Source organism: Silene latifolia, chromosome 4 (genome assembly GCF_048544455.1).
Source record: "Silene latifolia isolate original U9 population chromosome 4, ASM4854445v1, whole genome shotgun sequence".
Taxonomy (NCBI): Eukaryota; Viridiplantae; Streptophyta; class Magnoliopsida; order Caryophyllales; family Caryophyllaceae; genus Silene; species Silene latifolia.
Window position 1 is genome coordinate 56,643,514 of NC_133529.1, and position 72,089 is coordinate 56,715,602.

Below are 72,089 nucleotides of genomic sequence, written 5' to 3' on the forward strand. Positions count from 1 at the left end.
AATGTGACACCCTCATTCATTGCGGAAAAGTAAACACATAATTCTAGATAAAAACTGCATGGATATGTTTGTAATAGGTTCATTTGGGTAAAACCCTGTAATTTTTAAAACCGAGGACGAAACCTGAACCTGTTATAAAAATATCCAAATGGGAAGGTGTCAAACATGCAAGGTCCAAAATAAATCTCATAGATAAAACATCGCTAAAGTCGCGAAACAAAGTTATACAACCCAAATATGAAAAAGGGAGACATATGTCCCTAAAAAGTATATGACATAAAAAGTGTTTAAGGGTCACAATAAAATAAAGCCAATCTAGGTCCCAAGGTTACTTTGCTCGCTAGCTCGTTCATGTACCCCATATATGCATCACCTACCTGTCAATCGCATTTTATACAAATACGAAAGCCACAGTCAGTGGGGAGTAACTCCGAGTTCTCCCAGCCACGAAATGTCATAATTAATATAACATGTAAACATAAGAATATGAATATGAATAACACATAGCCTTAGCAATATAGATGCTAGACAATCGTGCTTATCATGTGAACAACAATATAACAACACATAGTCCTAGCATGTGAATACTAGACCGACTCATACTACACTATCATGTGAATCACATAACATCCAGGAATCCAAACTCTATCAACCATAGCCGGCTTGCATCTCACCTTCTATGATTCATAGAATCAACAAACAAGAAAGGACAATATATCTAGAGACAGGCATAAGTTCCTAGTACCGTCAATAGTCACTCTGTAACTCGAGTCTATACCACGAGGTAAGGTAAACACCCTAGTCCTAAACCTGCGCAGACCTAGCGACATGCGGAAAACTACCGCATCCAAGACCCATGATAACAACACATGAGTACCCCTAAGGAGTCCACCAAAGGGTTGGCTAGTACTTAAGCTGACCACATACTTCTAAGAGTACGTCGTCAGAGGTCATGCCCTAACTTGGATATAAACCCACCAAGCTAAGACACAAAGGCTATTAAGCGGTGAACATACACTCGTCAAAGACTATAATGGCCTATCTATGATGAAGGCCGAAATACTCACCTAGGACCTAGTCCCAGCTTGAATACTTTAGCCCACACCACACAAGACATGTAGGACACCCATTTAACCATAAGAGGGGCAAAGAGTCCAAACTTGCACACATAAAAGATCATACACACCCTAGCATATGAAAGGCTACGCAAGAGCATATTCAGCTGACAATCCAACAATATCTCCAATATCAATAATAATCCAAATTCCAGCTAACCAACAGTACCATAATCCATGAGAACAAGCTAAAATGGCAAAGAGGCAACAAGACTCAAGCATAAGGCATCCAAAGCATCCAACAACCAACATGTGAAATGATAATTACAAATATCAAGGCATAACATAAAACATCCAATAACAACCAATCTCACCTCAAAGACAAACCCTCGACCCGAGTCCCGCGACGGGTCATCGGTCAAATCGAGGCTGACCGGTTTAAACCTAGTTTGACCAAACTCGTTCGGTCAATCTGGCCCAACTCAGAGTCTTGGCCCATTTTGGCCCAAATCACAACATTCATTGCAATATCGTTCTCATGCAATATTCCAATTTCTATCATGTGAACACTATCAAAATAAAGAAAACATTCTAACTTACAAAATAACTAATTCCACAAAATTCTCGCATAATAAAATAGCATAAATAACCATCTCACACAAGGGTAAACTTTTCTATAAATTTTAATCGATAAAACGACGTCATTTACTCATACGGACTCCGAATTGAGTGATTCAAGTGGCTAAACCACCTAATTTTTCGATGCCGTTCAATCTGTCATATTTTTGGAAACATTGAAACCGTCTCTCGGTCCGTACTGCAGCGTTCCAGCTAAAACACGGACTTGTCACAACACATAATTCCTCATCCAAATTTGTTCCAAACAATAATATACAAATGGGTAACATAAATTAAACATAAGCATACTCATCTTACTCCATTCATTCATTTATCAACAAGATCGTCTCAAACAACAACAAACAACAACAAACGACAACAAACAACAACAAACAACAAATACAACTACTAATGTGACATTAATTCGTCGAGTGACTCGGAATTGTTACCTTAAGCTAGCAAAGAGACAAGTAATAACTTGAGAAAGCTTCTAAAACCCAAAATTACTCTTCATCTTCAACCACATATGAGTCACCTAACTCATCTTCAAATTCTTCACCTATAAGAACAACAAAAACACAATTATTAAGCTTAAATTCGAAAACCCTAAAAGATGAGCCTTAAAACAAAATTAGGGGAAATGAAAATAAAGCTTACTAGTAGATGAGGATTGAAGAGAGGATTCCAAATATATAATTTTTATGAGATTTGGTGGAGAAATGAAGGATTTATGGTGGATTTAGGGATTGTAAGGAGGATTTTTGAGATGAATTTGGTGTTTGATGAAAGGAAGAGAGAGAGTGAATTATGGAGGAAATGAGAATTGAAAGAGGGGACAATGGAGGGTAGGTGGCCAGCCAAAAGGCATGGGGAGATGGGTCATTTGTTTACGTTTTGGGGTTTCTTGACAGTAATTAGAAATATTCGTCGAACGCGATTTCCGAGAATATTAAAGTTCTTAAACACGATTTTACTAAAAGATTAAGTACTCATATGCCCAATATCCAAACTTGTTTACCCAACGACCGTAAGAAATGGGAAAATCCCAATTTTACGATTTTTATCCGAAATCTATTTTATCAAAGGGAAAGGTTTAAATATAGTTTAAATCACTTTTAAACATTTCTAAACTATCAAAAATAATTACATTTCTTCAAAATAAAATAAGATTATATTTTATCAAATAAATTTTATTCCAAATAAATTAATATAAAATTAAAATAGATTAAAATATTACTTTTAAAATATAATAAAGGTCTTCAAATTTACGGGGTGTTACAGTCAAGTCATGCTAGGTCTATGGGTGTGAGAGTGTTTGAGTCTGTAAAAGATGAGGTTTTTATACCACCTGGGGAGTTAGTGTCTTGTGGGAAGCTGTATAGAGGGGTGTCCATGGTTATTGGGCAAGTTGATCTTCCAGTTGACTTGTTGGAGTTTCCTATGGATGATTTCGAGATAATAGGGATGGACTGGTTGGGTATGTATAAGGCTAGAATAGACTGTCACCAAAAGAATGTTTCTTTAAGAGGTCCTAAGGGTGCTAGTGTTTCTTATCGTGGGTTTGTTATCAATCCCAAAGTCAAAGTGATTGCAGCGGTGACATTGAAGTCTTACTTGAGGAAGGGGTGTCCTTTGATCCTATGCCAAGTGAAAGATGCTAGTATGGTGGAACTGATAGAATCTGAGATACCAGTGGTGGGGGAGTTTCCAGATATTTTTCAGACGAGATACCGGGTTTACCACCAAAGAGAGAGATCGATTTCGGTCTGGAGTTGAAACTAGGGACGTGACCGATCTCTAACGCCCCATACCGTATAGGTCCTAAGAAGTTAAAGGAGCTGAAGAAGCAGCTGAATGAGTTGGTGGATAGGGGTACATTAGATCAAGTGTATCGTCTTGGGGTGCACCAGTTGTGTTTGTGAAGAAGAAAGATGGGAGTTTGAGGTTGTGTATCGACTACAGGGAGTTGAACCATGTCACGGTGAAGAACAAGTATCCTTTGCCAAGGATAGATGATCTTTTTTACCAGTTGAGTGGAGCTGGTGTCTTTTCGAAGATTGATCTAAGGTCGGGGTACCATCAGGTGAGGATTTGGGATGAAGACATACCAAAGACAGCTTTTCGATCTAGGTATGGTCACTATGAGTATGGGGTGATGTCGTTTGGGTTGACTAATGCGCCAACAGTGTTTATGGATCTGATGAACCGGGTTTTCAGCCAGTACTTGGATTAGTTTGTGGTGGTGTTAATACATGACATCTTAGTCTATTCCAAGACTAAGGAGGAGCATAAGGATCATTTACGATTGGTGTTGCAAACCTTACGTGACAACCAATTGTATGCTAAGTTGTCTAAGTGTGAGTTTTGGTTAGAGAAAGTGGCTTTTATAGGCCGAATGATCTCTAAATAGGGTGTAGCTGTTGATCCTTGTAAGATTGAGGCGGTGTCTAACTGGAAGGCACCAAAGAATGTGGCCGAGATTAGGAGTTTCTTGGGTTTGGCAAGGTACAATCGACAGTTCGTGAAAGACTTTTCAATGATTGTCAGACCTATGACATCGTTGATGAGGAAAGAGAACAGTTTTCGTTGGAATGAAAGTTGGGAGACGGCATTTCAAACATTAAAGGAGCGTTTGACCACAGCTCCAGTCTTAGCTTTACCTGAAGGTAGTGAGAATTTCGAGGTGTATACAGATGCTTCGAAGAATGGGTTGGGTTGTGTGTTAATGCAGAACGGGAAAGTCATTGTCTATGCTTCTAGGCAATTGAAGTCTTATGAGGAGAACTATCCGACGCATGATCTAGAGTTGGGTGCAGTTGTGTTTGCTCTCAAGATTTGGAGACACTATCTATATGGGGCGACCTTTAAGGTTTTTTCCGATCACAAGAGTTTGAAGTACATCTTTACTCAAAAGGAGTTGAACATGAGACAGAGGAGGTGGATGGAGCTCATAGGAGACTATGACATGAATAATATATACCATGAAGGGAAGGCTAATGTGGTGGCCGATGCGTTGAGCAGGAAGAGTGTGCATTCTTTATGCACAGCTATGTCACTGATGAGGCTAAAAGATGAAGTGACCAAGATGAGGATACATGTGATCCAGAAGAGGGGTGCTAGGGGAGATTTGACAGTTCAACCGGATTTTTATGATGATATTTGCAAGAAACAAGCTCTTGATTCCAAGATTCAGGAGTGGAGAGCTGGAGTAGAGAAGGGGACAGTGTCTCGGTTCTCTATTCATTATGATGGGAGTGTTTGGTTTGATGAGAGATGGTGTGTACCTAGGGATGAAGAGTTGAAAAAGATAATCATGACATTGGCTCATACACACCGTATTCAGTGCATCCAGGTGGTGACAAGCTTTATAGGGATATTAAGAATACGTTTTGGTGGCCTGGGATGAAGAAGGAGACAGATGAGTTTGTGGCTAGATGTTTGACTTGCCAGAGAGTCAAAGGAGAACAGCGAAGACCACAAGGTAAGATTCAGTCTCTTGAGGTACCTGGGTGGAAATGGGAATCTATCTCCATAGATTTCATTGTGGGGTTAACGAGGAGTGAGCAAGGTAATAACATGATATGGGTGATCGTTGATCGTATGACCAAGTCAGCTCATTTTATTTCCATGAAAGATATGTGGAGTAAGGTGTAGTTGGCAAATGGCTACAGGAAGAATGTAGTGAGGTTACATGGAGTGCCAAAGGATATTGTGTCAGATCGAGATGCGAGGTTCATTTCTCGGTTTTGGCAAGAGTTACATGAATTGATGGGGACTACCTTAAAGATGAGTACTGCATTTCATCCTACGACAGATGGGCAGACAGAGAGAACAATCAAGACCTTGGAGTACATGTTGAGGGCTTGTGTGATGGAGTTTAGTGGTAGCTGGGAAGATAGGTTGGATCTGATAGAGTTTTCTTACAACAACAGCTACCATACGAGTATTGGGATGGCTCCGTTTGAGGCTTTGTATGGGAGGAGATACATGAGTCCGATTTGCTGGGATGATAGCGCTGAGGTAGTGGTTTTAGACCCACAGATGGTACAGGATATGGTTGAACATGTGAAGTTGATTCGACAAAAGATGAAAGCGGCACAAGATCGACAAAAGAGTTATGCAGACTTACATCGTCGGGACATTGATTTCCAAGTTGAGGACAAGGTTCTTTTGAAAGTGTCACCTATGTGTGGGGTGATGCGATTTGGTAAGAAAGGGAAGCTAAGCCAAAAGTTCATTGACCCTTTTGAGATTTTGGACCGTGTGGGATAGGTTGCTTATCGTCTAGCTTTGCCACCAGCTTTGGATTGTGTACATAACGTGTTTCATGTGTCTCAACTACAGAAGTATGTGAGTGACCCTTCTCATGTGCTAAAGGTTGAGCACATTTGAGTTGGATGAATCCTTGTCTTACCTTGAAGTGCCAAAAGAGATCCTAGATCGCAAGGTTCACAAGACTAGAACTTGGGAGACAGTGTTGCTAAAGGTTTTATGGTCCAATCACAACGTTGAGGAAGAAACTTGGGAGGCGGAGGAAGCTATGAAGGAACGCTACCCGTCTCTTTTTTATCAGGCATGTGTGGTTACAGGGACGTAACCATGTTCTTTTAGGGAGGTAGGAGATGATCGCATAAGGTTTTAGTACGATTTTGGTCAGTTTTAATAAAGTTAGTGTTTGTTTTGGGTCATAGTGAGTTTTATTCAAGTTTTGTTTTTGAGTTTTATTTGTGTTGTTGTGTTATAGTTGGGTTAGTAAGTTTGTTTTTCTGTATGGTTTGAACTTCGGGGACGAAATTCATTTTTAAGGAGGGAAGACTGTAATACTTCAGATTTATGAGCTTTTGGGTACTCTATCGAGTAGGGCTTAATCTATCTAGTAAGTTAGTTTTGCATTCTGGAGTACGTTCTGCCTGATGGGTACACGATCAAGTAGGGGCAACCCGATCGAGTACCTTAGTTACTCGATCGAGTATGTCGGGTTATACGAGTTTTTGGCCGGGTTTGATAGTAACGCGTGAAGAGATATATATATAAAGTATTTTCGTCAGTTCTTTTTACTTTTGCCTAAATTCTATACCTTTTTACAAAGAAAGCAAACAACGTCAGTTTCTCTCCTCTCATTGCTATCAAATCCAAGGGCTAGGGTTGTCGGATTTCGGAGTTCTTTATACCGTTGAGATCGTCGTATTGTGGGTAAGATCTTGGTACTATTTTTATGTCATTTGATTAATATTGTTTAAACCCTAATTGGGTGATTTGGGGGTTATGGGGATTGTTGATGTTATAGATTGTGATTATATGGTTATTTGATTATAGGAGGTGATTTCCTAGAGGAAGGCTTTTTTATCTGCTACTTGTGATTGATAATTGGTGATTTCATTTCAGGTAGGGTTTCTCTACTCAGTTATTTTGTAAACGTTATAAGATGTTTGTTTGCATGATTGGCATGTTGATTATATCGTAATTTATTTTTGGTATTGTTTACATTGGTATTATGGTTGGCTGTGTTTGTCTGTGGTTCACGAGGTGCGCCCTCGACTGAGTGGAGTCATTTGCGGGAGTGGCTTCACGCCCTTGATTCGCCCCTTGTGGTCCCGTCACAAGGGGGTGTGCACATTAATGGACATGGGTTATTCGCTCGATGAAGATGAGCGGGGCTTAGGTGGGAACGACTGCGGTCCCCCCACTGGCGGTGTGGAATATCTGTTGCGATGGATATTCTGACAGGGCTACGCACTTTAGTGTGTAGTCAGAAGTTTGGTGATGTGACGGAGTTGGAGAATTGTGATTGTGTAACTGTCTGTTGTATTGTCTTATATTGTTTATGCAGTAACTAACTTCGTTTAAATGTTTTGAAAACTGTGGTGATCCATTCGGGGATGATGACCAGTTATTTAGCAGGTATATCTTAGATACGCGCGGGATCTAGCTGGGGATGAAGTCAGCACGAGTCAGAGTCGTAGTCTTCCGCTGTGTTGTGTCATAACATTTGTTACTTTAGTTGGATTTTGGTTTTGGAACAGTTGTATTTTATTTTACAGTTGCTTTGATGTAATCACTTTAAACTTATTTACTTAAAGTACGTTTTTGGATGGTCTACTTTGATTACTATGCCTCGGGTAACCGAGATGGTTGCATTCTCATGCGCTAGGTGGTCTTGGTAAGACACCTTGGTGTATGAGGGTGTTACAATGGAGATTATGTTTCAAACCTTTGACAAGCCGCACATTGTCGACACAAAGTAAAGATGACTTACCAACCTTCGCCATGCCTATTATTTCACCTTTCTTGTCATCGCCAAACGTTACTTTGCCACCATCGTAAGCTTCTAGTGAGAGGAATTGGCTTCTATCTCCCGTCATGTGACGAGAACATTCACTATTCAAGTACTAATTGTGGCCTCTCACCAACCCCTACACAAGATTAGACTTTGAGTTTAGGAACCCAAATAAATATCTTTACATTTCTCAAAATATCTTTTCTAATCCATATTTGTTTTACAACTTTAATGTTCTTGTTAATGTCATTATGTCTTTTCTTGCAAACATTGAAGACAGGATCGGTTTTACCACAATAGTTGCAAATGATGTACTCGGGAAGACCAACATATTTCTTTCTTCGAAAATCAGTTTTGGTTGGATCCGGCTTTTGTATGTAACAGTTTGACTGACTCTTCAATTTTAAACAGAGACCGGCAACTCTATCGCATCTCTTAGACTTATTTGTGAGGAAATTTAAGACGTTTTGACTTCCTTCCCATTTTTTCGATACATTCTTAGCCTCAACAAGTTCCTTACTTAGTTCATCGACTTTAAAAATGATATAGTTGTTCTTCTCTTTAGAATTTTCAAACTCTTTCTTCAATATGACATATTCGGATTTTAGCTCCATGAAAGTTTCAGATTTTTGTTGAACATTAAGCTTAAGACTAGAGATGAATCTATCTAGGTGAACAATCTTGGATCTACAAGAAATACATTCGGGAGATTCATTTTGAAATTCTACAAACTTTTCGTGAAGCATTCTAATCTCCCTTTTGTAGGCATCTATGTTGACTTTAAGACAGTCATTCTCATTTGTTATATTAGTGACTAGTTCATTTGAGGTTTCCTTAGTACTGTCAGTAGTAACAGTCTAAGACACTGTTGCTTTAAGTTCTTCTACCTCATCGACTAAGTCATCAATCACACCTTTAAACATAGATTGTTGTTTTTGTAGCTCATCGCGTTCCTTGGTTATCATGGACATTTGCATAATTAGAGTAGTCATTGGGAGTAGACTTAAGGCACTCTAGTTCCTTGGACAATTCTTTGTTCAACTTGTTTACTCTTTTTACTTCATCATATGCCTCCAAAGTAACGGTGACACTGTCTGTTACTTTAAGTTCATTTTTTAGGTTAAAATTTTCTTGAGCAATTTCTTGTATCTCATCTTGCATGACATCTAACTTTTCGGTTTATGAACGACACTTATCAAAGAGTTTGTCAAGAAGCTTACATACTTTCTCTTTGGAGTACGTCCTAAACTTGGCTTTAAGATGTTTTACCTCATTGTCGAAATCCAAGTCGGAATCATCGGGATGCGCCATAAGACATCTAAGATGTTCAATTTTGGGGGATTTAGAGACTTTGTTTTTGAGATGATGCGTAAGACACATTTTTGCCTCTAGTTCCTCCTCGATGGGTTCATCGTCCTCGGAGTCGGACATTCCCCAAATGGCGGACATGACCTTATGCTTGTATTCCTTCTTAGTTTTTTCATGCTTATCCTTTAATTTGATTTCGTCCCACTTTGGACATTTTTTGATTTGGTGAGTTTTATCACCACATTTGAAGCATCCGATAGTAGAAGTGGATCGTTTCTTAGGAAATCGTTTTTTCGAGTAGTTATTATTGAACCTTCTATTTCCTTGGCCATTTAGCATTCCCACTATGTTCCATGTGTTGGGTTTCTTTAAACTCAATACTATACATATTCATATATGAATTAATTTATTTGGTCATAAAATAAATACAAGATCTTATGCATGCAAACTTACTAAAAGGAGATGAAAAAAAAAAACGATTTCTTACCATCTTATTTTCGGCCATTTTGGGCACAAGTGAAGTCTCCTACCTCACTTGTTCTTGAGCTTTCCATATGTTAGGATGATCCTCCAAAGACTTCAAGTATAGAAGCCACTCCTCTTGATTGCACCCAAGATTATCCCTTATCTCTACTAAATAATATGTGCTAGATATTTGTTTAGTAGTTTACCTTAAAATTGATTACTAATACTCATATATTACATTAATAATATTAGTAATGTGATTGAACAATTTGAATCAAGATTTCTCAAGTTGTTAGAGAAAGATGAAGGAGTAGTGAGAAGAATGCATGTGAATGTCTTAAACATGCATAAAGAGAATGAATTAGAGAACAAAAACAAAAGTACCCCTTGTCATTAGAAGGGTGTACCGGTTTTGGGGAGTCTAAGGACCAATATATGGTCCTTCCCTTTTTCCTTTTGTTCTTATCAAAATGTGTAGATATGCTAGCTAGTTAGACTAGGTATGATTACAAGTATTTTATCTCATAAAATAAATCAACCACAATCCACTACTACTACCTTCATTTCGGTCCATATGTATAAAATGGACTACCATTTTATTTTGTCAATTTGTCATTTGTCACACAATATGTCACATGTAGTATGTTACATGTTATTAATTAATTAAATGCATATTTATCACATAAATATCATTTTATAAATTAATTAAATTACATACAACAAATTGACTAGTGATACTTGATCACATAAATAAAATGGGTCATATAATTATAATTCACAACATCTTGTAATTATAATTAACCATTCATTCTTATCTCTATTGTTTCTCAAACAATAAACAATTTTAGTAATAAAGCATTTCAATTACAAAAATAAATCTTATTTAATCCCATTACAATAAGATATCAATATTCTTTCTCGCAAATTGAATTGTTCAATTTTAAGGAATTGATTAACTTGTATCGTCATACAATTAATCAACTTAACAGATTAGAGCATCATCCTTTAGGTGTGACCTTAAGGGATCAACTGACCACCACCGTCCCACGACAGTAACGTCAAACTCTAGCAAGCCAATCGTTACCGATTAATGTTGATCAGTTGACTATAAAATGAATCATCCCTTACGTATTCTTAAAAATGAGATTTAAACATGTGATCATCATGATCGACAATTGTGATCGCATTATTGTCGGGGACACTCCAACAATCTCCCACTTGTCCTCGACAAGTGTGCGTCACCAATAGGGATGTCATTGGGGCGGGTTTTGGCGGGTCTCGCCCCGCACCCGCCCCACTTGGGGCGGGCGCGGGTAATGATTTGACGGGTCATGGGGCGGGGATGGGTTTCAAAAGTATCATTCGTCGCGGGTCGTGGGGCGGGGATGGGTATCACATGAAACCCGCCCCATACCCACCCCGCCCCACACCCACCCCGCCCGCCCCGCTCCGCTTATACCCGCCTCACTCATCTCCAAATCACCAACCCACCTATAATAAGTAGTAGTAATTATACTATAATAATAAAAGAAAATTATAACAAGAGGATAAAAAGCCCAAACCAATGATACTTGGTAAGAATGCTAACGGAGCTTTAGATGATTTGAGGGAACAATGAGTGAAGCTCTGTTAATTTGATCAAGCAGCTTTGTTTACTTTGGACATGCGTTTCATTGTTTGTAAAACTTTTTCATGGTTTGAAAAACTTGTGTACTAGTTTATTGAATGTATATTTTGCGAAAACTTATTTGTATAAGTAGTACGACTAGTATATTTTAGATTTTAGATTTATATTTTTAAAAATTGTTTATGAGGAGATAGGTAATTTGGCGGGTCAACGGGTCCCCGCGGGGCGGGGACGGGTTTGAAAAGTTCAACCCGCCGCGGGTCGCGGGGCGGGTGTGGGTACGCATTATAGACTCGCGGGGCGGGTGCGGGTTACCCCTCCTCCGCACCCACCCCGCCCCATTGACATCCCTAGTCACCAATTCTCTTGTCCTATTACTATCTCCCACTCAATGCAAGGTGTCTTTCGGGTCGTACTTGCAAGTGATCATATCGAGAGTGGTTTGCTCGATCTGGAGAATAACTGATTGACCGGAATTTATCTACCATAGATACCTTCCGAGCGTGGCCACGCATTTCCAGTTCATTACTCCTCGAGTGGCCCTGAGATATTGTTTTAACCCTGACAAGGGGGTGGACAATTCCTATCGCACTATTCCCTTCGACTAGCCACAGCCAACATAACCCAAAATATGCCCATTTGACCCCATTTACGAAGGTCGTAGTAACATAAATCAAAGTTAATCTGAAACCGTGCCACCTTAGGCGAACAGTCTTTAGTCAAAAGAATCGACTCATTAGAATACTATAGTAGCTCTCGCCACGACCAGGCTTTATAAACTTGCCAGAACTCTATAAGCGGTCACTGCCCGACAGAGTGTTCCTAACAGTTTGCCTATGTGATCGACTAGTCATCTCACATGACTCTATGGCACTTGAACTTGCCATCAATCGCATCACACTCTAGTCACTTCGAGACGTCACCTCATACAAGTGATTATGGGCAAATACCATGTTAATCCGGGTTCACTTTAACGGGGTTCAATATTGTCTCCACAACCCGTTTGGATGTAACAAAGTATAAAAGGAGTTTTTAGATAAAAACTCGAACGACAAATGTGATTATCACATATGAATAGTCAATACCTGATTACTACTTCATATTCTTATAATCCAATTTGATCATGTATGTAGTTGTTCATCTCAATCCAATTGAAATGACATGACTCATCATGTTAAGCCTATGAGAAGGCTTTGGTTAGTAGGTTTTATCAACTTCTTGTACCTTACTTAACCTTACTACATACTCGTTTTCCTTTGTAATGTATACATTTGCATTACAAAACTTTCCGAGTACGTGTCTAGATCCAATCTAGACATAAGCTCTCTAGCCTTAGAATAGCTCCCACTGTTTTCACAGTGTGCGGGATCCATCCTCTTGCACATCTCATGATTGCAAGTGTACTTAATTTCCGTTGTAAGCATCTCTCATTGTTCTTTATTGCCTAGAACGATCCATTTCTTAAATAACATGGCCACAATGGTTCCTTAACCATCTTTAGGTGTTTCGAATATGTTTTTTTTGTCCAAAACCTTATGCAATCTCAACAGTCATTAGTGTAAGCCCTTACACAAATTTGTGAATTGCATCAAAAACACTTAACTTTCCATCCTTAATGCTTCTTCAAGCACTTAAGAATAATCTATATGGCTATTTTATAACTATTACTTAAATTCGATTTTAAAACAATTCATCATACTCAAAGTATATGAAGTACTATACATCATTACTCATTTAATTGATCCGGCAGCGGAAGCAAATGGAATCAATCAAATATGTTCAACTTGATTGAACTAGTCATGAATCTTATCAACATAAGACGTCTTATTTGACGCTAATATCATGTGGATTTATCTACATAAATCTGGATATTAAAGATGTATTATATTTCTCCAAGTATTAAATCATTCCCAATGATCAATATATCATCCACATATTAGACTAATTAAAATTTCCGTAACTCCCACTAAACTCCATGTATAAACACAACTTCTCGACTTATCGAGAAAAGTTTTATAACATGATCAAAACATTGATTCCAACTCATTGATGTCCTACTTAAGACCCTATCTTAAGTTTCACATTATCTTAGGATTGCAAGAATCTACAAAACTCAAGACATGTATTGAATACATTCCTTCTTATTGAAGAAGTGGGTTTTAGATTCACTCGCTATATGTATATCATCATAATGAAACACAATCCCTAAGAAGATCCAAATTGACTTAAGCATTTCAACTAGTGCAAAACCCTTTGCCACCAATCAATCTTTGATATCTAACAATTCACTTGGAATTTATTTCGGATTTTCATGGCTATAAGCCTTGTATTGAGTTGTGACTTAAACACTCTCATGTAAGTCATATATTCATTACTTTCCAGAAGTAACTTGAATCAAACAATTTCTTTGTAAGTTGTAAGCTCTTTACTTTCTTAAAAGTAACATGAATTCATTATCTTCAACAAGTGATGAATTTAACCTCCTAGGTTTCGAAGAAACAACGTTTTACACATAACGTCTCATGTAGCCAAGAAAGACCAGTTTCTTGTGACATACAATTTTTGACACAATTCTTTTGTGGCTCTTGAATATTTTCTCCCACTCTGTCTTCTAGAAATAAACTTGTATTCTAGAAGACAGCTTCACGAGCCACAAACCCATTGTACTCGTGATTATTGTAAGGAAAAATGAGCATTTGTATCTTGTGAAAACTTACAAGCATGGTACCCTACCATTTCATATCTCATATGAATCGTTTTAGATTTAGTGGAAAAATAATTTAGACAATATGATAAAATCCCCAAAAGGATCAAGTAACTCAAAGTAACTTGATTAAAGTCCAAACCATATCGAATAGCGTTTGATTTCTTTATCCAACCACACATTATCCCATAATGCGTGCTAAGAGAGATTAACTTGTGATACTATATCACATTTTCTTTGGCTTATATCAAAGTCTTCACTTTGATAATCCCATTACGACTAAATCGTGATTCCTGGAACTCTTTGAACTTCTTCAAAGATTTCTCTTTTTACCTTATGAAGTGAACAAATTAGTGTCAACTTAAATCGTTGGTAAAAGAAAATGATCAACCTATTCTGGATCAATGGTTTACATCCTCGATCTCCTTTTCAACCAAAAGCACGAGACATCTTGCTTTGAATACAAGATACGCATATACCATAAGATTAACAATCTAATGGTTTCAAGAGTACTCGGTAACTCTTTGCGTTTATCATTCCAGAATTAAAGTTTTAATCTTGGGATACCAATTTGAGTCTTGTATCATCTACATGATATATCATTCTAGTTTGATTTTTAGAATATAGTCACTTTGATAATGGGCTAGCCATACATCAAATCGTGGTGGAAATGGGTCACAAAAGTGAAACCTCTTTTGCATCATAACAAAATTATATTCTTATTTAGAGTTTATGTACTTAATAGTCATAATTAAGGTACAACTTTAAACCCAAAACTAGTTTGAGTACACAATGACTCTATCTCTCGACATTTCTTTTGATGTTAGTCGTCATATTCTAATCATCCTATGTATCGAATACAATGATGAAAACCACCACCGGTTTCTAATATTGACGAATTAGTACTAGCAAAACTTATGTCAATCAAATAAACATTTAAAGAAGAAGGTTTCATTAGATGTCCCACAACTAACTTGCTGATTCTTCAATAATTTGGGGTAGTTTCCTTTCTAGCGTCCAACACTTCCAAAATGGAAACTTTATCGGTCGGGATTGATAGGTTTAGTATTTGTTATTCTCAATAACTTTACTTTTACCATTCCTGGTATCAATACCATTCTAGTTTTACTTCTTGAACCTCGTCCTTTCCTTAACAATTAAGAGAATGCTCCCACTCATTTCAATGAATCTTTACTTAGAGAAGCAAAGTTGAATCTTATGAAGACTACTCTTCAATTCAATCGTTTAGTCTTAAAACTTTCATTGAAGTGGTTGCTTTATTTTGGTTAATTACGATTTCTAACAAATCTAATTACCAAAATGATTTAACGTTTCAAAGTACTTAACTCAATTAAGTACATGAGAAATAATCCATTTCAAGTATATATGTTAGTCAAGAATCAAAAACCCTTTTGATTATGAATAACTTTTATCTATACTCTTCACAAGAGATCCTTCCAATGGATAACACGAGGTTTTAGAAGAAAATTCATATTTGTCTTTAGTTACGATGTTTTAATGGAGATTTGAACTAAAATCGAAATGATATCGTATATAAATTGTGGTGAAGAAATAGAACGATGCGACAACGGAATGATGAAAACTAACATTTATCGTTATAATAATACTTGTAAACAAGTAAAACATTTACATAGTGACCTCTACCCAACTATGATAAATGATTCCAAGATCCAAATTCATATTAACTTGGGCACGCTTTGGCGATACAACCCTTATAAATATAACTCGGTGGATTAACTCTTTAATCGATTCTACTTTTATAACTCTTGGTCGATAAAATTACATTAATATTTATCTTTAGCCCAAAACACATCCGGCTATGGTCGAGAATACTTTTGTTGAGTTCAACCCAAATTTCGAATAAATGTGTCCATGATCCAAATTCACATTAACTTGGGCACGCTTTGGCGATACAACCCTCATCAACATTAATTCGGTGGATAGACATTTATCACCCACTTCCCCTACGTAACAAGGTTTGTACCCCGGTTTGGCCGAGCGCACTCCCTCACGAAATAGGTTTTCATGGTTTCTAATTTTTGGTAAGGCTAAGTCTCAATTGTTTATTTAGCGAGAGGTCATGTCAATTTATTATCTATCACGTTTTAATTGAACTAAAGCGGTGAACTACGATAATTGTAATTGACACGGTCGATAAACTCGATTTAAAATGCATGTTTAGTTATGGCGATTTAGCGATGCATGCAACATATAAATAAAATGCAAAGCATAAAAATAAAATCCTAGTATGGCCTTCCTAAAATAGTAAATCTAATAAACTATTTCAAATTCGGAAACCAACTCCTTTGGTCCCTTGAACTTCGGTCTTGGCACGCATCTTGAGGTAACACCGTCTTCATGGAAACTCCGGGAAATTACAAAGTAATAAATAAAAATTACATAATTTCCTATTATACATTTGTAATAAAAATAAATCTATTAAATTACAAAACGGTGATACGAGATCACAATAATTACAACCGAATCGATATTCCCATACATTTCGGGTAATATCGACTAAAAACTAAGGCCATACTAAGTAAAATTACATAATTCAAAAATTATATAAAAATAAAATATGACAATCATAAATAAAATGCAGCATTATAATATGTATGAACATGCTCAATTTTATGCTAAATCGCCTTATAAGAGCCAATATCGTATATTAATCGGTTTTTACGGATTTGCGCGATTTAACTTATTAAATCTCAATATGTTACATAAATTCATATTTATGTTCAAGTTAATTATCCTAATTCACTTAGGACTCAAAATTTAGTCTTCACTAACACTTTGACAATAATTCAACTTGATTTGACAACATTGTTCATAATGGACTTAAAATTACAATTTTATAACATAAACTTCAAATTAAATCAAAATAATTTCAAATAATTTCAAAATTTGAAATTCAAACTTATGAACACTCTGGAAAAAATACCATGACTCTCATAATATTCAAAACTTAGGTTAAATATTTCGAAAAAATATCGAGAAAAATAATGTTGCGGTTTATCGGTTATAACAAATATGACCATTAAAATATGAGAAAATTTATTTTCATCAACTTTTCACTTTTGGATCTGAAATATATGATAAAATGCAACATGTGATGTTTTTCTTTAGTCATGAAGTATGTTTTAGCATTATAACTAATTATAGTCATTATTTATGTGATTTTTCATCAAAAATTCATAAATCATGCAAAAGGACTTCACTATAGCCAAAACTTTTACACACATCTTGTAAAATTGCATCTGACAACATAATAAAAATTCATGATTAAATTCGAAATATAACTCATATTAACCTATTTACCCATTTAAATACGATTTTAACTTATAAAATTCATATTTCCAGCAAAACAACTTATTTTAACATGGAAATTTACAGGCCATCGGTATGTATTACATGTGAAAACATATCCAAAAACCACTAGAAAATTCGAAGTTTAAGTAATTTTCGTCCAAAAATGTCATTTTATATACAAAAATCACATTTTTATGTCATAAATTAACAAAATGAACAATAAAATCCATAAATAAACCAAAATGTCCTAAAAATAACTTAGGACCAGAAACTTTTAACATTCAAAGTTATTTTTAGGTTTATCTTCATAAATCCAAATTAATTAGTTTTGTATGTTAATCTTATAACTCGGAAAAACCATAAACCGATTTGCATGCAAACAACCTAAGGCTCTGATACCACTTGTTGGGTTTCTTTAAACTCAATACTATACATATTCATATATGAATTAATTTATTTGGTCATAAAATAAATACATGATCTTATGCATGCAAACTTAATAAAAGGAGATGAAAAAAAACGATTTCTTACCATCTTATTTTCGGCCATTTTGGGCACAAGTGAAGTCTCCTACCTTACTTGTTCTTGAGCTTTCCATATGTTAGGATGATCCTCCAAAGACTTCAAGTATAGAAGCCACTCCTCTTGATTGCACCCAAGATTATCCCTTATCTCTACTAAATAATATGTGCTAGATATTTGTTTAGTAGTTTACCTTAAAATTGATTACTAATACTTATATATTACATTAATAATATTAGTAATGTGATTGAATAATTTGAATCAAGATTTCTCAAGTTTTTAGAGAAAGATGAACGAGTAGTGAGAAGAATGCATGTGAATGTCTTAAACATGCATAAAGAGAATGAATTAGAGAACAAAAACAAAAGTACCCCTTGTCATTAGAAGGGTGTACCGGTTTTGGGGAGTCTAAGGACCAATATATGGTCCTTCCCTTTTTCCCTTTGTTCTTATCAAAATGTGTAGGTATGCTAGCTAGTTAGACTAGGTATGATTACAAGTATTTTATCTCATAAAATAAATCAACCACAATCCACTACTACTACCTTCATTTCGGTCCATATTTATAAAATGGACTACCATTTTATTTTGTCAATTTGTCATTTGTCATACAATATGTCACATGTAGTATGTTACATGTTATTAATTAATTAAATGCATATTTATCACATAAATATCATTTTATAAATTAATTAAATTACATACAACAAATTGACTAATGATACTTGATCACATAAATAAAATGGGTCATATAATTATAATTCACAACATCTTGTAATTATAAATAACCATTCATTCTTATCTCTATTGTTTCTCAAACAATAAACAATTTTAGTAATAAAGCATTTCAATTACTAAAATAAATCTTATTTAATCCCATTACAATAAGATATCAATATTCTTTCTCGCAAATTGAATTGTTCAATTTTAAGGAATTGATTAACTTGTATCGTCATACAATTAATCAACTTAACAGATTAGGGCATCATCCTTTAGGTGTGACCTTAAGGGATCAACTGACCACCACCGTCCCACGACAGTAACGTCAAACTCTAGCAAGTCAATCGTTACCGATTAATGTTGATCAGTTGACTATAAAATGAATCATCCCTTACGTATTCTTAAAAATGAGATTTAAACATGTGATCATCATGATCGACAATTGTGATCGCATTATTGTCGGGGACACTCCAACACCATGAGAACATGGCAAATTCATCTTCCTCTTCGTCCTCCTCATTGCTTGGAGAGGACATTAGAGCTAGACTCTTTCCCTTTGAGGATTCACTAGAATTCTTCTCAAGATTAAACTCGTGAGTCATTAGTGATCCAATTAGTTCATGAAGAGTTAAGATGGATAGATCACCGGCTTCGTCAATGGCGGTAACCTTAGTTTGCCACTTGGGAGTAAGACTACGAAGAATTTTTCGAATAATGTCCTCGGACTCGAAATCTCTTCTTAGACCTTTTAGTTCATTAATAATATAAGAAAAGTGGGATGAAAAGCTATTTATGGATTCGTCCTTTGACATACGAAACATCTCATATTGTTACATGAGAAAGTCAATACGGTGTTTTTTAACTTGAGACGTCCCTTCATAGGCAAGTACAAGGGAGTCCCAAATTAATTTAGCCGTAGGACATACGGAAATTCGACTCACTTCCGCCTCACCTACACATCGTTGAAGAATCGACATTGCTTTCGTGTTTTCTCGGCCAACTTGAAGTCATTTTCATTGTAATCCTTCTCGGCCTTGACTTTAGAAAAACCCGTCATGATGTCGGTTTCCTCAGTAACGATATGTCCATCCTCAATGATTTTCCAACATTGATAATCGACACTTTTGATATAGTGCTCCATTTTGACCTTCCACCATCCAAAATTCTCACCGGTAAAGACCGGGATCTTAGATTATTTTGAGGAATCCATATCCCAATAATCAAACTGTAAGGCGATTATCCTCGATCAAGAGCACGAGGCTCTGATACCAATTGAAGAGTTTAGGATTCTAAGTACCTAAGAGGGGGAGGGGGTGAATTAGGTACTATTTTAAAATTTCAACTTAATCTTTATTGTTTTAAATTAAGTTGATTAAAAAAATGAAGAACAAGTGGATACATCAAATAAATTGAGTAATTAAGAGTGTATCACGATTGCCAAATGAAGTTACTGAAATCTGGAAGCGACAGTTGTTCTGATTGTTACTTAGCTGTCTTAGCAAGTGGAGTAAAGGCTACAGACCAAAAGTAACAGTATTCAGGACTGTTGCTTACTGAAAACATAAGTGAAGAACAAGTAAATAAATTGCAGCGGAATTAAAAGTGACGAGAGATCAACACAACGATTTTTGAATTTGTTCGGCCAACGCTCCAAAGGCCTACGTCCAATCTTCTTTTTATTGATTAGTTAAGTGATCTACTCCGACTACTTGAAACTCTTACAATAAAAAGGACCAACTATAACACCCACATACACCAAGGTGCCTTACCAGGACCACCTAATGCATGAGAATTCTACCATCTCGGTTACCCAAGGCAATGTATATCAAATAGACCATAAAGAAACATACTTAAAATACGTGAATGAGTTTAAGTGATTACACTACCAAAACCAAACTATAAAGTAGATACAAATGTTCCAAAACTCAACCAACTGAAATGAAAACTAGTTCATGACACAGCGGAAGACTCTAAAGACAAGTGGCGACTCCATCCCAGCTATCCCTCGCGTAAGCCATCTCATACCTGCTCAATAACTGTTCACCATCCCCGAATGGATCACCACAGTTTTTAAAACATTTAAACGGGGTCAGTTACTGATTACACAAAATACAATACACACGATACAATACAAAAATTACCCAAACTCCGTCACAACTCCACACACCTGGCTACACACTAATGTGTGTAGTCCTGCCAGAATACTCATCGCAACAGATATTGCACGTCGCCAGTAGGGGACAGCAGCCGTACCCACCAAATTCCCGCTCATCTATTCCGAGCGATAACCCATGTTCCTTAATGTGCACATCCCCTCCTGTGGCGGGTTCCATAGAGGGCGAATCAAGGGCGTTGACATGGCTGTCACAACCCTATCAAAAATAAAACCAACCGGTCTCTATAAAATGTAGTAGAGGAAAGTCGGGTATCGTATCCACAGGGAGATGGGCAAAATGTAAGCTAAACTAAGTCCGTCTGAGTAACTGTTTCTTGGGGGTTTGAGTGTTTTGGTTCTAAACTAAGAAGGTATAAGGGGAGAGAGAGAGAGAGAGAGAGAGAGAGAGAGAGAGAGAGAGAGAGAGAGAGAGAGAGAGAGAGAGAGAGAGAGAGAGAGAGAGCAAAACTTTAACGAGATTAAATAGAGAGAAACAGCTAGGACAGTCGGTTCACCATGGTTTTCTAGGATTCTAATCTAGGGTCATAGATCAACACAAACTCGGTCTGCAGGGTAATGAAAAGGTCCTCTCGGTCCGCTATTTGCCCTAAAACATTACTAACTTAGCTTTCACTCTCATTAGAATGCCCTAATGTTCATTGCAAGTCTTACCCCTTCCAATCTCTCGATCTAGGTCAAGGTGTACTGAATTAATTAGCTAAATGCATCGACTCAAGCAACTAATCGCTATTAAATGCAATGATTAACAACACATGCCTAATTTGTACCAAGCCCTATTCAGCTATTCATAATTTCCCTAATCACCATGGCTCCCATTTGTCCTAACATAGAAGATTAGCTACGCATAATTAGAGTTGAGAGAATAGTAACAATAACCATAACAATTAAACTAAACATGATAAATAAATTGCTAACAAAGATAAGAGAAAGAGTAAAAGAGAAAAGATGAATAGAAACAAGAAATAAATATTGCAATAATAATTAGTAAAGGAATTAAGGATCAGAAATACCGATAACAAAGGATAGATGGGAGCAATCGAGAATTTAGGTCTAAAGAGTAAAGTTCTAAGAGAAGAGAAGAGATGAGAGAGGAAGGAGAGCTCTGACTGCCGTCGTCCCCCTCTTATTTATTCTCAGTTACAAATTAAAATATCCGAAAGATGCTAAAAGATTGCGTAATAGATTAAACCTCTCGATCGAGCAGAATCAAACTACTCGATCGAGGACAATAGATGGCAAACCTCTCGATCGAGTACAATGAATACTCGATCGAGGAACATAGAGAACACTCCTCTCGATCGAGCACATAAAAGCACTCGATCGAAGGTCTTCAATAGGATAGTTACTCGATCGAACGGTTTAGACAACCAAACTTGGTCGATGGAGCGTAATAGCTATATATCAGCGTACATCAACTCAAAGCTTCCTCCGAGACCACTTCACGCATCCTTAGGTAACAATTTCCGGGCTCCGATTAGTCTTCCACCAAAATGCATGCAAACGGGACAAGTTTAGGCTCGATTGTGCTCCTTCCGGCTCATTCCTGCAATTAATACAAGATAGACCAAAGTAGACTATTCGGGGGCATTTGTAGCTAATCGCCACATAAATACCATAGAAATGCCTGTAAATATAGTGTAAAAACCATATATAAAATAAACGCATCAAATCTCCCCAAACCAAACCTTTGCTTGTCCCTAAACAAACTATAAATGCAACTAAAGACAACTAGTGGAACGGGGCTGACTTACTAGCTACAAATTGTCCACCCAAACCAATTTAATGCAACAAATCAATAAAATGGCAAAAGGTCAAGTGCAACCGAGTTAAATCAATGTTTTCAACTACTAAACCGTCAACCTTGCAAGACTCATATATATCGAACTCTCATGGGTCGCTCATCACACAAATTAAGCACAAAGTGAGTATGATTGTATGAGATATAAAGAACTAAAGACGCTCACCTAACTCGACCTATAAGAACGGGCATGCAGCTAACATGAAACCGATTTCTACCGACCGTACATATGCATTCCAACCAATCAGGACCATGACACACGCCGAGGACTTACATATAAAGTGAGGTGAAGTAATTGGGTAATTAAGAAGGGGCAAAATAAATTTGGATAAGTGGAGGTAAAGCCAAGCTAGCACAACCATAACCAAATAATCAACTTATTCCGCTTCACCACTCAATACAAAACGTAAAACCGTGCCATTGTGGCAAGAAATCACTCACACCAACAAGAGACTCCCCATGAGAAATAATGATAAGCATGGGAGTCGTAATCTGTAACATTTCATATGATTCTTTTTTTTCTTTTGCCTTCTTTCAGTTTCTTTTTTTTTTCTTTTCTTGCATTTCTCTTCTTTTTTTTTCAATATTTTTCATTTCATTTTTCTTCCTAGAGGGACCGTGGTGACCACCATAGGTGGAAGAATGGCATGCTTCTAGGATATCTTTAGTCTCCCACTACGGTATACACCGTCTGTAAAGACCATCAGCACATTCCTTGAACAGATAAGGATCATCCCAGAAGTACTGCTTCACGTCGTGAAGGAACCGCTTCTTCTGGTGATATGACAAACCAGGAGGTAATAAATCACCTACAATAAAATTAGCATAATCAGCATACCAAGGAGTTTCAGCATTAGAAATAGCCAATAAAATATCATCGGAAAAAGAGTCATCAATAGGTAAAGAATCTCCCCCTTCTTGCAATGGTAGGCGTGATAAATGATCAGCTACTATATTCTCATCGCCTTTCTTGTCTTTAATCTCCAAATCAAACTCCTGAAGAAGGAGTATCCATCGCAATAGTCTTGGCTTAGCTTCTTTCTTAGCAAATAGGTATCTCAGCGCTGCATGGTCAGAAAATATAGTAACTTTTGAACCTAATAAGTAAGACCTGAATTTCTCCAACGCATATACCACAGCTAACAGCTCCTTTTTCTGTTGTTGCATATTTTACCTGATCCTCATCCAGAGTTCGGCTCTCATAGTAAATAGCACTTAAAGCTTTGTCTTTCCTCTGGCCTAGCACCGCACCAATGGCATAGTCACTAGCATCGCACATAATCTCAAAAGGCAGCTCCTAGTCTAGAGGCTGAATGATCGGTGCTGAAATCAAGGCCTGCTTCAACCTGTTAAAAGCAAAAAGACATTCATCTGTAAAATTAAATGGAGCATCCTTAAGTAGCAATTGTGTAAGTGGTTTAGCAATTTTAGAAAAGTCTTTAATGAACCGGCGGTAAAAGCCGGCATGACCAAGGAAACTCCTAACTCCCTTAACATTCACGGGAGGAGGTAATTGCTCAATCACTTGCACCTTTGCTTTATCAACCTGAATACCCTTATCAGACACTAAGTGTCCAAGGACGATGCCCTCATTGACCATGAAATGGCATTTCTCCCAATTCAGCACTAAATTAACTTCAATACATTGCTGCAAAACTTTCTCAAGGTTAGACAGACAATCATCAAAGTCATTACCATATACGCTGAAATCGTCCATAAATACCTCCATAATAGACTCTATATACTCAGAAAATATCCCCAGCATACACCTCTGAAAGGTAGCTGGGGCATTACACAATCCAAATGGCATTCTTGTTATGTTCATATACCTATTATTAGACTCTTCTAATAGTGAACTAATTAACAAATTAACTCTAGTTCATTAAGATCTAGTGCATGCATAACTAATTCAGAGATAAAATAAGAAAAACAATGTCCCTTACATTGTTAAGTGGCTCGAAATAATGGTCACAAATAAGGTCACCTTCCTTATTTGTTCTTGAGCTTAAATGTGATGGATGATCCTCCAAAATCCCAAAGTAGAGATCCTCCTTTGATTGCACCCAAAACAAATCCCTCAAAATAATATATTAATTAACTAGATTAGTGTATTATTATACCTTAAAATAGATTCTAATATTATCACTATTACTACACTAGTAATCTAATATTTATGATGATATTAGATGAACAATTTAATGTATTTTCTAAAACAAGTTTAGAGAAAAGTGGGAGAGATGAGCAAGAATGCATGTAAGTGAATTATGAATGTGAAGAAGAAAAATGAGAACAAAATTCTCATCATAAAAGGAGGAAGGGGCCGGGTAGAGTAAGGCCAAAATGGCATCTCCTTTTTCCTTTTAGTCTTCTCCAAATAGTAGGCTTGTAAGGCTATGTAGTGTAGGCATGATTATATGTATTTTATCTCATAAAATAATTCACCCACTAACACCTTCCACCCTTAATATTTCGGTCCATATGTAAGATGGACTACCATTTTATTTTGTCAATTTGTCACTTGTCACACAATATGTCACATGTAGTATGTAACATGTTATTAATTAATTTAATGCATATTTATCAAATAAATATCATTATATACATTAATTAAATTATATATATAACAAATTATCTAGTGATTCTTGATCACATAAATAAAATGGGTCATATAATTATAATTCACAACATATTGTAATTATAATTAACCATTCATTCTTGTCTCAGTTGTTTCATAAACAATAATCAATTTTAGTAATAAAATATTTTAATTACTAAAATAAATCTTATTTAATCAAATTACAATAAGCAATAAATATTCTCTCTCACAGATGAATTGTTCAATTTTAAGGAATTGATTAACTTGTATCGTCATACAATTTATCAACTTGTCTATTAAGGGAATTGCCCTATAGGTGTGACCTTAAGGGATCAACTGATCACCACCGTCAAACGACAGTAATGTCAAACTCTAGTTAGCCAATCATTACTGATTAATGTTTATCAGTTGACTATATAAATGAATCATCCCTTACGTATTCTTATTATGAGATTTAATTATGATTATAAATCATGTGATCGCACTATTGTTGAGGACACATACTCCAACAATCTCCCACTTGTCCGAGACAAGTGTGCGTCACCAATTCTCTTGTCCTATTACAATCTCTCACTCAATGCAAGGTGTCTTGCAGGTCTACTTGCATCTAATCATATCTTGAGTGGTTTCCTCGATTTAGAGAGTAACTGTCTGACCGGAATTATCTACCGTAGATACCTTCCGAGCGTGGCCACACATTTTCAGTTCACTACTCCTCGAGTGGCCTTGAGATTTCAAATAACCCTGACAAGGGGGTGGACAATTCATATCGCACTATTCCCTTCGCTTAGCCACAGTTCATTATAACCCAAAATATACTCATTTGACCTCAGTTACGACAGTGGTAGAGCATAAATCAAAGCCAATCAGAAAATGTGCCAACTTGGGCGAATAGTCTCTAATCAAAAGAATTGACTCATAAAAATACTATAGCAGCTCTTGCTACAACTAGGCTTTATGAATTTCCAGAACTCTATAAGCGGTCACTTTTGTGAGTGTCTCATACAAATCTTGTCTATGTGATCGACTAGTCATCCCATATGACCCTATGGCACTTGAACTTGCCATCAATCGCATCACACCCTAGTCACTTCGAGATGTCACCTCCTATAAGCAACCAGGGGCGCATATTGTGTCAATCCAGTTCACTTCAATGGGGTTCAATATTGTCTCAACAACCCATTTGGATTTAACAAAGTAATGGGTGAGTTTTAAAGAAACTTTAACGATAAATGCGATTATCATATATGAATAGTCAATACTCTATTGCTACTTCATATCTTATAATCTATAGTGTACATTCTACACTAGTTAAAATACACTAAAAGCTTGGTAAGTGGATATACCATGTATCCATACATTCCAACTTTATGAATTGTTGTTTTCTTCTATTCAATGTTATTTCTAATGACATGAATTTATCTAAGTAGATGTCTAGTCTTCTTACTAAACTTAGGCTCTTATACTTGGAATATGCTCCCACTGTTATCATATAACTTGTGATAAAGTCTTTGGTAGAGGGATCTACTCCTAGTCCCTTTGTTGACCATCTTATCACAATGTACTTAGATTCTATTTGTAGAACTTGCAAAGGTTGAAACTAAAACATTTATCTAGTCTCTTACTCCTAAGTCAATAAATTTAGCCTAGGATTTCGATAAATCCTTATAGGTTTGGAAACTAGAGTTTGTGTAACCCTTCAACACACAACTCAGTATATCATCCAAACATATGAACGAATCCTCAATTCTCATCAAGAATCTTAAAGGATGTTCTTTAAGGCTTTCATAAGACCATCATTCGAATTAACTTATTATTGACTTATTATGCTCCAAGCATATGATTCATCCCGGCATGTGCATGTAATGGCATACATGATCGTTCTAATGGTGGAAACATTAGCAATCGATTTCATGTGATCAACAACTTATTTAGGTTCAGTGAATGACTATGACTCTATCATAGTAATTCCACTTTCATCAATATGAACAACCTACTCAACCTTGTTGATGTTAAATAGATACGAAAGAACTTATCATCATAAGGCTCTCGACTCTTTGCCAATATTCTCTCAAATTCAACACATAGATTCAGAGATCTATAATGCATCGCATTCTTTCCTAGTCTCCCAATCACTCTTTCACAAAGGAGAGTATTGGTACATTATTCTCAATAAGTAATATGTTATCAACACATAAGACATGGAAAAATAATTCTTGCTCCCACTTAACTTCATGTATAATTATGATTCTTCAATTATGTGAATGAAACCATTCTCAATTATCACATGAATGAAAAGTATAATCCTTTAATGCTTTCTTAATATCATTTTAGGATTGCTTAATTAAGCTTTGCATAATATGTTAGGATTCTTAGATCTTAATCCAAGATTTTAGGTTCCATACACATCCTTCTCTAAATTCCCATTTGAGAAAAGCGAATTTTTAATATCATTTGCCATTCTTCATCAAAATGAAATGTGGCAATTCCTAACATGATTTATCTTGATTAACATCTTCATGTCAATCTATGCATTTACTTTAAAGAGACCATCGCCTTAAAGTAAATCTACTCCTGAGTAAAAAAAATTGATTGTAATGTTATGGCTTGTATGCAACAAAATCGATTTGGGACTAGGTCATAATACCATTACTTTCGAAAAGTAACATATTAACAATAGGACATGTGTGCTTTACTCCCACTCTATCTCAATAGATTATAGTTCCATTACTTTCAAAAAGTAACACATTAACTATAAGACATGTTTGTGATGATCTACTCCCACTCTATCTCTTAGAAATACATCTATCTTCTTAAGAGATAGCTTTGTGAGTTACAAACATATATGGTGAAGTAATAAAAGTTTGTCTAGACTGACGTGTTAGCACATAAAGGACCAGCTCTACTATGGCAGTTTGATTCATGTAATATGTGAATCTGATCCATGTCATTTGTTGAATAGACTTGCTATTTCAGGTATCTCCTGGTTGACCTTTCAAAATTAATGTGTCCGTTTTGGATTGTTAATTCTCAAAAACGAGTCGACAACTCAAACCGACTCATGTCCATGTTATGAACAAAGTTGAAGTCATAAGCCCTCCCATAGCTTGTATGGAGTCTTTATAAGTGGTGTAGCCAATTGGCTTATAAAATTTGCCTTTTAGAGTTCTCTTAACTCTTTTTGACTTTATAATCATTCTTTCTTATATCAAATAAGATGTGACATTAAGTCACAAAAGCATAAGTGAGAATTAAATTCATGGCTTATGAACTAATTACAATGATCCCATCGTTGTAATTCTTTTATGATTAGATTAAGTCAACACAATTTATGTTTTGATATGAAAGGTGTATAATGACAAGTTTTTAGAACGAAGAAAAATTCCATAACCGAATGACTTGGGTTGAAAGCCAAGCCATTAAAATTCATACAACAATTATTTGCATAATGGAAATAAAACAAACTTCCATGTCCAACATGGAAATCAAAAGAAGTTCTAAAAACAACAAGCCAAAATACAACAATACTTAGAAGACAACACAAAATAAAAAGCCAAGCTTCCATAGGTCTTCTTCTATGGGCGGCTACACTAGCATCCCTTGTTGAAGATCATCCTCAAGCTTTCTTATCCTTGCCTTTGTCCTTACTCACATGCCCTATATCACATTTAAAGGGGGTGAGAATCGCAACTTGTATCTAAATACCAAAGTTGAGATTTATATCAATAACATAATAGATTGGAGAATTTATTAACTACTGGAGTCACATGTCCAGCTTTAACATCTCCAAGATACTTAGGGCAATTTCGCTTCCAATGGCCCGTACCACAACAATAGTGCCACTTATCTTCAGAAGATGCACCCTTTTTCGGCTTGGATGAGTTATTCCCAATAACTCTCCCTTTGCCCCTGTTGGGTTTCTTACCCTTACTAGTACTCCTCTTGAATTTACCTTTGCTTTTGTTGTTTATGGCAAGCACATCCTTGGTTGAACTAACATCAAGACCCATATCCCTCTCGGCTTGCACAAGCAATTTGTGCAATTCATGGAGAAAAGTCTTCATGTTTTGCATAATGTAGTTTACCCTATACTGCACATATGCCTTCACTTTGTTCAAGGAATGTAGAACTCGGTCTATGACGAGTTGTTCGGGAATATTGACCCCTTGGATCTTAAGAGTCTCAACAAGCTAAATCAATTTGAGCACATGAGGGCTAACCTTTTGACCCTCTTTTATGTTGATCTCGAAAAACGCGGAGGCCGCCTCATATTGGATTATCCTAGGAGCTTGCGAAAACATGGTCACAAGCTTGGTGTAGATCTCATAGGCCGTGCTCATTTTGATAGCACTCCTTTGGAGATCGGGCTCCATAGAGAAAATCAAGACGTTCTTGATAGCGGCCGACTCTTTTAGGTAGGCCTCATAGGCTTCCCTTGCGGCGGAGGTTGACCTAGTAGTAGGTGCGATGGGAGCGGCTTCGGTAAGGTAACGAAGCTTGTCGTCACCTTTCACGGCCAAACGGAGTTGCGCATCCCAATCGGCGAAGTTAGAACCATTATTTTCAAGTTTACATCGATCTATAAAGGATCGGAGCCAAGATGCATTAGGGAGTGGTGGAGCGTTTGTGCTATTTGATGAGGATGTGATTGGAGTCGACATTGCAAACTAATCAAATTGATTACAAAATAGAAAATGAAGGAATTATAAACATTTATCGTTTTAAAACTCGTAAATATTTTAAAACAAGTTTTAGCATTTATATAGTGAGCTTTACCCAACTATAATAAATGATTCTGAGACCCAAAATTCATATTAACTTGGATGTGAGCCAACGGGCCCTCTTCATCTTTTACTAATATAACTTCGGTGGGTTAACCTTCTTAACCGATTCTACAATTAGAACTCTCGGTCGATGATTTTACATTAAATTCATCTTTAGCCCGAACCTTTTACTGCTACGGTCGCAAAAATACCTTCGTTGAGATCAACCAAACTTTCGAAGTGTAATAACTACTTATTACCCCATTTGTCCAATGTCAATTGAAGCACCCCGAAAAATCGTATTGTACCCCTCATGAAATTTAGACTCATGGGCTCCTACTATTTGGTAAGGCTATGTCTCAATCTTTTAAAAGTAAAGGTCTTGTCAATTTATTATCTATCAATTTTAAGTGAACTAAAAACGAATTATCGATAATTATAACTGACACGGTCGATGACTCGATATGAAATGCATGTGTTGTTATGGCGATTTGGCAATGCATGCAACATATTAAAAGAAATGCAAGGCAATTAATAAATTCCTAGTATGGCCTTCCTAAAATAGAAAATCAAATAATCTATTACATATTCAGCAACCAACTCCTTTGGTCCCTTGAATCTTCAAGTAGCACGCCTCCCTAGAACACCATCTTTGTCGGAACGCCTTTCCGAATAGCACCGTCTTGAAGAAACTACGGAATTACAAATAATAATAAAAATACAAAGCTATTCCTATTATACATTTGTAATATAAAAACTAGTAAAAATAAAAGTGATACGAGATCACATTAAATTACAACCGAATCAATATTCCCTTTCATTACGGGTAATATCGATTAAAACTAAGGTCATACTAAGATAAAATTACATAATTTAAAATTATATAAATAAAAAGACATTCAACAATTGAAATATGAAGCATTATAATATGTAGCTATCATGCCAAATTATGTGCCAAATCGCCCTATTTAACTTATATCGAATATATAACCCGGTTTTATGGAAATGCACGATTTTAACTTATAAAAACGCTAAATAATACTAAAATCTAATTTTAGTCCAAGTTAATTATCCTAACACTCTTAGGACTCAAAAATTAGTCATTACTCAATTTTTGACAATAATTCAACTTGATATAATTTTTATGCTCATTTTGACCTTAAAATCATAACTATTATGAAATAAATCCAAATCAAATTACAATAATTTCAAAATTTGAATTTTAAATTTCTGAACATTCTGGAATATATCCATGACACTCATAATGTCAAAAATCATGGTTAAAATTTTCGAATTTATTTTGAGAAAAATATATTTGCGATTTATCGGTTTTATCAAATAAAACATTTAAAGTATACAAAAATAAATCAACTAAATTTTACAACTTTAGATCTAATAAGTGGGATATAAATGCAACCTAAAATAATTTTCTCATGTCATGTAATTCGTTTTAGCTATTTATGCTAAAATAGTCACTATTTATGTCATTTTTACACTAAAAATTCATAAATCATGATAAATGAATCAAGTTCATTTCAAATTTTACACACAGTGAGTAAAATATGCATCTGACAACATATTAAAATTTCATGGCCTATTTCGAAGCTTAACTATATTTAACCATTTTACCTCCATTTAATTCATTTTTATCTCATAAAATCATAAATCATGCAATATTAATCACATTAATACGAAATTTTACATACAATAAGTAAAATATGCATGTGAGGTCATATAAAACATTCAAGGTCAGAAACTTAGTTTAACTATTTTTAGAATTTTAATTTCCATTTTAGTCATAAAAATGTAATAAAATCACTAAAAATCATTAAAATGAGCAATAAAATACCATAAATCATAAAAATGACCTAAAAATATTTTAGGACCAGAATATATAACATGCATCATGATTTAGTGACTTTATCTCATAAATCACAAATTTTTATTTTTAATTAAGTTACTAATAACTCGAAAAACTATAAATCGATTATGCATGCAACATCCTATGCTCTGATACCAATTGTTAGGTTTATATACCTATTATTAGACTCTTATAATAGTGAACTAATTAACAAATTAACTCTAGTTCATTAAGATCTAGTGCATACATAACTAATTAAGTAAATAAAATAAGAAAAACAATGTCTCTTCCATTGTTAAGTGGCTCGAAATAATGGGCACAAATAAGGTCACCTTCCTTATTTGTTCTTGAGCTTAAATGTGATGGATGATCCTCCAAAATCCCAAATGTAGAGATCCTCCTTTGATTGCACCCAAAACAAATCCCTCAAAATAATATACTAATTATCTAGATTAGTGTATTATTATACCTTAAAATAGATTCTAATATTATCACTATTACTACACTAGTAATCTAATATTTATGATAATATTGGATGAACAATTTAATGTATTTTCTAAAACAAGTTTAGAGAGAAGTGGGAGAGATGAGCAAGAATGCATGTAAGTGAATTATGAATGTGGAGAAGAAAAATGAGAACAAAATTCTCATAATAAAAGGAGGAAGGGGCCGGGTAGAGTAAGGCCAAAATGGCATCTCCTTTTTCCTTTTACTCTTCTCCAAATAGTAGGCTTGTAAGGCTATGTAGTGTAGGCATGATTATATGTATTTTATCTCATAAAATAATTCACCCACTAACACCTTCCACCTTTAATATTTCGGTCCATATATAAGATGGACTACCATTTTATTTTGTCAATTTGTCACTTGTCACAAAATATGTCACATGTAGTATGTAACATGTTATTAATTAATTTAATGCATATTTATCAAATAAATATCATTATATACATTAATTAAATTATATATATAACAAATTGTCTAGTGATTCTTGATCACGTAAATAAAATGGGTCATATAATTATAATTCACAACATATTGTAATTATAATTAACCATTCATTCTTGTCTCAATTGTTTCATAAACAATAATCAATTTTAGTAATAAAATATTTTAATTACTAAAATAAATCTTATTTAATCAAATTACAAGAAGATATAAATATTCTCTCTCACAGATGAATTATTCAATTTTAAGGAATTGATTAACTTGTATCGTCATACAATTAATCAACTTGTCTATTAAGGGAATTGCCCTATAGGTGTGACCTTAAGGGATCAACTGATCACCACCGTCAAACGACAGTAATGTCAAACTCTAGTTAGCCAATCATTACTGATTAATGTTGATCAGTTGACTATATAAATGAATCATCCCTTACGTATTCTTATTATGAGATTTAATAATGATTATAAATCATGTGATCGCACTATTGTTGAGGACACATACTCCAACAATTCTGCGATAAGCAAAAACACCATGCGGGCAAGTAAAAGTAGTCTTTTCCTGATCGTCAGGATGGATTGGGATCTGAAAGAAACCTGAATACCCATCTAAATAACAGAAAAATTTATGTGAGGCTAGTCTTTCTATCATCTGATCAATAAAAGGGAGAGGGAAGTGATCTTTTTTAGTGGCGGAATTTAATTGTATGTAGTCAATGCACATCCGCCAACCTGTTACTACTCTAGTTGGTATTAATTCATTTTTCTCATTTCTTACCACCGTAGTCCCTCCTTTCTTAGGGACTACCTGAACTGGACTTACCCACTTGGAGTTGCCAACGGTGTAAATAATACGTGCATCGAGTAGTTTCATCACCTCTGTCATAACAACATCCTGCATCTTCGGGTTCAACTTTCGATGACCCTGCTGGCAAGGCTTATTTCCTTCTTCTAGCTCAATTATGTGCATACAAATGTCAGGACTGATGCCCTTAAGGTCATCTAAACTATATCCTAGAGCCTTCCTGTTTTTCTTAAGAACGACCAACAAAGCAGCAGAAAGTTGGTTATCATCAAATTTAGCATTAACAATAACAGGATATTGCTCAGAATCATCTAAGAACACATATTTAAGATGAGAAGGAAGGGGTTTAGGCTCTTATATCTTTACCTCAGCACCATGAGAGGTTTCCATAATAGCGTTTACCGTCTCACCTTTCTCAATAGTGAACTCCTTACCTTTTAGAGCAGCTTTCATCGTCTTGTAGTCAACCTGTTCATCCTCTGTAAAATCATCAAGAGCTATTAAAGCTTCTAACGGGTCCCCAAGAAGGGATCCCGTCCAATAATCAAACATAGACTCGTCTACAATGTCTACAGTTTAACATGTATCCTCTATCATAAGCTTAGCCAGCGTGCTAGCCAAATTAAAAGTAACCCTATCATCCCCCACCTCGAGAGTCAAACGTCCCTGTTTGACATCAATAATAGCTCCTGCAGTATGCAAAAATGGCCTACCCAATATTATAGGAATCTGAGTATCCTCGAATATATCTAATACAATGAAATCAACAGGGATAAATAATTTACCTATCTTAACAGAGACATCCTCTAATACACCTAGAGGTCGCTTAACTGTTCCGTCAGCCATTTGTAGGGTGACATTGGTAACTTTAAGATGCCCCATATTCACTTTCTCGCAAACCGAATAGGGCATGACACTGACAATGGCACCTAAATCACATAAAGCTTTATCTATTACATGAGTGCATATTGTAAAGGGAATTGAAAAACTTCCAGGATCCTTCAATTTTGGTGGAGACTTGCTTTGTAGGAGTGCACTACACTCTTCTGTAAAAGCAATGGTCTCTACCTCGTTAAAGCTCCTCTTACGGGTCAAGATGTCCTTCATAAACTTAGCATAAGAGGGTACCTGGGTAACTAGTTCGGTAAAAGGTACAGTTACCTGAAGATTTTTGACGACCTCCAAGAATTTACCGAATTGCTGCTCGACTTTTCTGTTCTTTAGGCGCCCTGGAAAAGGAACCTTGATAACGATTGGCGGGTCAGCAACTTTACTCTTCCCTTTATCAGAAATAGATGCCTTATCAGCAGTAGAAGACGTTCCAATAACAATAGATGACGGATCAGCAACCCCTTCTGGTGAAAAGGTCGATCGACTAACTGAACCAGTCGATCGACCACTTGGCTCAGTCGATCGACCAATTTGCCCAGTCGATCGACTATTTTCAGTCTCGTCAGTTTTCTGTTCTGCGGTTTTAGTCGATCGACCATCAATTTCAGTCGATCGACTTTTTCAGACGTTACAATGACTTCCAAGCGGTTGCTTTTCCATCCGCATCCACATCTAACTCCTCAATTATGACCTCTTCAACATTCTTAGGCATCTCGGGTCCATCATAAGTAAGACCGCTTCGAAGATGAATAGCATTTGTCGTGTCATGTGGCTTCTCAGGCTGAGACGGCAATGTACCTGGTTGTCTACTTGAAGTGGATAGTTGGGCAATTTGATCGTCCAACAACTTGTTATGCGCCATTAACTGAGTGATGAGTGCCTCTTGCTTTTATGAGGCTGCCATCTGTTGCTGTAGCATGGCCTTTATGTCAGACAGGTCATTATTTTGATGTTGTTGACCTCCTTAATTGTTCCTCTGATAACCACCTTGTGGTTGATTTCCACGATTCTGAGGAATGGTGTATGTCTGACTCGGACCTTGTGGCGTGGTGGAGTTGGGTTTAGAACATTCTGACTCCAATAAGAGAAATTAGGATGCTCCCTAGTCCTCTCATTATAGAAATTGGAGTATGGTGTACCTTGTTTGAAGGACTGAAAGGCATGGACCTGCTCCATGGGACTCATACATTCGACTGCACCATGTCCAGCTATACCACATCTCTCACAAGGGACTTCCTATTGGATCATGGCATGAACTATCTGCTGGTTTCCCAAATATTGGGTTGTCTTTGGTTCGGCAATCTGAGCAATTAATGTCTCTAACTGAGCTGCAATAGCTCCATCGGTTGAACTTCCCCCTCTCGTACTACCTCTGGGGTTCCCATATTTAGCAGTATGGGTAGCTATTTGGTCAATTAGTTTCCAGGCATTGTTATCATTCGTGTTGTCCTGGAATCTCCCGTTAGCTGAAGAATCAAGTAGTGCCCGATGGTCATCATATAGTCCATTATAAAACTGGTTACAGAGAAACCACTTTGCAAACCAATGGTGAGGGACTGAATGAACCAGTCTCTTAAAACGAAGCCATGCCTTATTTAAGTCCTCAGCATGACCTTGTTTGAAGCTAGTGATTTGATTTCTCAAGGCATTTGTCTTCTGGGGCAGAAAATATCTCTTATAAAAGGCAAGAGCTAAGTTGTTCCAGTCGGTAACCCCCTGATCTTCCATGTCTAAATCACGCAGCCACTCTGCAGCACCGTCTCGCAGAGAGAATGGAAAGAGCACCTGTTTTACTTGGTCCTGGGTCACCCCATTAGTCAAGGGTATGGAGCAGCAGTAAGTAACGAATCTCTCCATATGTGTAGCAGGGTCTTCCATAGCTCCCCCTCCAAACAGATTTCTTTCTACCAAGTTAATGTAGGATGGCCTTATCTCAAAAGTCCCATTATTTATTGTAGGGAGTTTGAATCCCTTAGGAATGGATTCAAGGGTAGGTTTTGAGTGACTTGCTAAAGTAGGCATGATTGTAGTAGTTGCAGAAGTAGAAGTGTCTTCTTCAAAAGACTGATTTTCTGCAATAAAACTGGCGTAAGCGGCGTCAAGCATACTCAAGTCTTCTGCTTGGCGGACTTCCCTCCAAAAATTTCGTCTAGCTCGAAATCTCTTTTCTGGTTCAGAGTCGTATGGCACGAGCTTGGACCTGTGAGACCTGGGCATAAACGAAACAATAAAGAAAGGAATGAGAATGGTCTCAAGGAACTAATGTTCCCTGAGACAAGACAAACTAAATAAGCAAGCAGAGAATTGTTGCCTCCCCGGCAACGGCGCCGAAATTTGATTAAGTCTTTGACCCTATCTTTGACCGTTATTAGACCATGGTGAACCGACAATCCTAGCTATTTTCCCTTATATTTTTATACTCATTTTCTACACTTTATTTCTTTACTTTTCGCTACATTAGTTTAGTAATCAAAAAAAATCAAACCCCCAGACTTGTTACATAGACAGATTAGATTTAGCAAATAGAACAAATTGTCTCCCTGTGGATACGATCCTGACTTCCTCTACTGCATTAGTTTAGGCCAGTTGGTTTATCTTTGATAGGTGTGCGATTTAGCCTGTCAGGGGGGAAATGATCTTTCTTTGTGGTGACATTCAGCTGTCTGTAGTCTATACACATCCGCCAACCAGTTACTACTCTAGTGGGTATCAATTCATTTTTATCATTCTTAACCACAATAGTTCCTCCTTTCTTAGGAACCACCTGAACTGGAGTCACCCATTTAGAATGACCAACAGAGTAGATAATACCTGCATCGAGTAGCTTCATTACTTCAGCCATCACAAAATCCTGCATCTTTTGATTCAGCCTGCGCTGACCCTGTCGGCAAGGTTTGTGATCTTCCTCTAGCTCAATCCTGTGCATACAAATATCAGGACTAATGCCCTTAATGTCATCCAATGAATAACCCATTGTTTTCCTATTTTTCTTAAGAACAGCTAACAAAGCGGTCAGCTGACTATCATCCAATTTGGCACTAACAATGACTGGATACTGCTCAGTATCATCTAAAAATGCATATTTGAGATGAGAAGGAAGAGACTTACGCTCAGGTACCTTTACCTCCATAGTGGAAAGAGTATTTACCAATTGTTCTACCCTCTCTCCTTCGGCGTCGGTGAGTTCACGCTCATCTATCGCAACTTCTAGCATATCCAACACAGCGTCATTATTTTCCGTGTTATCTGCACACTTATTTAACAACATCAAAGCTTCTAGTAGATCCTTTATCAAGGAATTCGACCAGAACTCATAAACAGACTCATCAACGATATCAACTGAATAACAAGTATCCTCTATCATTGGTCTAGCAATTAAATGTACCAGGCAAACTGAAAGTGATAGCGTCATCCCCAACTACAAGAGTCAAACGCCATGTTTGACATCAATAATAGCCCCAGCTGTACACAGGAATGGTCTTCCTAATATAATCGGGGTCTGGGTATCCTCAGTTGTGTCTAAGACAATGAAATCTACTGGTATAAAGAACTTGCCTACTTTGACGGGCACGTCTTCTTGGATGCCTAGGGGTCGTCTAACCGATCTATCAGCCATCTGGAGGGTGTTATTAGTCATTTTAAGATGACTCATATTAAGCTTCTTGCAGACAGAGTAAGGCATGACGCTGACACTGGCTCCTAAATTACAGAGAGCCTTATCTATTACTTCATTTCCTATGATACAGGTAATAGAGAAACTACCTGGGTCTTTCATTTTAGGTGGAGCTTTATTAAGGATTAAGTTACTAGACTCTTCCATAAATGCAACAGTCTCAAACTCGCTAAACTCTTTCTTACGCGTCAAAATATATTTCATAAATTTTGTATAAGAAGGTACCTGGGTAATTAATTCGGTAAAAGGAACGATCATCTGAAGATTCTTGACCACGTCCACGAACTTACCGTACTATCGCTCGACCTTATCATCTTTCTGATGTCCCGGGTAGGGAATTCTGGTAACAGTAAGTGGGTCTGCGACTTTCTCTTTACCTTTGTTTAAACGTGGCATCTCCGCAACAGAGGAAGATGACCCAACAGCGTGTTTAGACTTCGAAACAGCGTCCCCACTGTTGCATGTACTCGATCGAGTAACAAAATCACTCGATCGAGAACTTTCTTCATGGGAACTACTCGATCGAGAAATACAAACCTCTCGATCGAGATCATCTAATTGGGCACTCCTCGATCGAGAACCTAGATCACTCGATCGAGGACTTTTAGAGGAAAAACCACTCGATCGAGGACCAGATTCACTTGATCGAGGACGGACGATGTTCAGCAGCGATGTCGTCAATTTGTTCTTCCAAAACAGTCTCCGGACTTTCATCAACAAGTATATCAGCATTTTCCGGCATTATCGGTCCATCATAGGTAAGACCACTTCGGAGATTAATTGCGTTTATCGGGTCGCAAAGAGGTGATTGACTTGCTTGGTTCATTTATTAAAATGCAAGTTGTGCGACTTGATCCTGCAACTTCTTCATAGACCCCTCATTTTCTTCCACATTTTTCTGGACTTGAAGTGCCAAAGATAGCACCAAGGATTTCAGTTTTGCCATTTCTATATTTGCGGAAGAGGATACATCTTGTTGCGGTAATGGTTCAATAGGACTAGGCGTACTTTTTACGGCTACATCTTCATAAAATTGCGAGAAAGAGATTCCTTGCTTATATTGTTGATAAGCACGAACTCGCTCTACCTCCGCCATACAAGTGATAGGATCATGTCCTTATATACCACATCTACCAAAAATCACCTCTTGCTCAATCATAGCATGGACCTGCTCACGTTCACCTGAAATTTGTAGAACCTCCGAAGTGTCACACCTTTCATTAGGAATTTCCACCTCAGCTACAAGAGATTCACCATCCCTTAAGTTCACTCGTCTACCTCCTCTGAGATTTCCATACTCAGCTACATGAATGGCCATATCTTCAATAAGATGTCATCCCTTATTATCTTCAACATTTTTCTGAAATCTTCATTTAGCCGCTTTATCCAATATGACTCTTTGATCAGCATACAACCCATTATAAAATTGGGTGTATAAGAACCATCGTTGGAAACCATGATGAGGTACAGAGCGAACTAGCTTCTTGAACCTAGTCCAAGCTTCATTCAAATCTTCATTGGCCAATTGTGTGAAGGTGGTGATTTGGCCTCTTAACGCGTTAGTGCGCTGTGGTGGAAAGTACCTTCTGTAGAAGGCTAATGCTAGGGAATTCCAGTCAGTAACACCAGCAGCTTCCCTATGAAGGAAAAGTAGATCTATATACTAACATATTCATATATGTTGATGTTAATTTAATCATAAAATTAAATAGTGATCTTATGCATGCAAACAATGAACAAAATAAAGAAGAAATATTCATCCTTACATATAGTTTTCGGATCAAAGGGCACAAGAGAGTTCTCCTACTCTCTTGTTCTTGAGCTTTCCTTAATGGATGAACAAGGATTCAAGATGAGAATCCCTCCCAAGGAATAATACCCAAGATAAACTCTTAATAAAACTAATATTATTATTACTAGAATAATATTAATTTTGTATGAAAATTGACCCAAAAAATATTTGGTTTCTCTATCAAAACCGGTTGGGAGAGAGGAAGAATAGAGAAAATTTTTATCTTTCTAAAACTCTTGTTTTTAGATGGATGAATGAATGAATATTAACTAGTGAGTATATTAGTGAATATTAGGCAAAAATAAGAAGAAAAACCACAATGGTTTTCTTCCCAAAACCGGGTGGGAGAGGAGGAACAAGGGAGCCAATGCATGCTCATGGTTGCCTTCACAAGAACAAGTAGGCATGCAAGTCTAGTATTAGGTAAACATGATTATGTTTACCACTAATACAATTAACCTAATATTTTCCTAATCCTCTCCAATATTTCGGTCAAGAGGATAAAATGGACTCCATTTTATCTTTATCAAAATGTCAATTTGTCATATGTCACATGTCACATGTCACATAAATTTATTATGTATTTTTAACATATTAAAAATCAACGTATTAATAAAAATACGTCATATACAAAAATCGACATAGTAATTCATAATTACTTGTACCAAAATATTTTACCAATTATAAATCACAATAACTTGTATTTATAATAATTCATTCAATTTCAATTGTTTCCTTAAACAATAATTTCATCTTAGTAACGAAACAATTCGATTACTTAGACCGTATCTTATTTAATCAGATTACAATGAGATACGTAAATTTTACTTCCAAAATCGTCCGTCAATTTTCAAGTAATATAATTAACTCGTAACGTTATACGATTAATTAAATGATCAATTAAGAGTATTATCCTTTAGGTATGACCTCGGGGATCAATCGAGTCACCACGTCCGCGACGACGATTAATGTCAAACTCTAGTCGCCAATCATTACCGATATGTGTGGACCATTTGATAAAAATACTTCCCAATTGTATTCTTTAAGATGAGACTTAAACATGTGATCATCATGATCAACAGTTGTGATCGCATTATTGTCGGAGGACACATATTCCAACAATCTCCCACTTGTCCTCGACAAGTGTGTTGGAATATGTGTCCTCCGACAATAATGCGATCACGACCGTTGATCATGATGATCACATGTTTAAGTCTCATTATAAAAAATACAATTGGGAAGTAATTTTGTTATCACAATCTGGTCAACATATATCGGTAATGATTGGTCGACTAGAGTTTGACATTCTGCTCGTGGCGACGGTGGTAGATCGATTGACCCCTAGGTCATACCTATAGGGCAACACTCTTAATTGATTATTTAATTAATCGTATAATGTTGCGAGTTAATTAAATTACTTGAAAATTGACGGACGATTTTGAAGTAAAATTTACGTATCAAATTGAAATGTGATTAAATGAGATACGGTCCGAGTAATTGAATTGTATCATTATTCGGATGAAATAATTGTTTAATGTAACAATTAAATTGAATGAATTGTTATAAATACAAAACTGTGATTTATAAATTGGTAAAATATTTTGGCACAAGTAATTATGAAATTACTAAGTCGATTTTTGTATGTGACGTATTTTTATTAATACGTTGATTTTTAATATGTTAAAAATACATAACAAATTTATGTTACATGTGACATGTTACATATTGAGAAATTGACAAAAATAATATGGACTCCATATTATGCTTATACCGAAATTAGTGGGGTATTAGGTTAATATTGTGTTGATTAATTTATTAAGTAAACATAATGATTACCTAATGGTCTAGCCATGCAAGCCTATGAACATTGTTAAGAGCAACAATTTCATGCATTGGCTCACCCATAAAGCCCCCCTCCACCCGGTTTTTGATGACAAAAACCATCATTGGTTTTTCATCTAATTTTACCTAATATTACACTAAAATGTGTTAGTGAAATCATTCTTATTCATTCATCCAAAATTAGTATTCTAGAGAGATAAAAAGCTCTCTACTTCTCCCTCCATAATACCGAAATATATAAGTGTTTTGTAAATATTTTGGTTCAATTTTCTACTTGATTAATGTTATACTAGTATTTGTAATATTAATTAAATTAAGAGAAAGCCTTGAGTATAAAGCTTAGGGAGAGATCCTACACTTGGATCTTGTTCTTCCATAAGGAAAAGCTCAAGAACAAGAGAGAAAGGTGATCTCTCTTGTGCCCATTTAACCGAAATCATCAAAGTAAGGACATGATTTCTCCTCTATTTTATTATTGTTTGCATGCATAAAATCCGTTTTAATTTTATGACAAATTAATTTATAACATATATGAGTATGTTAGTATGTATATGAATCTACATTTCCTTCAATCGGTATCAAGAGCCACGGTTGTTTGCATGCAAATTGGTTAAAAGTTTTTCCGAGTTATAAGAATAACAAATAAAACTTGTATAATTTGTGTTCTTATGAGATATCACGAATTCCATCCATGCATGTTAATATTTCTGGTCCTAAAATGTTTTAGGATATTTTGGTTAATTTTACGGATTTTTATTGTTCATATTTCTCTATAATGACATTTAAATGTGATTTTATGAGTAAAAATGTCATTTTTGGTCTAAAATTAGCTATACTTCGAATTTTCAGTTGGTTTTTGGATATGTTGTTACATATATTATTTTGAGATAACCTGTAATTTTTCAAAATTTTTGGACTTGTTATGCTCGAAAAATGAATTTTTCATTATTAAATTCGGATTTAGGTGAAAAATAGGTTAATATGAGTTAAATTTCGAATCTGGTCATAGAAAATTAATATGTTGTCACATGCAATTTTACAAGATGTGTGTAAAATAATTGGCTATAAAGAAGTCTTTTTGCATGATTTATGGATTTTTGAAGAAAAATAGCATAAATAGTGACATTATTAGTGAAAATTAATAAAACATAATCTATGACTTAGGAAAAACGTCTAATGTTGCATTTTATTATCTTTTTCAGATCTAAAATTGAAAAGTTAGTGAAAATAATTTTTCCATGTTTTTATGATTATTTTATTAAAAATCGATAAACCGCAACATTGTTTTTCCGGTAAATTTTTCGAAATTTTTATCCTAATATTTTGAACATTATGAGTGTTATGGAATTTTTCCAGAATGTTCATGAGTTTAAATTTCAAATTTTGAATTTATTTGAAATTTTGTGATTTATTTGAAGTTTAATAGCTTATTTTTGTAATTTTGGTCCATTTATGAACAAATTTGTAAATAAAGGTTAATTATGGTCAAATTATTAGTGAAGACTATATTTTGAGTCCTAAGAGGTTAGGGTAATTAACTTATACATAAATATGAGTTTATGTATTTTTGTGATTATAAAATGTTGAAATCACGCAAATCCGTAAAAACCGGGTAATATACGATATTGGCTATTTAAAGGCGATTTAGCATAAAAATTAAGCATGTTCATACATATTATAATGCTGCATTTTCTTTATGATTGTCATAATTTTAATTTATGTAATTTTGAATTATGTAATTTTACTTAGTATGGCCTTAGATTTTAATTGGTATTTCCCGAAATGTATGGGAATATCGATTCGGTTGTAATTTTTTATTTTGATCTCGTATCACCGTTTTGTAATTTAATAGATTTATTTTATTTTAGTCACAAATGTATAATAGGAAATTATGTAATTTGTTATGTAATTTTATTCATTCCGGAGTACCCAAAGACGGATTTCTTCAAGAATGGCGATACATAAAGACGGTGTTACCTCGAGATGCGTGAAACAACCGAAGTTCAAGGGACCAATGGAGTTGGTTTCCGAATATGTAATAGATAAATAGTTTTCTATTTTAGGAAAGGCCATACTAGGATTTATTTATCTTTATGCTTGCATTTTATTTTATGTCACATGCATCGCTAAATCGCCATAACTAAAACATGCATCCTTATTTTATCGAGTTTATCGACCGTGTCAATTCAAATTATCGTAGTTCACCGCTTTAGTTCACTTAAAACGTGATAGATAATAAATTGACATGACCTCTCGCTAAAACAATTAATTGAGACATAGCCTTACCAAATAGTAGAAACCATGAAAACCTATTTCGCGAGGGAGTGCACTCGGCTACCCTGGGGTACAAACCTTGTTACGTAGGGGAAGTGGGTGATAAATGTCTAATCCACCGAATTCATGTTGATGAGGGTTTCATCGGCTACCCCGTGCCTAAGTTAATGTGGGTTTGGATAATGGACACATTTATTCGAAATTTGGATTGAACTCAACAAAAGTAATTGATAAGGGTTTCATCGGCTACCCCGTGCCCTTGTTGATGTGTTTTGGGCTATAGATAAATATTAGAGTAATTTTATCGACCAAGAGTTCTAAAAGTAGAATCGATTAAAAAGTTAATCCACCGAGTTATATTGATAAAGGTTTCATCGGCTACCCCGTGCCTAAGTCGATATGAATTTGGGTCTTGGAATCATTTATCTAGTTGGGTAGAGGTCACTAGAAAAATGCCTAAAACTTGTTTAAATCATACATTTTTACGAGTATTATTATTAAAACGACATTTGTTTTACTCCTTATATTTTGTTTTGTAGACCACTTCTTTTTCATAACAAATGGCAACACCAACACCAACTCCTAATGCTACACCACTCGCTAGTTCGTCTTGGCTCCGATCCTTTATGGATCGATGTAAACTTGAAAAGAATGGGTCAAATTTCTCCGAATGGGATGCCCAACTCAAATTAGCCGCCGAAGGTGACGACAAGCTTCGTTACCTTACCGAGGCCTCTCCACCCGAACCCTCCACTAGGTCCACCGCGGCCACTAGGGAAGCCTATGAGACTTACCAAAAGGAGTCCGCCGCAATGAAAAATGTCTTGATATTTGCGATGGAGGCGGACCTCCAAAGGAGAGCCTTCAAAATGGGCAATGCTAATGAGATTTACTCCAAACTTGTGACCATGTTTTCACAAACTCCGCGGATCGTCCAATATGAGGCGGCCGCGGCATTCTTGATCTGGACTTCAAAGAGGGCCAAAAGGTTAGCCCTCATGTGCTCAAACTCATGGAGCTTGTCGAGACCTTGAAAATTCAAAAGGTTGAAATCCCCAAAGAACTCATCGTAGATAGGATTCTACACTCCTTGTCCAAAGTCAAGGCATATGTGCAATTACGGGTGAATTTCAACATGCAAGACAAGGATGTGTCTTGAGGAGTTGCACAAGTTACTTGTGCAAGCCGAGAGGGACATGGGGTTAAATGTGAACCCTCCCAAGGATGTGCTTAACATAAGCACAAAGAGTAAGGGGAAGTTCAAGAAGAGTGGAAGAAAGGGTAAAAAGCAAGCTCCCACATTCACCAAAGCTAAGTCTTGTGAAGCTAGCACCTCCAAAGTCAAGAAGGGTCCTCTTGATAAATGCCATTATTGTAATGGCATGGGACATTGGAAAAGAAATTGTTCCAAATACCTTGGTGATATCAAAGCTGGAAAGATCACTCCAAAGAGGTAAATGACTAACCTTCTTTTATGTTTCTAATTCAACTATGGTATTATGATGCAAAGTTGTGATAATGTATCTCCCTTTTTATTGTAAATAGGGCCTCCACCAAGCAAAGACAAAGGAAAGGAAAAACAAGCATGAGAAACCATGGAGAAGCTAAGGATAGCTTTTATGGAGCTTTGTTTTTCCATTGTCTTAATTTAAGTTGTGTTTTGGATTTTAGAACTTTAAGTTTCCGTGTTCGACATGGAAAGGTATTTTGGATAATGAGTTGTATTTTGGATGATGGTGACTTGGTTTGCAACCCAAGTCACCCGTTTTATCATTTATCCTTTTAATGTTCTAAATTTCATCTTTAAAATGCTTGCGTTTTGAAACATAAGATTATTCACTTAAAGTGATCTAATAGACAAATATAATGACGGGTTTCATTATATGTCCACATGCTTAAGGCTTGTGTATGATCATTTATGAAGCGATTTTGAGTCTATGAACTCTCTTAAAGGTATGTCAATCACCAAGTACACATATGAAATCAATAACTATTAGTCTATCTATGAGATAGTTCTCCTTATACTTCAACATCATTAATTTGTGTCTCATATGCTATCTTTGAATGTTTAGTGTATTTATTCTAAAGATAGAGTGGGAGAAAAATGAGGACACAACACACAAGGCAAGATAAAATTGTGTACTTGTGTAAATGAAGATCTACGCAAGAGAAAATGATTTGAATGAAGGTATATCTATTTACATAGTATGCCGAATAGATGAGATCTATGGTCTCAAGTTAATTCTATATGACTAAAGAGACCAAGTGTAGTAAACATAAGAGTATATTCTCAAGATAACTACACGAGGAGACCAAAAGAAAGTTTTGGAAGAAAATGACTAATGTAAAGTCTAAACAAGTTTTTGACTAAGTTTATGAAGCTTTTGACCAATAGTTTCAACCTTGAGATTTACTTAAGAGCCTAAATGAATCATAGTAACATACTAGTTATGATCGAGTTGCAAAAATTGATATACCGATATTTTCAATGACCAAAATTTCAACCACGCAAATGTCATTGCTTAACCTCACTATGAAATGGTTAAACCTCCTTCCAAAAGGGTATTTGCGAAGAACGTATTCTAGATATTGTTTATATTTGAATAATGACATTACTACACATCATTATGACATGAGTGTGTTGGGGATTTAAAATCCCTTTCCGTAAGGTTGAGATGAGACCACTTCAAAATAGGTATTTTGAAAGGATATGATGGGAACATATGTGGTTTTATCCTAGTAACTTGGCAAAGCAATTTATATTTAAATTCTTGAATAAAAATTTCGATTGAGAAGTCAATTTCGAAATGTGTTGAATTGAGTGGGAGTTAGAAAAATCTCATGTGAAGACATGGAATTTAGTGGGAGCTATCATCCTTGAATGTTTAAAACTCATCACTCATTAAAGAATGACGAGCAAATACCTTCTTTCATAAAGAAGCTTTTGAGTTTTCAATTCTGGATGAAAATGGACAATGATGAATCCAATTACATCAAGAGATGTTGGATTAGTATTAAGAGATACACATCATATCAACATTCACATAGGTTATTCATGTAGATGAAAATGGAATTACCATTAGCAGTCATGGTCGTTCATTGAACCTATGAACGGTTGATCTCATGATTATTAGTAACTAATGTTTTCGCCATTAGAATAATCATATACATGTCCAATTATGAATCATATGCATAAGAGCATGATGATTGATTGGTAAGCCATAATAGAAACATCATGAATTCTCAAGTAGAATCCGATGAGCGATTTCAGTGTTTGTCGGAATGTTCTATTATGTGATAAGAGGTTGCACATTATAGGAAGTCCGAGCACATGTAAGGATTTATGAGAATCCCCAAATCTTTCAAGCCCAGAAAGAGAAATGAGAAGTTTTGGAAAGATGCTTGGTTGAATAAGAAGTTATTCAAAGATAATCTTTCCTAGTTAAGCTAGGACTTGTGAGAAGTACTAAGCTAATAATCTTGTCAATTGTTACAAGATTCTACAAAACATATACCTAGTGCATTGTGTGTGAATGGGGTACTTGATCAGTACAAGTTATATCATTCATCACAAATTTAGTCGTTATGTGATAGTCGATAAGAAAGTTCTTTCAAGTTAAAGAACCGAAACCAAGGTCGGGAACCTTGATGTGTACTTGGTAAGATTCATGCTATGAGAGAGAACATGAATGTGAAGGAGATTGCAAGTGTAAGAAGTTTGAACACATGGACACATGGGATGTTAAACTTCTATTGCAATCAATAAGTGTTTACACTTATGATATACGTCACAAGGTTGTAATATGATATTGACTACCCGAGTGTGATGTCGACATTTGTCGTCTGAGTTATTATTAACTCACCTTGTACATTGTTATATCCAAACGGGTTGTAGAGACAATTGAACCCCGTTAAAGTGAAAAAGGATTAACATTGTTTTTGCCCATAGTTACTTATATGAGGTGACGTCTCGAAGTGACTAGAGTGTGAGGCGATTGATGGCAAGTTCAAGTGCCATAGAGTCATGTGAGATGACTAGTCGATCACATAGGCAGACTGTTAGGAACATTTTGTCGGGCCTTATGACCGCTTATAGAGTTCTGGCAAATTTATATAGCCTGGTCGTGGCGAGAGCTACTATAGTATTCAAATGAGTCGATTCTTTTGACTAAAGACTATTCGCCTAAGATGGCACAGTTTCAGATTAACTTTGATTTGTGTTACTACGACCTTCGTAAATGGGGTCAAATGGGCATATTTTGGGTTATGATGGCTGTGGCTAGTCGAAGGGAATGAGTGCGATAGGAATTGTCCACCCCTAGTCAGGGTTATAACAATATCTCAGGGCCACTCGAGGAGTAATGAACTGGAAATGCGTGGCCACGCTCGGAAAGTATCTATGATAGATAAGTCCGGTCAATCGGTCATTCTCCGGATCGAGGAAACCACTCGATATGATCACTTGCAAGTACGACCGAAAGACACCTTGCATTGAGTGGGAGATAGTAATAGGACAAGAGAATTGGTGACGCACACTTGTCGAGGACAAGTGGGAGATTGTTGGAATATGTGTCCTCCGACAATAATGCGATCACGACTGTTGATCATGATGATCACATGTTTAAATCTCATTATAAAGAATACAATTGGGAAGTAATTTTGTTCTGTCAATGGTCAACATATATCGGTAATGATTGGCCGACTAGAGTTTGACATTCGTGCCGTAGCGATTTGACGGTGGTGATCAGTTGACCCCCTAGGTCATACCTATAGGGCAACACTCTTAATTGATTATTTAATTAATCGTATAATGTTGCGAGTTAATTAAATTACTTGAAAATTGACGGACGATTTTGGAAGTAAAATTTACGTATCAAATTGAAATGTGATTAAATGAGATACGGTCTGAGTAATTGAATTGTATCATTACTCGGATGAAATAATTGTTTAATGTAACAATTAAATTTGAATGAATTGTTATAAATACAAACTGTTGTGATTTATAAATTGGTAAAATATTTTGGCACAAGTAATTATGAAATTACTAAGTCGATTTTTGTATGTGACGTATTTTTATTAATACGTTGATTTTTAATATGTTAAAAATACATAACAAATTTATGTTACATGTGACATGTTACATATTGAGAAATTGACAAAAATAATATGGACTCCATATTATGCTTATACCGAAATTAGTGGGGTATTAGGTTAATATTGTGTTGATTAATTTATTAAGTAAACATAATGATTACCTAATGGTCTAGCCATGCAAGCCTATGAACATTGTTAAGAGCAACAATTTCATGCATTGGCTCACCCATAAAGCCCCCCTCCACCCGGTTTTTGATGACAAAAACCATCATTGGTTTTTCATCTAATTTTACCTAATATTACACTAAAATGTGTTAGTGAAATCATTCTTATTCATTCATCCAAAATTAGTATTCTAGAGAGATAAAAAGCTCTCTACTTCTCCCTCCATAATACCGAAATATATAAGTGTTTTATAAATATTTTGGTTCAATTTTCTACTTGATTAATGTTATACTAGTATTTGTAATATTAATTAAATTAAGAGAAAGCCTTGGGTATAAAGCTTAGGGAGAGATCCTACACTTGGATCTTGTTCTTCCATAAGGAAAAGCTCAAGAACAAGAGAGAAAGGTGATCTCTCTTGTGCCCATTTAACCGAAATCATCAAAGTAAGGACATGATTTCTCCTCTATTTTATTATTGTTTGCATGCATAAAATCCGTTTTAATTTTATGACAAATTAATTTATAACATATATGAGTATGTTAGTATGTATATGAATCTACATTTCCTTCAAAGTGTGCGTCACCAATTCTCTTGTCCTATTATTATCTCCCACTCAATGCAAGGTGTCTTTCAGGTCGTACTTGCAAGTGATCATATCGAGAGTGGTTTCCTCGATCTGGAGAATACCTGATTGACCGGATTCATCCACCATGGATTCATTCCGAGCGTGGCCACGCATTTCTAGTTCATTACTCCTCGAGTGGCCCTGAGATATTGTTATAACCCTGACTAGGGGTGGACAATTCCTATCGCACTCATTCCCTTTGACTAGCCACAGCCATCATAACCCAAAATGTGCCCATTTGACCCCATTTACGAAGGTCGTAGTAACACAAATCAAAGTTAATCTGAAACTGTGCCATCTTAGGTGAATAGTCTTTAGTCAAAAGAATCGACTCATTAGAATACTATAGTAGCTCTCGCCATGACCAGGCTATATAAATTTGCCAGAACTCTATAAGCGGTCATTAGGCCCGACAAAAAGTTCCTAATGGGCCCGCCTATGTGATCGATTAGTCATCTCACATGACTCTATGGCACTTGAACTTGCCATCAATCGCATCACACTCTAGTCACTTCGAGACGTCACCTCATACAAGTGACTATGGGCAAATACTATGTTAATCCGTGTTCACTTTAACGGGGTTCAATTGTCTCCACAACCCGTTTGGATATAACAATGTATAATAAAAAGATAAAAGACAAATTCGATTATGAATATGAACAAAAACAACACTTTTATTTCATTTCAAAATCTAACATAAACTTGGTACACGTTTAAGTCCCATGGACGTCACATGTCCATCATGTTTTGCCTGCGATAAAGGCTTGGTGAGCGGATCGGCTATGTTGTCATCCGTTCCAACCTTACAAATCGCAATTTCCTTTCTTTCAATGAAATCTCTTATTACATGATATTTTCTAAGTACATGTCTAGATCTATTACTAGACTTTGGCTCCTTAGCTTGGAAGATCGTCCCACTATTATTACAATAGAGAGTGATGGGATCATTGGCGGTAGGTACTACTCTTAGACCTTCCGTGAATTGCTCGATCCACACTGACTTCCTTCGCAGCCTTCGATCCGCAATGTACTCACCTCCGTTGTTGAATCCGCGGTCACAGCTTCCTTGAAGCTTCTCCAGCTAACGGCACCACCATTGAGCATGAAAATGAAACCAGCTTGTGATTTCATGTCATCTCTATCTGTTTGAAAACTTGAGTCCGTGTATCCATTAACACGGAGTTCGGTGTCTCCTCCAAACACTAAGATAGAATCCTTAGTTCTTCTCAAGTACTTAAGGATGTTCTTGACGGCAATCCAGTGACTCTCACCTGGATTTCCTTGATATCTACTCGTCATGCTTAAAGCATACGAGACATCAGGACGTGTGCATATCATGGCGTACATGATTGATCCAACAGCGGAAGCATAAGGGATCGTCTTCATGCGTTCAACATCATGGGGTTCGGAGGGAGATTGAGTCTTGCTCAATATAGTCCCAGTTACCATAGGTACCAAACCCGTTTTAGATTTGTCCATGCTGAACCGTCGAAGAATTTTATCAACATAAGATTCTTGACTTAGTGCCAATATCCTCTTAGATCTATCTCTATGGATCCGGATACCTAATATGCGTTGTGCTTCTCCTAAATCCTTCATTTGGAAGTGGTTACCTAACCACTTCTTAACAGAAGACAACATTGGAATATCATTTCCAATGAGTAGTATGTCATCGACATACAAGATTAGGAACACAACATTGCTCCCACTAAATTTCATGTATAAACATGGTTCCTCAACACTTCGAGTGAAACCATTTTCCTTTATAACATGATTGAATCAATGATTCCAACTTCTAGATGCTTGCTTAAGACCATAAATGGATCTCTTAAGCTTGCACACTTTGTTAGGATTTTTAGAATCAACAAAACCTTCGGGTTGTATCATGTACACCTCCTCTTCTAAATGCCCATCTAGAAAAGCGGTTTTGACATCCATTTGCCATATTTCATAATCATGAAATGCGGCGATCGCTAACAAAATCCGTATGGATCTTAGCATGGCTACGGGGGCGAAGGTCTCATCATAATGGAGACCTTGGACTTGGGTAAATCCTTTTGCCACTAGCCTAGCTTTGTAGACATCGTCATGTCCCTCTATGCCATTCTTGACCTTGAATATCCATTTGCATTGAAGAGGTCTTGCCCCTTTAGGCAAATCTTCCAAGTCCCAAACTTGGTTTTCATGCATAGAGTCCATTTCGGACTTCATGGCTTCAAGCCATAAGGAGGGATTTGGACTAGAGATTGCGGTCTTGTAGGTAGCGGGCTCGTCACTTTCTATAAGCAATACATCAAGTGTTCCGTCTTCTTCGATAAGTCCCACATATCGATCGGGATGACGAGAAACACGGCCCGTTCTTCTAAGAGGAGGAGGAATAACCGCATTAGACGACGAAGGAACTTCTTCTTGCGTCTCTATCTCGGTTTGTGGCTCTTGAACTTCATCAAGTTCAAAATTTCTCCCACTCTGTCTCTTAGAAATAAATTCTCTTTCTAAGAAGACAGCCTCGGAAGACACAAACACTTTGTTATCTTGAGGTTTGTAGAAGTAGTATCCTCAAGAGGTCGAGGGGTAACCTACAAAGATGCATTTTTCGGATCTTGGGGCAAGCTTGTTGTCGTTCTTAGTCTTGACGTAAGCATCATGATACGTGCATTTTATATATTCTTTTTAGTCTATTCTTGCACGCATCTTTATGCTATTTTAGTAGTTATTTGCTACGAATATGCCCCGAATTGCATACTTTGGAAGTTCTTGTATTAATTGCAGGAATGAGCTTAGAGATGCGGAATCAAGCCTAAAACATGTCCCTACGCATGCATTTAGGAGATGAGTTGAGTCGGAGCTTGGAAAGTGCTATTTTGAGATGCGCATTGGAGTAAGGAAGTTAGGCGAGCCAAGAGAGTGCTTCAATTTGCTAGTTCCTGCTTTTAAGAGCCATATCTCGAGTTATACAACAGTTATTAAGGTGATTCCAGTTGGAGGTGAAAGCTTATCCTCTTAGCTTTCCAACGCCACCAACCACGCCCTATTTGTCCAAGTAACGAAGGAATGGCAGCCGTTTGAAGTTCAGTGCGCGAAGCAGGAATTACGCGCTGAGAAGTGCTCGATCGAGAACTATTTCTATTCGATCGAGATCCCATTTGCTCGATCGAGAGCTACTTCTTCTCGATCGAGTGATTAAAGGGAAAGAAGTCCTCGATCGAGAGGAATTGTTCTCGATCGAGAGGAATGCTAAGGAATATCACTCGATCGAGAGCCTTAAGTGCTCGATCGAGCAACAATCTTTGACGGGCTTGGCCTGTTTCGTTAATTAGGTTTTATTATGTTATGTTTTTGCTATAAATAAGGCTTGCACACCAGTTTTAGAGGAAAGAGACGGGACTGGTGCTCCTCTCTAATTTATTCTTAACACTTTGTCACTGCTACTTTTGCTACTGTTCCTTTAATTTCCGGATTAATTTCAGTAATTCCTTTTCCCTTTTCTCTCTTTAATTTATTTAATGATTATTATTTCTTCTTCTTTATTTCTCGTTTCCCCTTTTATTATGTCTAGCTAATTTCGTAGTATGTTAGGATTAGGGAAACCGTGGTAGCGATGTTTTAATTGACTTTCTTAGATTAGCCTTGCGATAGGAATTGTATTAGGCAATTTAATTGTTATCCGGTCGAATGAATGCATGCAGGAGACCAATAAAACTAGTTAACCCCAACCTGGATCGAAAGATTGGAAGGGAAGGCTTGCTTAATTACAATAGGGTATTGTAGTGAGGGCGAAAGCTAAGCTATTTACGCTCTAGGGCGGTTTAAGGACCGAAAGGTGACGACCATAGCTCTTCTTATCAATAGTTTAATCGCCTTAGTATTTCCGATAGTGTAGCTGCCACGGTGGACCGACTCTTAGCATACTCCCTTCTCTCACTGTTATTTTCTCGCATTCTTTTCCCTCTCGCTTAGTCTCTTTAGCTTAATCAAAACATTTCAAACCCCCATCGTGACATCAGACAGATAAATAGACAAGTAGATAGTACACCGCCTCCCCGTGGAGATCGACCCTACTTACCGACTTCGTTAGTTGTACTTAGGTATTTTATTTTTGGTACGAAACGACAGTATCAAATTTTGGCGCCGTTGCCGGGGAGGCAATCTATTTATTTATTTTTTAAATTTTATCTGTTGTAGCCTCAGGGGATTTTTCCCTTGAGGCCATTTTAATCTTTTGTTTAGTGCTGTTTTGATAGGCCCTACAGGTACTACCTAGATAGTTCTAGGTGAAAGACCGTCAAAGGGAAGGCTTGAGTACCTTTGACCCATCACCAATGTCCTATTATATGGAACAGCAGGTGATTTATCTGCGGGAGATGTGGTCTTCTTGGGCATAATGCGTTCTTTGTTTGCGAGAATGACGAAGTTTACGCGTTCAGCAGCGTGAGTCAAGTTAGTCAAGCGGTTTGTAGTTGTGCCGCCACATCCATCCTATCAATGGCCACCGCAACAAGATCCTCCCGATATACAAGAAGAAGAATTTGCGGAGCTGAAATCTTTATTGGAGACACTTGCATCTCAAATGCAAGCTCAGCAAGATTATGGTAGACAATTCTACTCGCGAGTTGATGAGCTCGAGTCTGTAGTTGCTCGTTAGTACCGAGATGCAAGAAGAAGAGGTATACCTTCCGAGAGCGGTCTTTCCCCTGAGGAAACCATGTTACCCAATGCTGAGGATGACCTCTATGACTCGGATGACGAGTTTCTATCTTATTAATGCCTCACGCGAAGATTTCAGCCCTGTACAGGAGGAATCACTCGATCGAGTGACTAATATAGGTCGATCGAGTGATATTTTCACTCGATCGAGTGAAAATCAAGAGGGAAGTGCTCGATCGAGTAATAATTCTACTCGATCGAGTGAGTTGGCCATTGGGAGCTTTGATTCGTCATATGGGTTTGATTTAGATGACGATTTTGACGATGATAACGGTTACGGTGAATCCCCCTTATTCAAAGCCGAGTTAGATGCACTTGAGGCTGAGATTTACGGGACGAATTCCACTGAGGGCGACAAAAGGACAGCTGAGTCGGTATTTGCTCCTAGCACGGATGAGGTATTACATTTCTTTGTCAGTGATTCCATTGTTGAGAGCAACCTACCTGAGGTAATTAGCGGTAATTTTATTATTGTTAATTTTCAAAGTAAGCTACCTCATTTGACTCGCGCTATTTCTTTTAATGCTATACCCCCTCCTATGTGGACGAATAAATTAACGAATTTTCACCGTACATGTCATCTCAAAATTGCTAATCTGAATCGGGACCCTAATATATCGTCTATTGCTCCCGCGCTCCTTTATTTTGTGGATAAATTTAGGAGCTCACATAGGAAATTTGTTAGACTTAAACGGTTGTTTAATCTTATTTCTTATTTTTGTATTCCACTGGGTGCTACTTATCGTTTTGTGTAGCACATGCGCGGATGTACGATCTAATGCTTTGCCCGCTTTGAGCTGTTTTTATTATAGCCGATTATAGAGGCTCAAGAAAAAAGGAGGTCGAGCGGGACTGATCAAGCTAGCGCTACCCGGGAGGCAACCCGGAGATTTTATTTTGCTTTTTATTTAATTTCAGTTGTAATAAATGGTTTTTATACCATAGACTTTATCAGTTTGCTTGTCTAGTTAGTTTACGGGCTGTTTTTATTGCGTTTTGCAGGTAACACGCTGAGAAGTATTCGATCGAGTAGTTTTTCTACTCGATCGAGCACTTTTGCTGATGAATTCACTCGATCGAGTGAAATATTTACTCGATCGACTACCTGCAAAAGGAGAACCGCTCGATCGACCACAACACCATTCGATCGAGCAGTTTTGATGCCCATTTCACTCGATCGACTACTGTTCAACTGCCATCGAGTGTTTTTGACTTGGATTAGCTTACTGAGACGGTTTTCCGGGCCTTTAGCAACCTCCCATGTTCATGGTCGGTTTGGGGAGGTCCCTTTATTCACGCATTTTGTGAGTTTTTCCGCTTTTACTCTCTTTCTCCTCTAAGTTTGCATTTCCTTTCCATGTTTTGGTACAATGAGGGCATTGTACAGTTTGGTTTGGGGAGGTTATGCATCCATATCTACGTCTGCATATTGTTTTTATTGCATTTCAGTTATCACGTTTAATTTATGTTTGCATTGTTGTTTATTTTTGTTAAAATTTAAAATCTCATAAAATTAAAAAATTGTTAAAAATTCAAAAAAATTCATGTTTATTTTTGCATATAGGTTGAGTCGGAACGGTAGATTTCAATGATGATATTGCACTATAACTTGTCAATTTACTTGAGCCTTGCACTTCCGTTGATAGTTTTTAGCTTTGTCATACGCATAATCTACGAATTTCTGTTCAAATATAAGCTGACTGTTTAGACTTGACCTATAAATTGGCAAACTACTTAAAAATTTTGAGATTTAGAGCCCATAACTGGTGACATTCATGACCAGTTCATTAGGAATTTTGAGTAGTACTCCTTGCATAGCATGTTCGTCTCTTTTGCACATTTATGACATTCAATTTCTCGTCAAAATGCACATAGTCGGTTCGTGGTTGGTGTCACATGCAGAGAGGGCCTTGCAAATTTCCCTTTCCTTATATTTTTCACCCATTTAGCTCCACATTAGCCAAATTTGCCTTTTGACCCATTAGCTACATCCCAAACTAAGCCTGCCTAGTCAAGCTAGTTAGTATGTTCTTTTGTGGTATGAGTTTTCGTCTGCAGTTTGGCCGTATCTCTTTTGTATGGAGTTGTTGGAAAATAAAGGAAGGAGGAAAGAAAAAAAAAAGGTATTGAAAAAAGAAAAAAAAAAGACGTGAAAAAAAAAATGAAAAAAATGAAAAAAATGAAAAAAAAAAAAGAATGCTGATGACGTGAACAGGAGAAAAAGAAAAGAAGTGTTGAAAAAAAAAGAGTGATTTATTTGATTTAGCTATGTCAGACGGTGTTTAAAAAAGGGAAGTTTGTGACCGTCTGACTCCTCCGTTTTATTCCATATTTTTTTGAGGAGATTGTGTTTGAGTTTAGTGAGTTGTGTGCCAAATGAAGGGCACTTGTACTTAGTTTTTCAGTCAGTTGAGATTCGGATGGTTTACTATGGTCCTGTTAGGAACTAGCTTGACGCTTTTACCTCCACATTTCCATAACATGTTTTGCCCTTTCTCACCTGAACCTCACTATTCCCAAATTATTTGTAAGCCCCTACTGTGACGGACATTATTGGTTGGAGTGTGTGCATTAGTACTTGAATTGTCTTTCATTTTTGTTGCATGCATGCTATGTAGGGTGTGATTAGGTGAGTGACTGTCCTTTCTTCTCTCTTTTACATATAAATATTCACCCTTTGCTTCATGAGAGAAGAGTGACCACGAGAGAGTCCGATTTTGTTGGTCTTGCAAGGTCGATAGGTTGGCTATATTTTCGAAACGACTCATAATTCGTTTGCGTATTGACTACTTAGCTTAAACTGTTAATCTTTGTTGCATTAAATTGGTTCAAGTAGACAAGTTAAGCTAGCTCTGAGTTATTTTCCCGTTCCATTAGCGTATAGTTTTGAGTTTACTCGAGGACGAGTAAAGGTTTGGTTTGGGGAGATTTGATACGTGCATTTTATATAGTCTTTTTAGTCTATTCTTGCACGCATCTTTATGCTATTTTAGTAGTTATTTGCTACGAATATGCCCCGAATTGCATACTTTGGAAGTTCTTGTATTAATTGCAGGAATGAGCTTAGAGATATGGAATCAAGCCTAAAACATGTCCCTACGCATGCATTTAGGAGATGAGTTGAGTCGGAGCTTGGAAAGTGCTATTTTGAGATGCGCATTGGAGTAAGGAAGTTAGGCGAGCCAAGAGAGTGCTTCAATTTGCTAGTTCCTTCTTGTAAGAGCCATATCTCGAGTTCTACAATAGTTATTAAGGTGATTCCAGTTGGAGGTGAAAGCTTATCCTCTTAGCTTTCCAACGCCACCAACCACGCCCTATTTGTCCAAGTAACGAAGGAATGGCAGCCGTTTGAAGTTCAGTGGCGGCAGGAATTACGCGTCGAGAAGTGCTCGATCGAGAACTATTTCTATTCGATCGAGATCCCATTTGCTCGATCGAGAGCTACTTCTTCTCGATCGAGTGATTAAAGGGAAAGAAGTCCTCGATCGAGAGGAATTGTTCTCGATCGAGAGGAATGCTAAGGAATATCACTCGATCGAGAGCCTTAAGTGCTCGATCGAGCAACAATCTTTGTGGGCTTGGCTTTGTTTCGTTAATTAGGTTTTATTATGTTATGTTTTTGCTATAAATAAGGCTTGCACGCCAGTTTTAGAGGAAAGAGACGGGACTGGTGCTCCTCTCTAATTTATTCTTAACACTTTGTCACTGCTACTTTTGCTACTGTTCCTTTAATTTCCGGATTAATTTCAGTAATTCCTTTTCCCTTTTCTCTCTTTAATTTATTTAATGATTATTATTTCTTCTTCTTTATTTCTCGTTTCCCCTTTTATTATGTCTAGCTAATTTCGTAGTATGTTAGGATTAGGGAAACCGTGGTAGCGATGTTTTAATTGACTTTCTTAGATTAGCCTTGCGATAGGAATTGTATTAGGCAATTTAATTGTTATCCGGTCGAATGAATGCATGCAGGAGACCAATAAAACTAGTTAACCCCAACCTGGATCGAAAGATTGGAAGGGAAGGCTTGCTTAATTACAATAGGGTATTGTAGTGAGGGCGAAAGCTAAGCTATTTACGCTCTAGGGCGGTTTAAGGACCGAAAGGTGACGACCATAGCTCTTCTTATCAATAGTTTAATCGCCTTAGTATTTCCGATAGTGTAGCTGCCACGGTGGACCGACTCTTAGCATACTCCCTTCTCTCACTGTTATTTTCTCGCATTCTTTTCCCTCTCGCTTAGTCTCTTTAGCTTAATCAAAACATTTCAAACCCCCATCGTGACATCAGACAGATAAATAGACAAGTAGATAGTACACCGCCTCCCTGTGGAGATCGACCCTACTTACCGCTGACTTCTGTTAGTTGTACTTAGGTATTTTATTTTTGGTACGAAACGACAGTATCACATCACATCCCCAAATCTTCATATAGGATATATTAGGGATCCTTCCCGTCCACATCTCACATGGAGTCTTTTCGGTGGACTTTGTGGGACTATTGTTCAAAGATCTAATTGCGGTTTGAATCGCAAATCCCCAAAACGAGTTCGGTAACTCGGTTCGACTCATCATTGATTGAACTATATCAAGTAAGGTTCGATTTCTCCTTTCGGCAACACCATTAAGTTGTGGTGTTCCAGGTGGAGAGAGTTGTGATATTATACCACAACCTTTCAAGTGTGAATCGAATTCAAGGCTAAGATATTCTCCACCACGGTCGGATCGTAGTGCTTTTATCCTTTTGTTCAATTGGTTCTCTACTTCATTCTGAAATTCCTTGAATTTCTCAAAATCTTCACTCTTATATTTCATTAAATAGACATGCCCATGTCTACTCAAGTCGTCGGTGAAGGTTATGAAGTAGTCATAATTTCCACGAGCGGTGATACTCATTGGTCCACATACATCGGTGTGTATGAGTCCCAACAATTCACTAGCTCGTGTCCCTTTACCACTAAAAGGATTACGAGTCATTTTGCCAAGTAGGCAATATTCGCATGTACCATATGATTGATAATCAAATGGTGTAATCACATTACTTGAAATTAATCTTTTAATGCGATTCTTGTTTATGTGACCTAATCGACAATGCCAAATGAACGCTTCACTTGGGTCACTTGATTTGAGTTTCTTTGATTGAATGTTATAGATATCATTAGTTGGATTTGAGGTCTCTAAAATGTAAATGCCATTGATAGAGGAAGCTTGGCCTATAACCAAGTCGTTCCTTGAAATAGTACAACGATTGTTCTTAATGACAAAACAAAAACCGTCTATGTCTAGCATAGCGATTGAAATAATGTTTTTAGAGAGTGTAGGGACATAAAAACAATTATGTAAATACAACTCAAATCCATTAGGCAAAGCTAAAACATAAGTTCCTTTGGATTCGGCCGCTACTCGAGCTCCATTTCCAAGGCGTAGATCCACATCTCCCTTGCTAAGCCTCTCCACATCTCTTAAATCCTGTAAATGATTACAAAGGTGAGAACCACAACCGGTATCTAGTACCCATGTCGTAGTGGAAGTATAATTTATAATTCCTTAGGAATTTTACCTTTTGGAGTGATGATTCCTTCCCTTATATTTCGCAAATATACGGGACAATTCCTAAGCCAATGTCCCATGCCATAGCAATAATGGCATTCATCATTAACTTGCTTGAAATTTTTGATTTTCTTTCCCTTCTTCTTGAACTTTTTGCCCTTTGAAGCAAGAACTTGATTGCTTGAGCTCCCACTAGTTTTGGCATCTTTATCTTCCAGAGACAAAGACCCTATAGATTGTATGAGGTAGTCTTCCTGAGACGGGCTCACACGAGATCTAGTAGTAGTAGGTGGTTTAGAAGAAGTGATGAAGTTAAGGTTTCCATCCGAACCTATCCCAAAATGAAGTTCTCTAGTAGTGTCGAAATCATTGTTGGAGCAAACGTCGTCAAAAACATTGTGGTAAGACTCAATAGTTATCGGTGCGGTAGCATTTGATGGATTCATTGTAATGAACTACAAATATGGAGGAAAAAGAAATATTAACATTTGTCTTTTAATATCAACTTGTGAATAATTAACAAGATATGAACATTTATATAGTGACCTCTACCCAACTATAATAAATGATTCCAAGACCCAAATTCATATCAACTTAGGCACGGTAGGGCCGATTCATCCTTTATCAATATAACTCGGTGGATTAACTTTTAATCGATTCTACTTTTAGAACTCTTGGTCGATAAAATTACTCTAATGTTTATCTATAGCCCGGAACACATGCGACTACGGTCACGAATACTTCCGTTGAGCTCAATCCAAATTTCGAATAAATGTGTCCATGATCCAAATCCACATCAACTTGGGCACGGTAGGGCCGATTCATCCCTTATCAATATGAATTCGGTGGATAGACATTTATAACCCACTTCCCCTACGTAACAAGTTTTGTACCCCGGTAGGGCCGAGTGCACTCCCTCGCGAAATAGGTTTTCATGGTTTCTACTATTTGGTAAGGCTATGTCTCAATTGATTATTTTAGCGAGAGGTCATGTCAATTTATTATCTATCACGTTTTAAGTGAACTAAAGCGGTGAACTACGATAATTTTAATTGACACGGTCGATAAACTCGATAAAATGACAATGCATGTTTTAGTTATGGCGATTTAGCGATGCATGCGACATATAAATAAAATGCAAACATAAAATAAATCCTAGTATGGCCTTCCTAAAATAGAAAAACTATTTAACTATTACATATTCGGAAACCAACTCCATTGGTCCCTTGAACTTCGGTTGTGGCACGCATCTCGAGGTAACACCGTCTTTATGTATCGCCATCTTGAAGAAATCCGTCTTTGGGAACTCCGAAATAAATAAAATTACATAACAAATTACATAATTTCCTATTATACATTTGTAACTAAAATAAAATAAATCTATTAAATTACAAAACGGTGATACGAGATCACAATAAATTACAACCGAATCGATATTCCCATACATTTCGGGTAATACCAATTAAAACTAAGGTCATACTAAGTAAAATTACATAATTCAAAAATTACATAAAATAAAATTATGACAATCATAAAGAAAATGCAGCATTATAATATGTATGAACATGCCCAATTTTATGCTAAATCGCCTTTAAATAGCCAATATCGTATATTACTCGATTTTTACGGATTTGCGTGATTCAACATTTTATAATCACAAAAATTACATAAATTCATATTTATGCATAAGTTAATTACCCTAACCTCTTAGGACTCAAAATTTAGTCTTCACTAATTATTTGACCATAATTAACTCAAATTTCTAAAATTGTTCATTAATGGACCTAAAATTACAAAAATAAGCTATAAACTTCAAATAAATCACAAAATTTCAAATAAATTCAAAATTTGAAATTTAAACTCATGAACATTCTGGAAAAATACCATGACACTCATAATGTTCAAATCTTAGGTTAAAAATTTCGAATTTTATCCGGAAAAACAATGTTGCGGTTTATCGGTTTTAACAAAATAATCATAAAAACATGAGAAAAATTATATTCATCAACTTTTCAATTTTAGATCTGAAAAAGATAATAAAATGCAACATGTGATGTTTTTCCTTAGTCATAGAGTATGTTTTATTAATATTTCACTAATTAAGTCACTATTTATGCTATTTTTCTTCAAAAAATCATAAATCATGCATAAAGACTTCATTATAGCCTATTATTTTACACACATCTTATAATTGCATGTGACAACATACTAAATTTCTATGACCAGATTCGAAATTTATCTCATATTAACCTATTTTTCACTTAAATCCGATTTTAATAATGAAAAATCCATTTTTCGAGCATAAGAAGTCCAAAAATTATGAAAATTTACAGGTCATCTCAAAATAATATATGTGACAACATATCCAAAAATCACTGAAAAATTCGAAGTTTAGCTAATTTTAGTCCGAAAATGACATTTTATTCATAAAATCATATTTTAATGTCATTATTATATAATATGAACAATAAAAATCCATAAATTAACCAAAATATCCTAAAAACATTTTAGGACCAGAAACTTTAACATGCATAATGATTTTCGTGATATATCATAATAACACAAATTAAACAAGTTTTATATGTTAATCGTATAACTCGGAAAAACTTTTAACCGATTTGCATGCAAACAACCTTGGCTCTTGATACCGATTGAAGGAAAAGTAGATCTATATACTAACATATTCATATATGTTGATGTTAATTTAATCATAAAATTAAATAGTGATCTTATGCATGCAAACAATGAACAAAATAAAGAAGAAATATTCATCCTTACATATGGTTTTCGGATCAAAGGGCACAAGAGAGTTCTCCTACTCTCTTGTTCTTGAGCTTTCCTTAATGGATGAACAAGGATTCAAGATGAGAATCCCTCCCAAGGAATAATACCCAAGATAAACTCTTAATAAAACTAATATTATTATTACTAGAATAATATTAATTTTGTATGAAAATTGACCCAAAAAATATTTGGTTTCTCTATCAAAACCGGTTGGGAGAGAGGAAGAATAGAGGAAATTTTTATCTTTCTAAAACTCTTGTTTTTAGATGGATGAATGAATGAATATTCACTAGTGAGTATATTAGTGAATATTAGGCAAAAATAAGAAGAAAAACCACAATGGTTTTCTTCCCAAAACCGGGTGGGAGAGGAGGAACAAGGGAGCCAATGCATGCTCATGGTTGCCTTCACAAGAACAAGTAGGCATGCAAGTCTAGTATTAGGTAAACATGATTATGTTTACCACTAATACAATTAACCTAATATTTTCCTAATCCTCTCCAATATTTCGGTCAAGAGGATAAAATGGACTCCATTTTATCTTTATCAAAATGTCAATTTGTCATATGTCACATGTCACATGTCACATAAATTTATTACGTATTTTTAACATATTAAAAATCAACGTATTAATAAAAATACGTCATATACAAAAATCGACATAGTAATTCATAATTACTTGTACCAAAATATTTTACCAATTATAAATCACAATAACTTGTATTTATAATAATTCATTCAATTTCAATTGTTTCCTTAAACAATAATTTCATCTTAGTAATGAAACAATTCGATTACTTAGACCGTATCTTATTTAATCAGATTACAATGAGATACGTAAATTTTACTTCCAAAATCGTCCGTCAATTTTCAAGTAATATAATTAACTCGTAACGTTATACGATTAATTAAATGATCAATTAAGAGTATTATCCTTTAGGTATGACCTCGGGGATCAACTGATCACCACCGTCGCACGACAGTAATGACAAACTCTAGTCAGCCAATCATTACCGATATGTGTGGACCAGTTGACAGTAAAGATACTTCCCAATTGTATTCTTTAAGATGAGACTTAAACATGTGATCATCATGATCAACAGTTGTGATCGCATTATTGTCGGAGGACACATATTCCAACACCCTATCCAAATCTCTCAACCATTTTCGGGCATCATCAGTCAAAGAAAAAGGAAAAAGAACTCCCTTTACCCTATCCGGTGTCACCCCAGCAGCTAAAGGAATGGTGGAGCAATACTCAGTAAACAACTCTATATGGTTACACGGATCCTCGCCAGCTACTCCCCTAGCTAAAAAGATTCATCTCCACCAATTGAATGTAGGATGGATGAATTTCAAAGGTGCCCGAATCTGTAGTAGGAAGCAAGAAACCCTTGGGAAAAGAATCTACAGTAGGCTTTGAGTGACTGGCGATATTCGACATTTTAGCAGACGAAGTTGTAAGAACAGCAGATATGACAATGCCCTCTTCTAGGACAGATTTCCTGCAACACAATTAAAGCACTAGAGAAAAATATGATATCGGTCTCTAGGAATACATTCCTTGAGACGAGGGACAAACTTAATGTAAAGCAAACAATTATGACACCACGTCCCCGGCAACGGCGCCAAAATTTGACACGGCTGTCGCAACCCTATCAAAAATAAAACCAACCGGTCTCTATAAAATGTAGTAGAGGCAAGTCGGGTATCGTATCCACAGGGAGATGGGCAAAATGTAAGCTAAACTAAGTCCGTCTGAGTAACTGTTTCTTGGGGGTTTGAGTGTTTTGGTTCTAAACTACGAAGGTATAAGGGAGAGAGAGCAAAGAGAAATAAAGCAAAACTTTAACGAGATTAAATAGAGAGAAACAGCTAGGACAGTCGGTTCACCATGGTTTTCTAGGAGTCTAATCTAGGGTCATAGATCAACATAAACTCGGTCTGCAGGGTAATGAAAAGGTCCTCTTGGTCCGCTATTCGCCCTAAAACATTACTAACTTAGCTTTCACCCTCATTAGAATGCCCTAATGTTCATTGCAAGTCTTACCCCTTCCAATCTCTCGATCTAGGTCAAGGTGTACTGAATCAATTAGCTAAATGCGTCGACTCAAGCAACTAATCGCTATTAAATGCAATGATTAACAACACAGACCTAATTTGTACCAAACCCTAATCACCTATTCATAATTTCTCTAACCACCATGGCTCCTCTATGTCCTAACATAGAAGATTAGCTATGCATAATTAGAGTTGAGAGAATAGTAACAATAACCATAACAATTAAACTAAACATGATAAATAAATTGCTAACAAAGACAAGAGAAAGAGTAAAAGAGAAAAGATGAATAGAAACAAGAAATAAATATTGCAATAATAATTAGTAAAGGAATTAAGAATCAGAAATACCGATTACAAAGGATAGATGGGAGCAATTGAGAATTTAGGTCTAAAGAGTAAAGTTCTAAGAGAAGAGAAGAGATGAGAGAGGAAGGAGAGCTCTGACTGCCGTCGTCCCCCTCTTATTTATTCTCAGTTACAAATTAAAATATCCGAAAGATGCTAAAAGATTGCGTAATAGATTAAACCTCTCGATCAAGCAGAATCAAACTACTCAATCAAGGACAATAGATGGCAAACCTCTCGATCGAGTACAATGAATACTCGATCGAGGAACATAGAGAACACTCCTCTCGATCGAGCAAATAAAAGCACTCGATCGAACTTCAATAGGATAGTTACTCGATCGAACGGTTTAGACAACCAATCTTGGTCGATCGAGCATAACAGCTTTATATCAGCGTACATCAACTCAGAGCATCCTCCGAGACCACTTCACGCATCCTTAGGTAACAATTTCCGGGCTCCGATAATTCTTCCTCCAAAATGCATGCAAACGGGATAAGTTTAGGGTCGATTGTGCTCCTTCCAGCTCATTCCTGCAATTAATACAAGATAGACCAAAGTAGACTATTCGGGGGCATTTGTAGCTAATCGCCACATAAATAGCATATAAATGTGTGTAAATATAGGGTAAAAACCATATATAAAATACACGCATCAAAGGGCGTGAAGCCACTCCCGCAAGTGACTCTACTCAGCCGAGGACACGCCTCGCGAACCACAGACAATAACACAACCAATTATACAACAACACCAACACCAACACAATCCAATACGATAAAGATCAACAATAAACATAACCAACACCAACAACTATGTAATCAATAACCGAGTAGGGAAACCCTACCTAGAATAACCAAATCACTAGATCGTCACAAAGCAGCTACTCAAAATTGCTCCGCTACGAAACCACCTCCTAATAATCACATAACCATACAATCACTATCTAATACAACACCATACTCCTAAAACCCCCAATTCACCCAATTAGGGTTTTAAACAAAATCAACGAAAAGGTATAAAAACTATACAAGGATCTTACCTACGACACCATGAACTCAATGGCGTAAAGAACACGACGATCCGACAACCTTAGCCTTTGGGATTGGATAGGAACGCGAATATGAAAGTAACGTAACTTGCTTTTTCTCTTGAGAGGTTTTAGAAAAGATGAAAACTGACAAAAGAACTGACGGAAAACTTTAAATATCAAACTCGCGTTGTTAACAAAACCCGACTAAAACAACCCGCAGAACCGACTTACTTGATCGATTAAGTCACTTACTCGATCGAGTGACCTTTACTCGATCGAGTGCCACACTTACTCGATCGAGTACCCATCAGACAGTGTACTGTTTCGTAACCAAACTTACTTACTCGACAGAGTATGCCCCACTCGATAGAGTACCCAACAGTATAGAAAACCGTAGTATTACACCAACAACCTACTCTGGTTGCGACAAGAGTTCGAAGACTACTCCGTCTAAGAACTCGACACTCTAACTAGAATGTTTACAAGATCAAGTTTCCTCAATCTGATTCTTTAAAAGAATTGAGAAGGACAACTTATTAGATCAAACTATTTTAGATGAGAGAGTACAATACATTAAAGTAACAATGGTGACGACTGTGACACTTGCAGACTTAGAAGATTTTTTGCAAAAGAAATGCTTTGAGTTCTTAAAACTGACTTTGCAAAAACACTTTGATATCTCAAAAAAAACTCTTGCTTTCAAAACGAAGGGAAGTGTTCCTTTTATAGAGGGAGTAAACAAGAGGAAGCAAGCTAGGGTTTGAGATCAAGACTTTAGGTCACGTGACAAAAAGTATTGACCTTCCCAAACTAGCACCAAAAGAGGCTACCTTCTAAGAAGCAAAAAGGCGAAAGAAGACTTATAGTTATCGTCAAAAGGTCTTTGAATTTTTCAGAAACTAAGTGAAGAAACAATCACAAGAGGACAACTCTTTTGATTAAAAGGAAAGAACTAAATTTTGTTTCATAAAAGCCAAAGGAAAGTTTTAGCATGAATGAGGAAAACTTTTGAAGTGCAAATTACAATATCTTTTCAAAGACCACCCCTTCATTATTACAAAAGATTAATCTGAAAACCTTCTTTCAAAACCAAGGCAAGAAACTGCCATTTTGAATAAAAAAAGTGGATTTCAAAATTGAAAGATTTCTTCAAGTGTTACAGACCAAAAGTGATAGTCAAGCTTAATATTACCAGCGAGTGTAACGGTAGGCTTGACTGTTACTATTGCAAGTATTTTAATCTTTCACCTTTACATTAGTTGACAAAAACGACTCTAAATCTTGGATAGCAAATGATCGATATTTCTTGATTAAGACTTGCAAATGATCGATTATTCCTGAAAAGGGAAACTAAGAAAACACATGTTAAATGGGCATGTCATCATTCAATCAAATGAACCCAACACCCATTTTCACCAACTTTCATTTCTTTATTCCTCTAATACGACACCGTTTGATTCTCTCAACTCTGATTCCTTCTACTCTAACCATCCTCTCCTTTTTTCCTCTTTCCCCCAGTCTCTCAAGTCTCATCCTTTACTCTTTCTCCATCAACTTTCAATCCTTTCTTTTATCCCTATGTATTTCTTACTTTTTCCTCATTTATTATTATTTACCCCCTTTTTTTAGTTATTTATTTTTGATAATTTTAATATTGAAGATTTGAGCTTGATTATGATTCTTGCAATTTAAAGTCTCTCCCTTTTTTAAGGATTGTTGTTGATTCCGTTGTGTGTTTATCCTTCTTGCTCTTTTCTTTCATCTTCTCTTTCCTACTAAAAAGTATTTCTTTTTTTCTCTTAATTATAATAAGAAATATTTTTCCGGTGTCGTATCATAATTTTATAATTTTCTGGCGACAAAAACTGACGAAAATGGTAAGGGACTCACTTGCATATTAGAAGAAACGTTTGGAGCTAATTTGCTCGTTCTAAAAGTGTTGGGGTATAATTGCACGGAGGGACAAACGTTGGGAGGGGGTTGCCACTTACCCCGTTAATTCTGTTAAAATGCATAAACGACATGAAGGCATAAATGTCCGACTACTCAAACTACTCCATATTTGCTTTATTTATCTTTCACAGAATAAAGAAAACGGGACGGAGGGCGTAGTACGGTATATAATTACGGACCTTTTTACGCAATAAATATCATTCCACATATGAATCCACAATAATACAACAATAATAATAATATAGATAAAAACTAATACTCTCTTCTATTCAGCCTAATATTCTCCTTTCTCTAATATATGTGAAGAGTATTATAATGAAAGGGGAACTATAGGCTGAATAGGAGGGGGTAATAACTTATAGAAACCCAATTGCTTAAGATCGTAAACTCGTCAACTAATTAATACATACACCCTTATTTTACTATGCTTACACATGAATCTTCACATTCGACCCAAATTTGGTCTTTTTTTCCTCTCTTTTTTTAATTTGTTATAACCAATTTTTGAAGTATTGATACATAAATTTGTCAAATGTTCATTATAAGTGCCCGTTGTTATTTTATTTGTTTTTTAATTAAAAAAGTAAAAAGCAAGAAAGAAAGTGAGCTATTAATATTGGGTGATGTTCATTCATGGACGACTTTTACTCTTTTATGGATTTAAATGACCAATTTACCCTTCTCACTTCAACACACATACATTCAATTTCAACTTACCCCCATCCATCCTTAAGTCCCTAACCACTCCTTGTCGCTACCAACCCACAACTCTACCGCCACCCCTATTCCCACAACCCCCTCCTGCGCGGCCGCTGCCCAGAGTCACCCCTACCCCACCTGCCTAAACCTTCCAAGACTCGTCCCTTCCACTACCCATCACCGCCACATTCTCCCTTCACCCGATCCCTGCTCGACCACCATGATTGATCCACCACCGTCAACCATCACCGCATGTAATTTGTTCAACAAAATCGAATGTTGACTTATTTGATGAGTGGATTAAGATTTTTCATCGGAGAATTTGGAGCAATAGAATTTTTTTTTTTATTATGGAAAGGGTAATGAATGGAAAAAATATGGAAAAATGTCTGTGATTGAGTAAAACTCGTCCATAAAAGAGGAACTACGTTAACATTAAGGGCAAAGTTAAAAAAGCATTGATGACCTGTAGTAATTTGTGTAATAATTACCTTACAAAAATAATCAATCATAAATAAAAGAATGGTCTTATTCCAGGAGTAAAATGTTTTAGAGCGATCTAACATGGTCTCATACAAGTATCAAAGTATGTGTCCTACAGTATGCACAACTTTTTTTAATTTGTTTTTTGATGAGGGAATCCGCAACCACTATCTTTGGTGTACATCGAGTAAACCCTAAGTATATGTGATAGCCTGAAAATCACGTATATAAGGGAGTAAACACCACTAGAAGGACCTAAAATATCATACAACATAGCTATAAGAACCTCAATTTTAATTGTAACACCCCTGATTTTCGGCTAAATTAAAAACTTATAATTATATACAATACTGAGCCAAAATAGAGAGGTATTATAATCAATATACAAAGTCTCTATTACAAAATCTCTTTTATACAAATGAAAATAAAATGGAACAAATCTTTTACAAAGTCTTTAATTAAAAACTTGACTTGAAAATCCATTTGAACCGCAACGGAAAGACCTGAAAATAAAATCAGAAGACAAAAAGGAACTTCGTCCCCGAAGTTCGAGCTTAGAAAATTAAAACAAAGTTAAAATTTTAGTGGTATTACATTAATTATGTGGCTTTAAGGACCTCAAAATTACTTCTTGATCAAAATACCCTTGTATTTTGACATTTATACTTCGTATTTAGCGGTATTGGGTAGATTTTTGTCCGATTCAACACAATTATTAGACCGAATATAAATCAAATCGAACAAATGCGATGGATTTTTTTTTTGCTACAATATTTTTGGATTTTTCTACGGAAATTCTGTAACCAAAATATTTGGAACGGAAATTCCTTAGCAAAAATATTTGGTATTTGTGGAACATTTTGGCTTAAGTGAAAAATTGCGACAGACTATATGAAATTGCGACTGATTTTCCGTCGCGAATTTGTCCCACATCGGCAAAGTTTGAGCGACTTGTTATGTTTATAAAATGTCTTTTCACTTGTTTGAAAAAAAATTGTTTGATTCGGAAATTTAGCAAAATACCAGTTTGTTACGGATATTACGTAGCAAACTCCTATTCACGGCGAAAATTCATGACAGATCGTTTGCAATGACTTTTCCGTTGCAAAATCAAAATACCTATAGTGGAGGATATAGGTCACTTTGCAACAGTACGATTTTTGTAGTGAATATATAATGATTATTTTCAAACTAAGTTACCAAATACTCTATAAATCACCTAACATTTTTTGTTCGAATTTGGTAAAATTATTTTATAACATAATAAATATGCTAAATATTTAATTTGACAATATACATAATTAAGTTTGGTAGATGAAAATCAGTCCAAAATACGTTGTTTAATGTCTTATTTAATCTATTTTGTGCTTCAAAGTAGGATCATACGTAGAAATATTAGTAGATCAAAACAAATTTCGTCACTCTATTTAGTCCAAATTAACTAATAAATTAAAATCTTAGACTTTTTCAAGGTTCAACTTAAAATATACTCCCTCTCAGTCGCTATATTGTTCCCATTTGATATGGGCACAATGTAGGAAATATAGTATCACTATAGGGGCGAAGATATAATTAGAAAATATTTATTGTTGTATCGTGGTATGGAGGCCACTGAATGAGAAACGAAATCGCCCCGACTACGGTACAAATCGATGTAGGCGTCGTCCCCCAAGGTCACACAACACTCCTAAAAGTTGTGTACTCAACTATTAGGAGTTGGAACTCATATGGTATGCTCAAAATTATCATAGAGAAGGTAGTAAAGATATATGAAGATGTATATTTCTCAAATGACTACACTTCTCTATTTATAGTGGTTAATTAGCACCATAAACCACAAAATTAGTGGCCTAACCACCACCATGAACATGGGCCAAAAAACATGGAGTTAGTGGCTATAATCATGCAAGTAGTGGAGAAAGTGTAGAGATTCTCTTACGAGGAAAATGGAAGGCTTCTCTATGATGTAATGTATTTAGACAACATTACTAGCCTTTGCATTACTTCCAACAATCCCCCACTAATGCAAATGATAGACAAAATTCTGAGCACATTGATAAGGATTGATACTTAAGCATTAATATCTTTCGATTTGAATTAAGACATAGTGAAATGGAACAATTCTTTCATCACCTAGAGAGTGAACGAATCTTGAACTCCTAGACTCCGGGGTAAATTCCAAACACATATCTCACCTTAAGTTCCAGACGAGTTCCGCGATACAATTCAACAAATTTATGGCCAAATGAACCTTGGGATTCTCATGAGTGCTTTAGAGAGATAGCCTAGTCTCTCATAGAAGGAGACCAATCCTTCACACTCACGTAGGTGATTCCAACAAGTCTATCTCCATATAAACCACTCACGCATGAGCTATAGAATCATTAAGAGCTCTAAGGCTCAACCTCTCAACATAGCGGTGAATCCATCAGGCCCTTCTCAATAAGACCACCCAAATAAAGGGATATAGATTCATTAAAAGCTCTAAGGCTCAACCTTTCAACATTGCGGTGAATCCATCAAGTCCTTCTCAATAGGACCACCCGAATA

General features: G+C 36.2%; 1 protein-coding gene across 1 annotated transcript; it reads right to left on the reverse strand.

The window, feature by feature from the left end:
• Positions 1 to 23,278: 23,278 nt before the first annotated feature.
• On the reverse strand, positions 23,279 to 35,325 carry LOC141651531 (uncharacterized). Its single transcript, XM_074459239.1, has 7 exons — positions 35,116 to 35,325; positions 34,235 to 34,871; positions 33,983 to 34,141; positions 33,740 to 33,883; positions 28,958 to 29,220; positions 24,129 to 24,251; positions 23,279 to 23,758 (listed from the first exon to the last, which is right to left on the reverse strand). Exons 1-7 carry the CDS (start codon positions 35,323 to 35,325, stop codon positions 23,279 to 23,281), a joined length of 2,016 nt encoding a protein of 671 aa, XP_074315340.1.
• Positions 35,326 to 72,089: the final 36,764 nt, after the last annotated feature.

Bases quoted from the DNA above. Each gene is read 5' to 3' on its own strand.
- LOC141651531 (XM_074459239.1), bottom strand. From the start codon at position 35,325: ATGGCGCATAACAAGTTGTTGGACGATCAAATTGCCCAACTATCCACT. The intron at 34,142-34,234 runs GTTTGACTCTCG...GTTAAACTGTAG, and splicing joins TATTGATGTCAAACAGGGAC to ACATTGTAGACGAGTCTATG. The intron at 23,759-24,128 runs GTGATTGAGCAA...ATGCAACAACAG, and splicing joins TTGATAAAGCAAAGGTGCAA to AAAAAGGAGCTGTTAGCTGT.